The sequence below is a fragment of the Primulina eburnea genome, chromosome 16 (genome assembly GCF_022965805.1).
Source record: "Primulina eburnea isolate SZY01 chromosome 16, ASM2296580v1, whole genome shotgun sequence".
Lineage (NCBI taxonomy): Eukaryota > Viridiplantae > Streptophyta > Magnoliopsida > Lamiales > Gesneriaceae > Primulina > Primulina eburnea.
The window spans coordinates 9013280-9073955 of NC_133116.1; the positions used below are offsets into that span (position 1 = coordinate 9013280).

General features: G+C 34.4%; 6 protein-coding genes across 12 annotated transcripts in view; 3 read left to right on the plus strand and 3 right to left on the minus strand.

Moving 5' to 3' along the window:
* The window catches only part of LOC140816171 (glutamate-1-semialdehyde 2,1-aminomutase, chloroplastic-like), a 3254-nt gene extending 1248 nt beyond the window's left edge, over positions 1–2006 (plus strand). The window contains exons 2-3 of the mRNA XM_073175252.1: positions 1–51; positions 722–2006. The exon at positions 1–51 is cut by the window's left edge and continues 123 nt beyond it. Of these exons, the coding sequence (XP_073031353.1) occupies positions 1–51; positions 722–1789 (1119 nt within the window). The 3' untranslated portion in view covers positions 1790–2006. The remainder of the gene's footprint in view (positions 52–721) is intronic.
* A 16332-nt stretch (positions 2007–18338) lies between these two features.
* Positions 18339–22407, plus strand: LOC140816426 (uncharacterized). Its single transcript, XM_073175681.1, is given in 5 exon segments — positions 18339–18564; positions 19975–20522; positions 20959–21809; positions 21812–21866; positions 21966–22407. Coding segments are annotated over 5 exon segments (1875 nt in total). The 5' UTR covers positions 18339–18399; the 3' UTR covers positions 22222–22407.
* Positions 22408–22808: 401 nt separating this feature from the next.
* Positions 22809–36811, plus strand: LOC140817031 (MAP3K epsilon protein kinase 1-like). The gene is given in 25 exon segments (XM_073176591.1): positions 22809–23009; positions 23093–23227; positions 23449–23469; positions 23840–23913; positions 23999–24089; positions 24175–24258; positions 25659–25760; positions 26577–26708; positions 27003–27074; positions 27346–27449; positions 27736–27820; positions 27992–28396; positions 29552–29875; positions 29957–30001; positions 30345–30425; positions 30427–30525; positions 30597–30680; positions 31514–31605; positions 31706–31789; positions 32019–32890; positions 33078–33466; positions 33555–33689; positions 34155–34561; positions 35617–35731; positions 36430–36811. Coding segments are annotated over 25 exon segments (4269 nt in total). The 5' UTR covers positions 22809–22949; the 3' UTR covers positions 36607–36811.
* Positions 36812–37830: 1019 nt separating this feature from the next.
* Positions 37831–40647, minus strand: LOC140816738 (probable metal-nicotianamine transporter YSL7). The gene is made up of 5 exons (XM_073176163.1): positions 40163–40647; positions 39879–40033; positions 39554–39786; positions 39170–39359; positions 37831–39068 (listed from the first exon to the last, which is right to left on the minus strand). The coding sequence occupies exons 1-5, from the start codon at positions 40527–40529 to the stop codon at positions 37971–37973; spliced, it is 2043 nt and encodes a 680-aa protein (XP_073032264.1). The 5' UTR covers positions 40530–40647; the 3' UTR covers positions 37831–37970.
* A 3283-nt stretch (positions 40648–43930) lies between these two features.
* LOC140816222 (uncharacterized) lies at positions 43931–48797 on the minus strand. 5 transcript variants are annotated; one of them, XM_073175330.1, is made up of 14 exons: positions 48632–48797; positions 48511–48550; positions 48214–48383; positions 47267–48001; positions 46981–47034; positions 46798–46884; positions 46571–46648; positions 46273–46364; positions 46078–46195; positions 45122–45213; positions 44915–45008; positions 44730–44818; positions 44246–44592; positions 43931–44124 (listed from the first exon to the last, which is right to left on the minus strand). In XM_073175330.1, the coding sequence occupies exons 1-14, from the start codon at positions 48662–48664 to the stop codon at positions 44093–44095; spliced, it is 2061 nt and encodes a 686-aa protein (XP_073031431.1). In that variant the 5' UTR covers positions 48665–48797; the 3' UTR covers positions 43931–44092. The 5 variants fall into 5 exon arrangements, with proteins under 5 accessions (XP_073031431.1, XP_073031430.1, XP_073031428.1 ...); XM_073175329.1 differs by having other exon boundaries at positions 48214–48389; XM_073175327.1 differs by having other exon boundaries at positions 47267–48007; positions 48632–48796.
* A 1324-nt stretch (positions 48798–50121) lies between these two features.
* Positions 50122–59094, minus strand: LOC140816763 (photosystem II stability/assembly factor HCF136, chloroplastic). 3 transcript variants are annotated; one of them, XM_073176190.1, is made up of 9 exons: positions 58710–59094; positions 58317–58552; positions 56823–56953; positions 51865–51997; positions 51379–51501; positions 51121–51195; positions 50838–50953; positions 50480–50563; positions 50122–50304 (listed from the first exon to the last, which is right to left on the minus strand). In XM_073176190.1, the coding sequence occupies exons 1-8, from the start codon at positions 59020–59022 to the stop codon at positions 50497–50499; spliced, it is 1194 nt and encodes a 397-aa protein (XP_073032291.1). In that variant the 5' UTR covers positions 59023–59094; the 3' UTR covers positions 50122–50304; positions 50480–50496. The 3 variants fall into 3 exon arrangements, with proteins under 3 accessions (XP_073032291.1, XP_073032292.1, XP_073032293.1); XM_073176191.1 differs by having other exon boundaries at positions 50122–50323; XM_073176192.1 differs by lacking the exon at positions 50122–50304 and having other exon boundaries at positions 50509–50728.
* Positions 59095–60676: the final 1582 nt, after the last annotated feature.

Genomic DNA, 60676 nt, shown 5'->3' on the forward strand with positions numbered 1-60676 from the left:
GACTATGTTGGATCGTGGGGGCCAGCCATCATTGGGCATGCCGATGATGAGGTTTATTATTTTTCTATTTACTTCATATCTATGTTGAGAAAGATGGCTAAGAATTGATTGCCTGTTATGAGAACCTCTTAAGAACATGTGCGGTATTCAGTTATTTTTTAAATAGATATGGAAAGTAGGCACTAAAATTTGAAATAACCTTCTAACTTTGTTTCTGGAATTGGTGGATGTAAAGGTTTCTAATTTTCTGCAATGCTTAGAATGTCTTTTGTGAGACCATGAAAAATAAGTACAATAACCGAGGAAAAGTCTTCTTTGGCGAGCCACTATAAAATAGGATAAATTTATCTAAATATAGATGGGAATAGGAGATAGAGCACACTGGCGAAGGAGAATTCATACAGCCGACTACATAAAGTGGGAGAAAGACTTTCTTATTGTTGTTGTTGTTGTTGCTGCTGCTTAGAATGTTATTCTCCTGACGTTACATTATGAGTTTTGGAACATGCTGATTAGAAATTTATTGCGGACGAGGGTAAATATCGTCTGAAAATCTGATTTCGTTTTCACCATGTTAGACCATCTGAGATATGATCTTGATTCAAAGCACACTCGAAAGACTTCCCACGTACACTGTTGAAGCTGCTTAATTATTTGACAATAAAAAACATTAAAATGCTATGCATTCATGATGTAACACTGGCATATTGACAATCTGCAGGTACTGGCTGCCTTGGCTGAAACAATGAAAAAAGGAACCAGCTTTGGTGCTCCATGTCTCCTAGAAAATGTCCTGGCGGAAATGGTAATCTCTGCTGTTCCAAGCATAGAAATGGTTCGGTTTGTCAACTCCGGCACAGAAGCATGTATGGGTGTACTGCGATTGGCACGTGCATTTACAGGCCGAGAAAAGATAATCAAGTTTGAGGGTTGCTACCATGGCCATGCTGACCCATTCCTCGTTAAGGCAGGAAGTGGGGTTGCTACCTTAGGACTCCCTGATTCCCCCGGTGTTCCCAAGGCAGCTACTCTTGGGACATTAACATCTCCTTACAATAGCATCTCCACGGTTGAAAATCTTTTTGAATCAAACAAAGGGGAAATAGCAGCTGTTATCCTTGAACCGGTTGTAGGAAATGCCGGCTTTATCCCACCAACACTTGATTTTCTCAACACTTTGCGCAAGATCACCAAAGATAATGGGGCTCTTCTCATTTTCGATGAAGTTATGACCGGTTTCCGTATATCCTATGGTGGCGCTCAGGAATATTTTGGCATAACTCCCGATTTGACCACACTGGGAAAGATTATAGGTGGTGGCCTGCCAGTTGGTGCCTATGGAGGGAGGCGAGAGATCATGGAGATGGTTGCCCCAGCAGGGCCAATGTATCAGGCTGGAACACTAAGTGGGAACCCATTAGCAATGACTGCTGGAATCCACACACTTAAACGCCTCAAAGAACCAGGCACGTATGAGTATTTGAACAAGATCACGGGTGAACTGATTCAAGGTATCCTGAATGCCGGAAAGAAGGCCGGTCATGCAATCTGTGGTGGGTATATAAATGGGATGTTTGGTTTCTTTTTCACAGAAGGCCTGGTTTTTAACTTCGATGATGCAAAGAAGAGTGATACTGCAAAATTCGCAAAGTTTTACAGAGGAATGCTGGAGCAAGGTGTCTACTTGGCTCCTTCTCAGTTTGAGGCCGGTTTTACCAGCTTGGCTCATACTCCTGAGGATATTCAGCAAACTATAGACGCGGCGGAGGTGGTTTTCCGAACTTTGTAATCTTTTATTTTTTTGCTGTGGTTTTCGCATAATTTGCCTGCCTGTTACATGGTGAGCATGTCTTTTTTGTAACCTATTTATATGTGCGTTGAGACAAGTAGTCAGTTTCTGAAACCTCGGATCGGTAGATCACTTGTAATATGTCATTCTGTTTATTTTCTTTTCAGAGAACTTTTAAAAGACCTCAATTTTAGTAGAGTTTTCCAGAGGATGTCCATAGATTTTTGACAAAATGTTGATTTTAGTCATATGTATGTGATTTTTTTTTTTAGTTTGTATATTTTGTTGAATCATTTATAGTTACATAAATGTCTTTTCGATTAATTTTAGTTTGTCTCATCAAAATAATGTAACTAAATGGTTGATATAATTGTTAAAATTATAATTACGTTGTAAAATACTCGTGCATATCTCGAGAAAAAATTTTGACTACGTATTTACAAACATTTGACAAGAATATCAATAATTTAATTACATGATTTTGGAAATAAGTGACTAAAATTGATGGAAATAACATCATTGTAAGACTATAATTGATTCAAATAAACATAGAATACTTAAAATGTCACACACAAATCTACATACAAGACTAAATTGACATTTTTTTTTCTAGATTTTTCATAGCAAATAACTCAAATTGATCAGATTCTAATATTTTTTTCTAAATTTTTTTATTGAATTATTGGATTGTAGTTTAATTTTAATAAAATAAATTGTTTATAAATGTTTTATTTTATATTGAGTATATATCTCTGTATTCATGGTTATAACTGTTTGGAAAGATTCAAAGTGCATGTGTTCAAAAATATTTACTTGCTTTATATAATATAAACTAAACAATTTTACCATATAAGATATTTAGTCACTAAAACCTTCGAAGTTTATGACATTTATGAAGAAAATGAAGTTGCTTTTCTAAAGTTAGATTAATCAGTTTTGGACTACGATGTTATATAAAAATTTCATTAGAATTACGATACTTTTTTTTCAAATAAACCTCGATTGATTTTGTATTTTTGAAGGGCTATTTTTATAATTTAAAATTAAATAACTGACACTAAAATTAGTTACTTACATTATTTGATCTTAATAATGTAATGTAAATAAATAACTAATAAAAAATTATATTTAGTTTAATTTTTAATCGGAAAAAATCATTCTGATCTTCTAATTTTATCGATTTTTTTAGACAAAAATTTGTGTGAGACGATCTCATGAGTCATATTTTGTGAGACAGATATCTTATTTGGGTCATCTATGAAAAATATTACTTTTTATGCTAAGAGTATTACTTTTTATTGTGAATATCGTTAGTGTTGACTCGTCTCACATGTAAAGATTCGTGAGACTGTCTCACATTAACTTAGTCTTTTTTCTAATATTATAACTAGTCAAACTTAGGTATTATTATGCTAACTTTTAAATTTTGGCCAATGTTTTTAGAACCAGATAGATTGGTTCGACCGAGAAGCGGTTACAGGTTCGTTTCGAACTACTTCCAAAAATCATTTGATCGACTAAAACAATCAAAACCGATCGTATCGATATTGAACCGGTAAACCAGTTAAAAACTAGATGGACAGGTTCACATTTTTTATTTTTAAAATTTTATTTTTGATTATATATATATATGATTATTTGGATTTTAAACTTTGTTACAAATATTATTTTAGTAGTATTAGAGCTTATTTAATTAAACCGTGGTAAATAAAAATATTTATCATTTATATACATATTTAACATCTTTATAATTTAAATATATTGTTTATTATTTTATATAATATAGCAGTATTTTGGTTCGATTTATCGAACAGTTATTTAAAGGTAGATTGGTTTGATTATCGATCCGATTATGAAAACACTATTTTTGGCTATTTTGATCCGATTTTTATCGCAATGTCAAAATTTAGCTAGAAATATCTGACTAGGTTGTAACATCTGATGACATGAAAACAAGTTTAATTAATTTTCAATTTGGACGAAAATTATCTTAGTTAAAATTCCACCTAAAATTCCACAACATCAAACTAAAATTAACGGGTCAATACCCAAGTATGACTAATTATATAGCTAAATATAAATATGTAATTTAGAGGACAAAAATGAGTGTTTCAATTTGACACATTATTTCAAAACCTATTTTTTAAAAAATTTCAGGTGAAATTTTTATTTCTAAGATCCCAAAATTTTCTACACAAATTTCTCCCAAAAATTCCTTTAGTTTATATATAAAAGATTGACTTATTAACTGATTATTATACTAAAAAGTACTTGGCCTAAATGTAAAAATTAGTTATTATTTAATTACAATAAATATTTGTTCATACACTCAAATCTCAATGTTAAAAAATTTGGAAACTACACACGATAATACACACAATAGTTTAATACATATAAAAATAAAAATGCTTATTATTTATTATGTATAATATTAAAAACTTAAAGTATGTTTTAACAAAAATTATAGCTGATTAGCTGGTGATAGTGATGGAACTTTAATATTTTAAATTTTAGGTTGTTTAGTTATTGTTTCTCAATAATCAAGACTACCTTGTAACTCCTGGTAAATTGAATATTTTGATTTTGATACTAGTTATATGATTGAATGTTTGAAAGTTTATTAAATGTTATAGTTGATAATAATCGTTCAACTTAAGCATCATATTTTGATAGTTTTTTTAACATGGATAATTATTACTTTTCATACAAATTATATGCTAAAAATTGATTAAACATGATATAATAAATAAATTCAACAATTTTTGGCCGATAATTTTTTTACATTTTTCACTACATATCATACGAAGCAATTATTCAAAGTTTATGTTTTGATTAAGAATTACGTGAATAAATATAAATAAAATTATTATTATTATTTGTTTGAAATAACTAACTCAGAAGATACTATTCAACTAGCAACTCATGTATGCAATAATTCGGGTACAAATTTTTGTGACCGTAATTAATCGTTTTTAAAATCTTGGAGTATTGACTATGATTAACAATTTATTTATTTATTTTTAGAATTTACAAAAATTGGTTTTTATGACAACTTTTATTAAATGAAATATGAGTATTTTTGTATATCCATTAAAATGATAAATGTAATTATCTAAAGGGTTTATGTATTATTACATAGTATATAATATATAGTATAAATATAATTATTTTTTAAAAAAGTTGCACTCTATTTTGTGGGCAAACCATAAATTTACGATCGTCGAGATTTTTAGTATGAAAATTAATTTGTGTAGACTTGAGTGTTTGTCATTTTACTAAAATAATAGCTGGTGCAGTGTTGCAACTCAAATCTTTTAAACTGTACAACATAAAAATCGTCACATTTCAGTTGGTCTACCCACCCGAGGCAATTATTATACCTAACAATATTCCTTCCAATAATTGTACTTCTTCTAGTCAATGAGAATCAAATTCGTGCCATTGACTCTAATATCAATTATAGGACCGAGCGCTTGTCACTTTACCAAAATCAACAGCTAATAGTAACGGTGTAACTCAAATAGTTTAAATCATACAACAGTTCAAGCAACACGTTTCAATTTTTCTACTTATTTGGAATAATTATTGCACACAACAATTTGGATACACTTTTTTTTTTTTTTAAAAAAAACTTTACTTATGGAATGATTAGATATATGTCACTCTGCGGATACATTACGTCACGCCCCGAGCTCAAGCTTGGGTCCGCACCTATGTGACTGCACAATAGGCACCTTATAACAACTACTTCTTATTGATCACCGCTTTACGAAAATGATTAACCCAAGTTGTTGTAGAAGTCCATTATAGCTCATTATAAATTCAGTTTAAATCTTTAATTTTTAACATGTGAACAAGAGACATCACACATTGCCTTAAAATCCCTAAATCCAAACTCATTCATAATGAATAACTCAATGTTCAATGCAGCATATATTAATAAATTCATATGATAAATTATGCATTACTTATTCATAAACACAGATATCTCAGTATCCTACTCCAATTTTAGAAAATTTATGTTGACAAATCTAACACAAGTCCAGATTTTGTGAACCTTGCTGATTCTTAGTAGGCCCAAATTCCCAAATAAAGATGAATGTACCCATCCATGCGTAAATACGAACCGACCCTAACCCATATTAAAGTTGATACGAGTTGACTCGTTGGATCCATCCAATATATTTAATTTTTACTAAAACATTTATAAAAATAAGTCATGTTAATTGTACTTTTTTTTGAAGTATTAAATATCAACTTAAAGATTGATGACATTTTTAATTTTTAAGGTTAACAAAGAATAAAAAAATAAAAGAGATGTAATTGGATTCAAGAGTATTTTTGTAATTTATTATATAAAATATAAGCTTGAATGTAACTTAAAATGTATATACAAAATTTTCCAAAATGAAAATATATGCTACAAAGACGATGGAAGATCGAGAAACGTTAAAACCAACGTGATTTTAGCTCTTGTTGGACAAATATTTTAACAACGTTTTAGCATTTATAAGTGGAAAAACTTAAAAAATGTGTTTGGACTATATATTTATGAAGTTTTATAAAAACATTTTAAAAAAATTGTCATTCAAGTATACTTTTAAAGAATCGTTTAGAGGTACTTTTTTGTGTTTATTGGAAGATATATGGGTAAAAAACAGATCGAGTAATAAATAGGGTGATGTTCTAAATAAGTTATTTTTCTGAAATTGTCTTTCACATCTTCGTCCACAAACTATCGAACCTCATTTTTGTCGCTACTTTTGATCCCCAAACCACCACCCCAGCCGTCGCTAGGGATGCTTTGGGGGTTTGATCGAGGATTTGGGGCTTAATAAGTTGAAAGAACAAAGGCTAGGGTTCAGCCCTATTGTAAAATTATCAAAGGACATACAGGAGAGGACACAATAAGATATTGGAAGAGAATGAATTTTTCTTGTCTTCTCATTTATTCATTGAGTGAATTACTTAAATAGACAAATATTACAACGTCCATCACCAAAAATTAGCAACAGATTTTCATTAACTAAAAATTTGTGAATGTGCAAACTTACTTCTATAAACTAGGGCTAAGCTATTATCATTAAAATGAAATAGAAAAGATAAATGCACGAAAGTGTTTGTAAAACAAGTTCAAGAAAGACCCACTATTATTGTTGACCAAGTCATCCAATAATTCCTCCATTAAACCAAAAGTTTTCAAACATTCAGCTCAACACTATCAATAGCCAATTTTTTTCAAACTTTAATCTGCATCATTTAAGGTGCAAACTCCTAGCAATTTTATCAACTTTTGGAACGTGCATAATTTCAGTGGTTTGGTAAATATTCAGCCAATTGATCTTCGCTTTTGCAGTAGACAAGATCAGTGACACATTAATTTGTCAAGTTTATTAAAAAAAATGAAACTTTACATCTATATGCTTGCTTCTTCCATGTAGAACATGATTTTTGGACAGTTTAATTGCAAAACTATTGTAACAAAAAATTGTCACTAGCCCTTTTTTCTTGAAATTTAACTCCTCGAGGATTTTCTTCAACCAAACAGCCTGACATGCACATGAAGTTGCAGCTATTTACTTAGCTTCAATTGTTGATAAAGTAACAATCGGTTGCTTCTTTGAACACCATGAAGAAGCTGCTGAACCCATCATAAATACATATCCGGAATTACTTTTTCTATCATCAAGATCACCTGCATAATTATTGTCAGTAAAACCAAAGAAATTTGACTTTTCACCTTTTTTATACAATAGCCCATATTCAATGGTTCCTTGCAAGTATCTAAAAATTCTTTAGCATCTGTGTAATGCCCAAGATTTTATATCATGTTAAATTACGATTATAGATTTTTAATCGAGACAAGTATGGAGTACTAAGTTAATGTGATTATTAAAGGGCTATTACAAGACCAATCGGGCCATACATATAAATTACATAACTTGAAGACAGAAAGTCTGACGCCCGAGCGTTAGTTTATGACCGCCCGAGTGCCAGTGTTCATAAAAATTATGTCCGGGCAGAAGAGTTGGCGCTCGGGCGGTAGTTTTTGACCGCCCGAGCGCCAAGGGCACAATTTGAAAGTGCTGAACAGTGAGGGCCGCGCTCGAGCGGTAAATTACCATCGCTCGAGCGCGAGACATGCAGAAGGAGAATTGGACGGGTGGCTTTGCATGAAACGTTTGTATATATATATATATATATATATATATATATATATATACATACTAATCTTTAGGGAATCAAAGAAGAAATCGAAAAGTAAGGGAAACTCGTGAACTTTGATTCTAGATTTTAATTTGCGAGCAATTCGGCCGTCTGATTTAGAATCCGACTTCGGTAACGTGTTCCTATCAACATAGGCTACAACTGGACGTAAGTTTTATTACGTTTTAACATGTTTTGAAATTATGATTTTGTTAGAATTGAATACACGTCATATATGTTGTTTTTGACATGTTAGACAGCGTAGAATCGAAGTCAGATTAAGAAACGGACTGAATATGGAATTGTTATGAATTTCAGAAGGAAATTAACTAGAATCGATACCAGATTGGTACAGTGGTTGATTGTAAATGTTTGGAATTGATATAGACTGATATAGTATTATCAGTATCGCAAGATTGTACTGTTGTACTGTCAGAATTTGATAAAACAGAGATGTTGTGATTTGATTAGAATATTGATACAGAATATTGATATTGTCATTGCCAGATTGAACAGTGACAGATTTCGATTGTGTCAGAGCGACAACAAGAAAGGTATAAATAAATGTTGATTCGGGATTGCACAACTCGAGTTAGGTTTGACTTGAGTTTCCCTAAATCACATACTTTATTTTATTACATTGATATTTGCAGATTATCAGATTGATATGTTAATGTATTGACTTAGAACATAGTCAGAGTCCGAGTCTAGGGCAGACAGCCTAGTGAAAGGGGATCGGTTACGGTGACCGGAAGCGCAACGGAAGTTAAAAAAATCTAATTTTCAAGAATAAATTTTCGGCCACCATCATTTTGTTGTAGCAAATACATTTAAACACCATTGTCATACATAGGGTGTAAGAAAATCGTTACCTATCAACCTCTTGAGGTTGATGATGGCACCAACCAAGTTGTTTACTCTTGAATGGAAGATAAATCTACAAGCTCTCCTCCTTTCTTCTTGAATCTTTCCTTCAAATTAAGCCCACCACCAACTAGGTAGACCCCCTCATATTTTGCACTAGAAAAATATGAGGATTTTTCAAAGAGAAGTGTGGTGTTCCTCAACAAATTGAAGAACAAAAATGAGAGAAAAATGAGGAGAGAACAAGCTTCAAGTTTCGGCCATTGCAAGATTGTGGAGGGAAGGAGAGACTTGTCTTGGTTTGTGAAAAGTAGATGCCAACTTTTTGCATGCCATGCCTTGAAAACTCAAAAAGTAGTCTCCCAACCTTTCACCTCTCATACATGCATATTATATGGTTTTTTATCAAAATAAAAACCATAGACTAAATTTAATTATCTCAAACATATTTGAGACTAATTAAACATTACTTGAATTTACCCAAGTCCCACTAGTTAAATAATTATTTCTAATTCGGCTCTACAAGGCCCAATGTTATTTAATTAATTCAACACTTGAATTAATTTAATTATTTGGACTCTACTAGGTCCACTAGTGTTTAATTAATTCAACACTTGAATTAATTTAATTTAGTCCATAATAATGTTTATGAAAATCACAATTTTCAAATACATTATTCACTCGGCCAAATTTTAATTTAGGAACACTTCCATAAATCAAAATTTATATTTCTCTCATAGAAGTCATACTTCTATTTTTCTTTACGCTTATAAACTCATTTATAAGCCGTTCAACACATTGAACTAATTTTCTCCTTTATAGAAGTCATACTTCTAATTTTCCTTACGCTTATAAACTCCTTTATAAGCCGTTCAACACATTGAACTATTTTACTTCTCAACGGGATCTAAAAAGCTAGTACTTGTGTGGCCCTCAATGGTTAATTGATACAACTAGCCGTGGGTTCACATCTCCATGTGATTCGGACTAAACATGTCCTTATATGAGCATACCCCAATTGCTCCATTCTTACTTATCAACTCCTTGATAAAAAGAATGTCAGAACTCAAGTCTGATAGTACCCAACCAACCATGTTAAACGCCTAGCAGCATCGCTTACATGATTCCCTAGGTATCAAATGATAGTGCCTGCAAGAACCATTCAATTATGGTTAGCGTACAGTACGGTCCCTTCAACTCATATATCCCGACCGATTTGACAACCATTGGTATATCGAGAGTTGTCAATGAATCGATACTATGTGTCATGTCGTAGTTGCATCGATGGTGTAATCTATGAAACCCCTTTCATAATTACAACCATACTCTGGCCAGAGATTTCAACCTACATACACATGATAACACATAAGATATCCATACCCGAAGGTAAGCGGTGAATCCCCGACTACAATGCATCGACTCCTATGTGTTTCGACAGAATACCCAACCTTGCCACCTGATGACCCCATAAGAGTCGGTAAACAAGTCAAAGTGAAATGCTAGCACATAGAGTCTCAATGTTGTCCCGGGTCATAAGGACTAATGGTGTACAACCATAAACTAGGACACTTCCACTCGATAAGTGAGAACCACTTGGAAAGTCCTTTAATAGAGGGTTGTTCAGTGCACTCTACCAGGAGCACCTATCTGCATGCTCGGACATCACAATGTCCCCTACCAATGAAACATGGTACTCACATCGCAGATACTAGTCTCTAACTCGAGCGGCATATATCCTTCTTAGTGGCGGCTGAATCGACTAGGAACTGTTTAGAATATACAGTATTACAAATATGAGTTTCATGATACTCATCATATGAGCATCTCATATTCTTTCTACTATTTGTATATTCAAGGGCTTTATCTATGCAACTAGCATGGGTATACAGATAAAGATGTGCCAAAATAATAATATCAAATATTACTAAAATAAAGATTGCTTATACATAGAGTTTCATTGTGAACACTCGGCCAACACTTGGCTCGACGGACACCTACTCTAACAATCTCCCACTTGCACTAGAGCCAACTACCCATATGCTTTAAACCCATTGATTCGCGATGCTTGTCGAATAATGGTCCAGGTAAAGGCTTAGCTAGTGGATCAACAACATTATCTGCGGAGCCGACTATGTCAAAAGACACTTCTTCCTCTTTCCACAATCTCTCTGAGGATGTGGTACTTACTCAATACATGTTTGAACTTCTGATGAGACCTTGACTCCTTTGCTTGAGCTAAAGCTCCCGTGTTGTCACACAACACTGGGATAGGAGCAACTCAATTAGGAATGACGTCCAACTCTTGGACAAAATTCTTTATCCAAACAGCCTCCCTTGCTGCATCTGATGCAGCAATGTATTCGGCCTCTGTGCTGGAATCCGCAGTATTGTCTTGCTTGGAACTCTTCCAAGAGACAGCAGCACCATTGAGCATGAATACAAATCCAGAGGTTGACTTCGAGTCATCGAAATCGCTTTGGAAGCTAGAGTCGGTATAGCCTTCCAATTTCAGTTCTCCACCCCATAGACCAAGAACAATTTATTGGTCTTTCTCAACTACTTGAGGATGTCTTTCACAGCTTTTCAATTTGGAAGACCGGGGTTCGATTGATATCTACTCACTACACTTAGTGCGAAAGCCACGTCAGGACGTGTAGATATCATCTCATACATGATGCTACCAATCGTAGATGCATAAGAAATGCCTGTCATCGCCGCTATCTCTGCATCAGTCTTGGGAGACAGACTTGGATCCCTAGATTTGAGATAAGATAAGATTAGATTACGAGTCATTGATTCATGTAGTCAGACTGGATACATGTTTTGATGTTTGTTTATGCTTTTATATATGTTTTATATGATTGCATTTAATACATTGTTTATACTGAGATATTTATATCTCACCGGAGTTATCCGGCTGTTGTCTTGTTTGTATGTGTACATGACAACAGGTGGGACAGGTACATGGTCACAGAGATGAAGACAGATCGAGATTAGAGTGGTGATACCGGACTTGGATTAGAGCTAGGGTTTGAACACTTGATAGTAGATGTTGAACCTGAGTATGTATGATTGTATATTTTATCAGATTTATACTTTTATACTGATATGTATAGGAGTTTGATTCCATTACCTTCCGCATTTTAAAAAAAAATTTAGACCCTGATTATTATAATTGATTTAGTCCCAATGACGATTAAGAACATGATTAGCGTCCGGGTCCCCACAATCTGAAAGATGCATCTCACATGGAGGTTACATGTACCTACTGATGAGACTCACAACATGTATTATATATGGTCTTGTTGTTGTCAAATACATTAAACTTCCCATTATTTGCTTATAAAGAATGTTTTCCACATTTCTTTCTTCATAGTTTCTAACAAGCTTCACAATCTTGTTTCCATAAGAGTGCTCAATGAATTGCAATTCTTCATTTTAAATCTTTCTAAAACTTCATGCACATATTTCTTTTGAGAAATAAAAATCCCAGCAGTAGATTGTTCTACTTGAATACCCAAAAATAATGCATGATACCCAAATCAGACATATCAAACTCAACCATCACAGGCTTCCTAAATTTCTCAAACATGGCCCTATCATTTCCTGTAAAGATTAAGTCCTCCACATAAAAACAAACAACGAGCCTATTTCTTCTATCAAGTTTAATAAAAAGTGTATACTCATAAGGACAATTTTTAAAACCTTTCTTTAAAAAATATGCATCAATCCTACTATACCAAGCGCGATGAGCTTGTTTTAATCCATATAAAGCTTTCTTTAATTTATAAACTTTATGTTCATTTGTAACCTTAATGTATACATGAGGTTGATCAATATATTCCTGTTCTTCAAAGTCGCCATGTAAAAAGCTGATTTTACATCTAACTGGAGAATAGACCATGAATTTTGTGCTGCTAGAGAAATCATCAATCTGATTGTGTCATGTCTTACCACATGAGCAAACACTTTTCTATAATAAACACCGAACTCTTGCTTGTAGCTTTTAGATACTAAATGAGCCTTGTATTTATCGACTTCGTCATTTTCTTTCAACTTTAGTGTTGTATACCCATTTCACACCAATGGTTTTCTGTCCTACTAGAAGTTCTACTAATTCCCAAGTGTTGTTATTTTCAATAGCTGCAATTTCTTCATCCATTACCTTTTGCCACTTGGATTCTTGTTCCGCATCTTCGAATGTCATAAGATCACAATATGAGAATAGAACAAAATGTGTGAGTGAATCATCAAAACTAGATACCTCATCATCGGTCATCTATACAAGTCCTTTTCTGACACGTTGAGGTCGTTGATCTCCTCCAGTAGGCGGACTTTGTGAGTTTGTAGTATCAATTTCTATGACTGTTGAAAGTGGTGGTACTGGAACTGCTTGGTTTTTCTCAAATTCTTGATTTTCTTCTCAAAAGTCCACTGGAATTTGTTGTTTTCTAGAGATCTCCCACGGACAAAAATTCTCTTCATAAAAAAGAACATCGCGACTGATTACAATTTTTTGGTGAGAGGATTGCACAACTTGTAAGCTTTCGACTGTTCACTAACCTCAAGAAATATTCATTTTTCTCATTTGTCATCAAGCTTTTTTCTTTTCTCATCCGGTATATGAGCAAAATCAATACATCCAAAAATTCTGAAATGATCTACAGTTGGTTCTATGCATGTTCCATGCTTCTTCATGTGTCATATTTTGAACAACATGTGTGGGACTTCTATTTAATATATGAATGCTCTAGTTAACGGCTTCAGGCCAGAAAATTTTTTGTAGTCCACCCTTTGTCAAATGGCTTCTCATCATATTCATACTAGTAAGATTTTTTCTTTCACATACCCCATTTTGTTGAGGTGAATATGCTGCGGTAAATTGTATTTTGATTCCATGATTATCACAAAAATTTGCAAAATCATGTTAGATGTATTCTCATCCCCGGTCTGTACGAAGAACTTTGAATGAAAGATTCATGTCTATTTCAACCAACACTTTATAATTTTTGAAAGTTGCACAAGCTTCAGATTTCTCCTGTAAGAAGTATACCTAGGTTTTCCGACTAAAATAATCAGTGAAGGTAATAATGTATCTTTTACCTCCATTTGAAATTGGATTTATCAAACCACAATGTCGGAATGAACCAACTTCAAAGCCTTTTTATCTCTCCATGACTTCCCTTGGGGAAATTGATTTCAGTATTGTTTGCTAACAACTTATTTTTTGAATATTTGTTTAAGGGATTCAATTTTAGGAAGGCCGATCACCATATTTTTATGCTTCAGTGTCTTGAGTCTACCAAAGTTTAAGTGCTCATATCGGAAATGCCAAAACCAAGCAACATTCTTCATTTTTGCAGAGAAGCATAAATGGGTAAAATTTTGGAGATTTAAAGGTAACATACGATTTGAAGTCATACTAAATTGTGCAATTAATCATTTCTCTGGATCTTGAATACTGCAAGTTCCATCTTTGATGTTGATCTCATATCCATTTCTTGAAGTTGTCCAATGCTAAGCAAATTTGTTTTTAAATCAGGAACAAAGAAAACATTAGATATAACCTTAGCAAAATTTTCTTTTTTCCGGATCGTTATGTGTCATTTTCCTATAACAGAAACTGAAGAATTATCTCCAAATTTTATTGTATTTCAAAATGATTCGTCTAGCTCTGAGAATGCAAAATTGTCTGCACACATGCCACAGATTTTGATAAATTTTCTCCTTATCATGACATGCCATTAAAAGTGAGAAACATATTTCTTGCTTGCCTACAAAGTTTGATTTTTCACCAAGTTATTTGTTTTAATTTGTTTGACATTCATTTTTGTAATGACCATAACCATGAAACCGATAACATTCAACGTTAGACTTGTCTACTGACCTTGGCCTATAAGTAGAGGAATGGTAGCTGCCTCTACCCCTTCCTCTTCCATGTGAATCATTATCATGGTTATCTTCTGATCTTTGTTGTTGTATGCGGTCATTTAATCCTCTGTCTCTTCCTCGACATCGGCCTCGTCCTCTTTCCTCTATTTGGCTTATTCAATTTAACAGACTACAAAATTGAATTTCGGTGTCATGGACCGAAGAATCTTCTCAACTATGGTTGACATCCTCCGTCTTATCACCATGGATCTGCATCTTGTTTACGATTGTCGTCATCCGTAAAAAATAGTCTGTTAACGATTCTCCTATTTTCATTCGTAGCGTTTCGAACTCCAAACATCAAAATCAAGATTGCAATCATGAAATATTCCAACAGAAAATGTTTGTGGATTATTACTTATACTATTCCACTCAATGATTTATGTGATGATTGAAGTTTGGGGAAAAACATTAAATATTTTCATGATTTATGTTTGGAATATATAATCAAAGAATTTGTTTTGCCTGAAAACTCTATATGCCTCAACCTTAACAAGGCATAATATGAATGTCATAACAATGTTGAAAACACTTCCTCTTTTGATCGTCTCTACATAATTTTTTTTTTTGTTGCATGTGTTAAAGCTTGAAGTTTGAATGATGAAAGGATTTGAAATGTGTCCATTCGTGTAGAAGTCTTATTTATGTATGTATTTACATCAGTTTCACTATGCTTCCTTTCATTTGGAAGTGTGTAATTTCATTAATTTGTGGGTAGCACGGCTAGTCATCATCAGGCTAAGATTTGAAAATAATAGTTTAATATATTAGAAACTAAAAATTTAAGGAAAAGTTATTATTTTGTTTCCCTACAAATTATAATGTTGTACGCAACCTTTAAATGGGAAAAAAAATGTTACGATGGAAAATGGGTATTTTTTCTCTAAAACATTGCCACATAATGCGACGGTGTTGATAGAGTTAGCTATATAAGACCTTATTTCTCAAATTTAAGAACATTCGGAGCACAAATGGCGCAGAACATAGTCCAATGATTATTATGAATATCATATACTCAAATATAGCAAGTCAACAAAGTAAATAAGTGCAGGAAAGAAATAACACAATGATTTTATGGATGTTCGGAGACTCAAGTTCCTACTTCACTTTTTTTTCCATCTAGGAAATATTTCACCAAAATACTTTTGTTTTACATGTTTTTGTCATAATCTGATTCAACCTTAGGACTTATCCACTTTCTAGGTAGAAATTCCTAGTTAACTCAAACGGTTAAGACACACGCTCTAATAATCAAAACAACACAAATGAAGTAAAGAAGTGAATACTCAGTTTTGAACTGTCGAACAACTCTTCAGACGTTCTAGACAGAAACGGTCGAGTAATTTGACCGAAGCCCTTAATGATCCTTGAAGATCTTATCAATGTTCTTTGAAATAAGGGCTCTTGAGCAGTGGTGAATATCAAAGTATTGTCTGTGTGTTATTTCGTTGTAGTATAAATTCTTTTTGGCATTTTTTTTTATTGTGCTTCTTGCATTTTCTCGTTCAACGTTCGACTGTAACTCATTAAATGAGCATTCATGCAAAAGACTGCTATCGTTGTCCTTTATTGATTTATCATATACTTCAATTAATAAGAAATTTGACATTTATCAAATGTGATAGGAAATGACCACTGATGACAAAAAGTAACTAGCTCTGCGCATAGGCTTTTAGGAAAACAATTTGATCTTCTGATACCATGTTTGTCGTGCATGATCAGCCTACCATCTTTTCTGATAAATTAGGTGAGCTACTTGTAAGACAATTGTTTCTGAATATGACTTTACTCAACCATTTATAGATGTACTTCAATATGGTTAATGACTAAGTAATCCTTATGCTACAATATTGAATGCTTGAGAGGTCTAATATATCAAATATGTTGCTAATGATAAAGCGGTTGGATATCTTTGCATCTCGAGACCGTTTGAATAAATTCTTATGAATCTTCAGTGGACGGTCGAGTAACTGAAATATTACAAAGATAACTTGATCTAATACAACAAGTTAATGTTTGTTATCACCAAAACTAAGGAATCTAACAAGATATTTAGTTGCTATCTTACAAATTTAGAAGTGTAAAATCAATAATAAAAGCATAATCATTTGACTTGGGTTGGAGAAATATTGTCTAACCAGTAATGAACATTACACAGAGGCTACACATGACTCTTGGATTTTGCAGCATAGTTCTTAATTTGGCACCATAAAAAGCTGACCCCGATTTTGGCTCGTAGCAAGCGAAAGAACTTCTTGATCACTTGGAGAGCGTGCTTGCTAACAATTATGTGGTCGTAAAACATGGTCAACGAATCGTTGAGGTAAAACCAATGGTATGGATATTGGATAATGTATCTAGTTCCGCTCTTCAGAAAATTTTGCCTAGCAAAATGACATCTTGCTAGGCATGAACAAAAGCCCATGGATTGGTCAAGAATGCAACAGAAATGATGCATATCAAATTTTTGTCACATGTATAGGCGATGATAGATCCGATGAGGACATGTTCTAGGGTACAACAAGCTCGGTTTCCAACTGAGTATTGCATGCAGCAGCTGAAGTATTCAGCCATTGGCCAGAAACCGACCATAGCTAAATATCATCTATCGATACATTTGAAGTCATCAAAATACTTCAGGGCCTTTCAGTTGCTGCATTAGTGAAAAAATCTGGTCTAGTTTGAAACCGAAATGCAGTGGATAAAAATCGAGCTCTCGAAGCTAGAATCACCTCGAAATGAGAATTTGTACGTTTTTTTAGCATGTGTATGTTTTTAATTTTATATATTTAATTGTACAAAAATAAAATATTATTATAAATTATGTCTTTTTTCTTTCAACTATATAAGTTTTATACATTTAATTTTACATTAAATGAGAAAAAAATAAAATAAAATCAATCACAAATAAAAAAAATATTTGATTTTTTTTAAAAAAAATCTCTCAATAGCAAATAAGAAAAAAAACGAGAAAATGATTTTTATAGAATAATTGGGTAAACATATTTTTAATTATAAAAATATTTTTATAAAATAATTATACAAACACATATTTTTTCCTAAAACGACATTATAAAACCTTTTATAAAAATATTTTTCTAATTTTTTTTATATAAATACTTGTTCAAATAATCATTTTTTGTCAAATATATATATAAATTTTTTGTCCATCTACAATATAACTATTTGACTATTTAATTTATCAAAATATAAAGTTTTGTATATTTTTGAAATTTTTTATATTATCAAATTTCATTTTCAGTATCATATATATTTCTTTTAACATTAATATGTTATTCGACGTCCATCTTAAACAAAAAATATTTGAATATTTATTTTATTGAAATATAATATTTTTTTAAAAAATATTTGATTTTATATATTTAAATATTTAAAAATTTATATATTATCAAATTTTAATTTAAAAAAATTTGATTTTATATATTATCAAATTTCAATTTTAATATTATATTTTTTAAATTTTAATATGTATTTTAAACCTGACGTTGATTTAACGCCAACGTCAGTCTGTATATTCAATATTCATACACAACAATTTCTCAAAAATAAAATATCGAAAAACGCTTGAGAAGCGATTCGAAGAGAAGATGTCGGCCCGATTGCTGAAAAAGGTTCTTAACGAGCAAGCACCACCGCACCACCACCTCAACTCCGACGAAGCCAATGATTCCGACGATTCCGACGCCGCCCTTATACGCCGCCCTAATCCTTTCAATCTCCTTCAGGACGAGGACTCCACCGCCTCAGACCAGGTCAAAATTTATTTGCATTTCTATCATTATTCTGACAAATTCTTTTCCTCTTCTTCTTTCTTACTGCTATTGTTACTTAAACATGAATCTTGGACTAATCACTTTATAAGAACGAAGACGAGGATTGAATTCGGGCTTTCTCTCTGCGAAGTGATCGATTTTAAGATTGGAATTGGGGAAAATATTGAAGAGTTGTTCCGTTCAGACCTTGCTGGACCCGAAATCATAAAATATTACTTTATCTACCATCGTTTATTAATGCTCGTTAAAGATTCTAGCTATATTCCGTACCGCGTAGGTAACACCAAAGAACATTCGCGTGGATTTATGACTTGAAACCTTGGAGGAGAGACCATAAGACTAATCTGCTAGTTGAAACTTAAGTACTAACCCACTATTTCTAGCGTAACTGATGTCAGACCATAACATGTGGCTGATTAGTGGATCTTGGGCCTTTAACATAGTAGGTGCTGCTTGAAGCAGCTTTAAAATAAAATTCGCTGGTTGAATTGGAAATTGCTTCGTGGCATTCAAGCAGAAAATCACTTATTGAGTTTGAAATTGATTTCTAGCACATCCCTTACGATTGTATATCAAGTGGCTTTTTTGCTCTCCAATTTCTAGCAGAATTGTTTGACTGTAAGCTGTCGTTTATGTAATATTCGATGATTTACTTGATACATATAGGCTATTGCTTACCAGTTATGGTGGTCTATATTTTTGCTTGCCGTCTGGTGGATGGCACAGTGATTGAGACTCTCCTAAGAGGCTTCCTGAGGCTAACTACGCCCTCTTAAAACCTGATGTTTATTCATTTTGCTCTCAGTTCTCGTATTGGTTATACTGTAGACTACTATTTTTTTCCGGGTCTGTAGTATTTTATGGTGTTAAATAGAAACTAGCGGGAAAAATAAGACCATTCACCTATCACAGCTCAGAGAAAGCAAGGGAATTAAATTTATAGGTGACTGTCAAAAATTTTGCCAACAAGGTTCATCACTCGACTCTTCTATTACTTACCTAAATGTGTCGGTCTTGCTGTTTATTACTTTATGTCATACTTTTGTTACTTCGGGCAGCAACACACTTAAATCCTGCGATTGATGCCACTACTACACCACTGTAAAAGCACGTTTATGTTCAAAAGCTCCAACTATTTATTAAATGAACTTGGTGTTTGCCCTCTTCAAAAGTGTGTGAAGCTATACTTCAGTACTGGCTTTGTAATGACTAGAAGTTGTGATGGAAGCATTTTTAAAGTGCACATGTATTGCAATCATATGCAAACGCAGTCTATTTATTGTTGCTCCTGAAAATCATGCCTATAACGGAAAAATGCTTTTCTTTATGTTTTCTCAATTAGATTGCTATTAGAAATTTTTGTTGCCATAAATGACAGTTTATCTGCAGGAAAAGGGTAACATTGGTGACGAGACCTCAAATTGTGACATTGGCGAGCATACCTCAACACTAAAAGCTGCAGATTCAAAGCCGAGTACCAAATCGAAGAAACAGAAGAAGAAAAAGAAGAAAAACAAAGAAATAGGCATTGAAAATGATGAATTATCTTCTAATCAGTTGTTAGAAAACCTTACTCTGGAGACTAGCTCTTTTAGCAGTAGCCGTCAACAGATTTCTTCTCGTATGAAAAAACCGAAGCTGCTAAAAGCAAATACTGGTGGCACGGTGAAGAAGCAGTTCAACTCCTCTATCTTACTGGTTGATCCGAAATTTCTAAAGGCTGAAAATGAGTTGCGTAGGATATTTGGTTCCAAGGTAGTAAATTCATATGAAAGAAGTCACTCATCTGTAAATTCTAGGCAGATTCATGGTGGGAGACGAGGGACTCATAGCCTCAGAAGAACTATTCTTGTTTCTCCATCTGAACACTGGCCACGATGGGATGGATCTTTGTCCATGGAACTGCTTGAGACTAGAGATGGTGTTCACTATTTCAGGTAGTTGCCGATGAATGCTTTTATCTTGAAGCTGCGGAAAATAAGTCTAATTTTATTGTTGGAGATACTGCAGAAATATGGGAATTACATATGGCGCTTTAAAGTGTACGCTTAATGCAAAACGTAGATATCGTCAAGGAATGGTGCTTGGGAAAGATTAATCAAATAAAGTTTCAACTCCTAGTCAAAGAGAATTATGTCCTAGTCAATGTTCTTGCTTCACATTTAAAATTCTTGTGAGACATAATTGCAAGTGCAAGAAAGTCTTTGTGCGAATTTGAATCCATAGAATACCCCACCTTATAGGGTGAACTCTGATTAGGAAGATTATTGCAAGTTTTTATGTCTTTTGTCGTCTCCTGTTTTTCTAGTTGCTAATTTGTGCTGTGAAATGTTGAATGCAACTTCGTAACAGTTTTTGGTCTATGCCATTTAGGTATGTGCATTCATCATCATATTCCCAATCTCAAAAAGCTTTTGAAGCTGCAAAGGCTATGCACGATCTTAACGGTATTGCAAGTATTTTGATGTACCATCCTTATCACATTGATTCGTTAATGACATTGGCGGACTATTTCAAATTCACGGGAGAACACCAGATGTCGGCTGATGCTATTGCAAAGTGTCTCTATGCAATGGAATGCGCATGGCATCCACTATTTACTTCCTTGCAGAATGGCCAGCTAAAGTATGTCCATGAGACGAACAAACCATTCTTCTCACTACTTTTCAACCACATGAAAAACATGGACAGACGCGGCTGCCACAGATCTGCCCTCGAAATTTGTAAGCTGTTGCTTTCTTTAGATTCAGATGATCCTGTAGGCAGCATGTTCTGTATGGACTACTATTCTTTAAGAGCTGAGGAGTACGCCTGGTTGGAACATTTCTCCAAAGAATATACAGGTGATAATTCCTTGTGGCTATTTCCTAATTTTTCTTTCTCACTTGCTGTGGCAAGATTTTACCTCGAACAAACTGAAAGTTCAAATGACGGGCAAGTGGATGCTCGAAGAGCTGGTTCACTCGATCTTATGAAGCAGGCCTTGATGCTTCACCCATCAGTATTAAAAAAATTGGTTGCCAAGGTACCCCTTAAGGATCGGATGTGGACAAGTGTGGTCGAGCATAGTTTCTTTCGATCAGAGGAACTGGGAAATCCGTCCCTGGATCACTTGATTACAATATACATTGAGAAAAGTTATCTGATATGGAGGCTACCTGATCTGCAGAAGCTTTTACTCGACTCTGCACGCTTGGTAATTGAGACGCTCAGGACCAAGGAAGCATTGCTAGGGACTGGGCTTGCGTGAGGGAAGAAGCCTTTTCATCTGAGAATAACGAGTGAGCGTCCTGTTGTTACTATGATCATCATTGAATCGATCTGCCAGAATTTGTGCTTGCTAAACATTGTATCTCTCTTCCTCTTTGCTTCTTTTTCAGGTACTCTCACTTGCTGATATCGGATTTCTCGGATACCACTCCAACAATGCCACCTGATAACTTGCAGGACTTCATAGTCGACCAGAGGGCGGTCGTGAATGACCAGCAGCTACGGAATATTCATGTAGACCATGTGTTACGTGATGTTGCAGATCGAAATGCACTAGCTGTTTTATTCGAGTCCTTTCTACCGTGGGTGAATTATGGAACCGAAGATGGCGAGGTTCTCCACCGTGACCAGCCTGATCAAGATTAGATGTCTTTTTGAAACTTTATCTGAGCTTAGCAGAAATCAACATTTTCCGTGAATGGAGAATTCCCAATCTTCATGTTTATGATTTGTTAATTTAATATAGTTTCGACGATGAAAATTTATTAATTTCCCCTTCTCATAATTTTGTACCAATATTAAAAAAATGTTTAAAAAGTTTTCGTGTTAGAAAAAGCAGGTGATTTCATTGTCTCTCCATCATTTTTAAATCTAATCTTTAATAATATCAGACAATTTATTTGAAGTAAAGTTATAATATTAATTTAAAATCGATTATAATTGTGTTTTATAACTAATTTAAACACAAGTTTAGCAAGTTTTCATTTATTTAAAATTCTTAGTTATTCATGGATAATATTATTTAGTTTCATAATTTAATTATATTTTATATAAAATAAAATTTCAAGTTCTAAATTCAATTATATCAAATAAAAAATGTAAATAGTTTTGTTTTGATAAAAATAATATAATTAATTTTAATAAATTAATTAAAAATATGAAAAAGGTTGTTGACAGGCTGGCGCCCCCACAGAATCACTGGTAAATATTTTAACAATTAATAATAACACGACGAGCTTAAAGAATAATAATAATCAATATAAAATTCTCTTCTCCGTTTCCTCCGACAATCTCCGCCGGAGTATCACACCGCCGAACAGCTGCCGTTATATTGATGAATGGAAGTAAACTAGTGTTCAGAGGAAGAAACAGCCATGTCTCGGCAAATGACGTCATCCGCTTTTCACAAATCAAAAACCCTAGATAACAAATATGTACGTAAACGTTTTCACCGTAAGTATTTCCCTTTATGTGCAGAAATAAGTGGAGACGGTTGAAATGAGATGATTGTGTGCAGATGCTTGGAGATGAGATTGGAAAAGGGGCGTATGGGAGAGTGTACAAGGGTTTGGATCTGGAGAATGGTGATTTCGTGGCAATCAAGCAAGTCTCTCTCGAGAACATTGCTCAAGAGGATCTTAACACCATTATGGTCTGATGAATTTCGTGTTTTAAAAGCAGTTTAATCGCTGTTTATTGTCATCATTATTATTGAGTTTTTATTATATATTTCTGCTTGAATTTTAGTTAATTCAACTAAATGCTCTCGACCCCAGTTTATCTTGCGATAACATTTCTCCTAAAATTCAGCACACTAGCTCATTCTTTGGTTTCTGTTTTTTATGGGGCCGGCATTGGAAATGTGATTAACAGCAAGAGATTGATCTTCTCAAGGTAAAATTTTGTTCTTAAGTGCGAATATTTTAAGTTTCTTTCTGCACAGCTTAGACTGCATCACTGTTTAGCGATTAGGTACTGCCCTGTAACTCTGGCTGCTTATTACATTTACTAAAGAAAGTTGATTAAACTCGGTTCTCTAATGCTTTTCCTCCACAATTGTTCGTGTCTATGGGTTTCCTCGTTGTTTTGTTGTCCCTGCCTGCAATAGCTAACAATCTAATTGACAAATGAACTTTAGCACCTGATTGACCACCTATCTGTGTTTCAGGCTGCAGTTTTGAATCTTTTGATGCTGTTGGACTGAAGATATATATGATTTGGTATATAATTGTGATCTAATTGCTGTGTGGTCTATCTCATGCAGAATCTGAATCATAAAAATATTGTGAAATATCTTGGGTCGTCGAAGACAAAAACCCACCTTCACATAATATTAGAGTATGTTAAGCATTTAATCTTATCAGTGCTCTCCAGCTTGCAACCATTCGACAGGATTGGAAAATAATTTCTGTCTTTTTTGAAGGTACGTGGAGAATGGTTCGCTTGCAAACATCATTAAGCCGAATAAATTTGGGCCTTTCCCTGAGTCTTTGGTGGCTGTATACATAGCCCAGGTTTTAGAGCTGATTTATTTTCTATAAAAAAAAATTTCTTTTTGTTGATTCAGGTTTCAAATATATTGTGGTGTGACGTGGTCAGGTATTGGAAGGTCTGGTATATCTACATGAACAAGGAGTAATTCATCGGGATATCAAGGGAGCTAACATATTAACGACAAAAGAGGTGCCCTTTTATTTTTATTTTGCTATCTTGTTAATTCTTGCTCTTTTCCATTTTTTTTTTCTAAAATTGTTATGATCTGTTCTAGTTTTGGGATCTAAACAATCGAAATATAGTTTAGAGGGGTGAATAAACTCTTGAAAATATTTTTGTCAAAATGAGCTGTTCTAATAATTTTATTTTTGTAAAAATGAGTTGTTCTAACAATTTTTAGGCTGTTAAAATAAGTATCCTTGAACGGCTGGCTTTGCTGGACCACTTAAAAATGAACAAGTGCGGAAACGGTCTGGCTATGCTAGTGATATCAGTATAGACAATAGTTAATAATGAACGACTGGAAAATGAAAGGAATGAGAAAAGTAAATGCGTAAAGTAAATATCACAGGGATATTATAGATGTTCGGAGAAAAAAAACACCTATGTCACCCATTGTTCCACTTAGGAAAGATTCCACTAAAAGTTTTTGGTTTTACAACTTCTTGTAAATACCCACTATAGTCAGGACTTATAAAAGCTTAAGTTGTTACTCTTAGAGATCACTTTATAAATTTGGATTGTTTAACAATCTTTGGTTCAACAGACAACCTTAGTGAAGTAGCACAAAGATGATTGTTGTTGATCGGATATGAACTGTAAGGCTTGTGCTTGATTAACAACTTTAAGTTAGAAAGGTTTGATTGCTCAAAGATCTTGGAATGCAGATCTGCATATTCTTGGAATGCAGATCTGCATATTTATAATTGAAAAGCCTTAACAGTCGGAAATGACTTTTCAACGATCATCTGTACTTGTATCCGACAGAGTGTCATTCTCTCTCATTCAGCGTACATTCGTCATTAAATGTCATTTAATGTCTCTTTGCTTTTTCTAACTTTTGTCCCTATAGTTTTTGAAAAGTTGCTTGACTTAGGACATTTTAGTAAACATTCATGTCACATCAACGGTAGGTAGGATATTGTGCCATGCACTTTATCCGATTTGCTTGAGCTTGAAAGTATCCTTTGTTTTGCTCTTATCTGATCGGTTTAGAACGGTTGGATAATAACTTTTGATCACATGTCCTGAATTAATTTCTTTGGACCGGTCATCAGACTTTGATACAACTGTCTGAGAAACCTGAAATACAAAGAGCAAGCGGCTGGATCTTGTAACAGACCGATTCTGTTAATTTGTCAATCACCAAAATTAGGGTAATAGAAAAATTCTTAACATCCAGTATAATTTGCCAGATTATTTTCTGCATTTTGTGTGAAGCAAAGGGAATTGAATTTGACAAATGATAGAATAGCTTCACCTTTAGGTGCTTTTGTTTTCTGTGTGCATCTACACTTTTCCCTTAATTTATTTTGGCAAAATGTTCAAGCTTTTTGGATGGTATTTCTTTTGCTAACTTAAAATTTCAGGGTCTTGTGAAACTTGCAGATTTTGGAGTGGCTACCAAACTAAATGAAGCTGATCTTAATACTCATTCAGTTGTTGGAACACCGTATTGGATGGCTCCTGAGGTATCTCTCTGATCCTCTTCCTCCATTCTAGTCTAAGTTTTTTCTATCAAGTTGAAGTTTCTTATATGTGCCTTTATTGTGTAAAACATTGTTTTGCTCCTTCTATGGTTGTGTTAATTACCTCTGTTTGTGACACTGCGATTTTGTTTGCTAGTAAGCTCACGAGATAATTTATAATCTTATTGCCTTATTGCAAATAATCAAATAAAAATATGGATAGTGAGTTCAAAGGCTCCACATGAGGTGCAGTAGTTTAATAAAATGCAATGATTTTTTTACTGTTTGGAAAACAAATAGGTATGAAGGTTCGTGCTTGAACTTTGCTATGCTTTTGAGGTTATAATTAATTGAATATTGTTATGTGGTGAAGTACTGAAATTATTTACTAGTTGCAGCATGTCATACTCTTTTTGGGATATCAAAATGTATTTCAGCCATCAACCATTAGTATTTGATGCTCAAACTTATTCTTATACCCCACCAGTAGTAAATTGTAAAGTATGTAAAGTTTTATAGTCATATAGACTTACTCACACAAGTTAATTCAAGATTCTTTCATGATCTTGGGTGGATAAAATTGTGATTTTTGCCTGTATGATATTACTCCGTTTCATGTTGATGCCAATGCTTATTTCCACACTTTCTAATGAGAGCATACTATTAATTTAGTTTGACATGATGTATGATATACTTTATTTCATACGTTGGATCAGTAAGTTATCCAGTGTTACATTTATCAGTAATTACTTCTGAGAGGCATGATTGGTGTACTACTTTTAGGTACTTCTGCTGTCATATTGATGTTCACTATCGCAGGTCATTGAAATGTCAGGAGTTTGTGCTGCTTCTGACATTTGGAGTGTCGGCTGCACTGTCATCGAGCTTCTCACATGTGTACCACCATATTATGATCTTCAGCCGATGCCCGCCCTATTTAGGATTGTGCAGGTAGAAATCAGGTCTGAGTTATCATCATTCTAATATGCATTCCACCATCATTATTGCTGCACATCATGTGGGAATTTCATTGTTTTTGACAACCCCCCCTACATTTTATAATATGGCATTTCACCCTATGCTAATTATAAAAAATTAAGATACTTTGTACTTTTAACCAACAAACACACTGTGCATGCGATATCCTTTCTTCGTGCAATAAAACAAACTGGGTGCGTTTATTGTGTTCTTTAGCCGAGATATAATTGCTACTCTGCACAAGATACTTTATTTGTTCTTTTCCAGGACGAGCATCCTCCAATTCCAGACGGTATATCTGCAGATATTACCGATTTCCTACGCCAGTGCTTTAAGAAGGTCAGCTGGAAGATATGCTTGATTTCTGTTTTCTTGTTTTTTTGGTATGTAATTGTTTTACGTGTAATGATGGTGTTTGGTTGATGCGTTCAACTCAACTTGGTTCCAAAATTTTGAGTGTGTATTTGAAAATAACTTTGTGATAGTGTCTGGTTAACTTATTTGGGTAACTTTCTATCCATGAATAGACTTGCCTTGTCTTACCACGATAGTGATTTTTTATCATATGTATATATTTACGCTGACTTTAATATTTAATGTTATATTTCAGGATGCTAGACAGAGGCCTGACGCAAAGACGTTACTCTCACACCCTTGGATACCAAATTCAAGGCGTGCTCTGCAGACCTCTCTACGTCATAGTGAAACATTAAGGTATATTAATAGTGATTCTCTCTTGCTTTTCCAGTTTTCCCTCACCCATAAAATGAAGATATCTTTTTGTGTTGTTTACCAGTTTTTGGTACTTTAAATAGTTTTGAATTTTGATATGGATATTACTGCAAGGGTGGAAGTACATGTTAATTGTTTTTTAACTTCAAAATATTCTTTTATTAGACATTGGATCCAAGCTGAAGATACAAATTTAAGAAACTTACTTGGATCCAGTATTAGCGGGATAGTTCAATATATATCCATTTCAAATTCTAAAAATTTGCAGAACCATTGAGGACGTTGGATCTGGGGGTACTGAATTAAGCAGAGGTGAACAAGGGCATAATTCTGAAATCTCTCCTGCTGAGAATGTAAAGTAAATTTTGTTTGAAATTTGCCTCTTTTCTGGCATTCTTTGTTGTTGCGCATAGAGTTATATATATATATATATATATATATATATATATTCTATCGCATGCTTGTACTCCATGAGGGATGCTGTTTTTACCATTTGCTTTCATGAACCTTGTTTCGCATTTCAGAAAATCAAAACAGGGATGCTATCATCTGAGCATGTGGGAATCAGCATGTCTTCTGGCAACAATATATCTAATGTTAATCACTCTGAGGAAAGAGCAAATAACCTGGAGGAAGATATGATTTCAGATTATGTTCCCACATTTTCCGTTTATGAGAAATCACCATTACAAGCCAGTTTAAATAACCTAGTAGACAGTTACGAGGCTCCGCTTTCTGATTTTTCGGGACGTAAGAAATCCAACCTGTATCATCAGTCTGAAATGTTGATTAATGGTGAATTTGAACGGCCGGAGTCTACAAAGAAAAAAGAAGTTGCCAAAACTGTTCAAGGAAAAGGCAGTTCGGTCCATACAGAGCAGGACACACTAAATTTTGGCCAAACGAGCCAAGATTATAGTCCTCGGAAGGTAATTTAACCTTTTTGTGGATTATCTTTGCAGTTTGTCTATCTTGACATGAATTGTCAAGGACATTTTTATGATGTTGAGTCGATCTTTTGCGGTATGTCTATCTTGACATGGAATGCTGAGGACATTTTTTTAGGACATTGAGTCAATTTTATTGAGGGTGCAATAATCGGTTTTTGACATATGCATAATCTTTTATTTGAGGAGAATATGATAATTACTGATCAAACCTCTCAGGCTCTCACTTTATTTTATTTCTCAACGGAGCCTTCATGACATGAATCTTTAGTTGTATTATGCATGGGTGTCTGCTCATTTGAAATCTTGGTTATTCTTGTTCCTGCTTTAGGTTGATTGTATATTTTTTCCATGGTTGTTCGAAGGCCAATGATGATTCTATTTACACAGTCGAATAGAAGTGTGTTAGTGAGAGGGTTTCAGGCTCCTAGCTGGATGGGAAAGCATAAGGAGTTTAAGATTTTTTCTGGTTCAGAGTTATCAAGGAATTGGAGTTTTTCTGCTGTTAATATGTTTCGGGTTTTGCGTTAGGTTGCGGGGACCACTTGTCCGCCTTTTGTAATTATAACTGTTAATTAATATAATATAATATTGTTTCTTATATAAAAAAAGACTATCAACGATCAATTATGAGGCTTGATATCCAAAAAATAGAAGTGTGTTAGTGGGCCACTTTAGCTTGCTTGTTTACAAATTACAATGAAGTAGCATTATTCAACAGATTAATAGAAGCTGTGTTGAACACTCATACAAGTTAAAGGTTTATATGCTACTGTGGTACTTTAATTAAATTGCCAAGTTTTCCCACCAGCTGACGCAATCCAGAAAAATGATGCAGAATTGGCCAAAAATTGAAATTATCTTCATTCTGATCCTTTAAGTGATTCTAAAGAACAAGAGTAACTAGTTTCTCGTTGATTATTGCATTATTGCTTCATCCACCATTCCACTTTGTCAGGCTTCTCATTTATTTAAATGCTAAATATTCTCGTTCAGTTTATTTGTGTTCTACAATACTTAGACTGCATCTTCCATTGGATCGGTACACTGTATCTTTTTATTGCACAGGCATTTTATGGTAATTTGTATTATAATTGATATCCTAACATTGATGGCTGTTGGTTACTCACCATGAAGGCTGAGAAGTCATCAGTAATCTCAGGAGGAAATGAGCTCAGCAGATTCAGTGACACTCCTGGTGATGCTTCTTTGGATGACTTATTTCATCCATTAGAGAACCTTGAGGATCGGGGAGCTGAAGCTTCTACTTCTGCATCCTCCTCACATGTTAAACGAGGCTATGCGGTCTCTGACAGTGGAAAGAATGATCTAGCCACAAAGTTAAGGGATACAATTGCTAAAAAACAAATGGAAAATGAATCAGCACAGGCAAATGGTGGCGACCTATTGCGTCTAATGATGGGTGTTTTGAAGGAAGATGTAATTGACATTGATGCTCTGGTACAATTTACATACTATTCTGGATTTCTTATGTTTTGAATATAAATGCCTACGTGTTGTTTGCCCATACTTGCTTTGTAGGGATTTGAAGATAAATTACCTGCAGAAAATCCTTTTCACCTTCAGGTATTTTTTATTCCTTATTGCTGGATGCTTCCATTTTATTTTCTCATTTTTGTTTACTCTATGGGTTTTTTTTAAGTCTTCTGGATTTTGGTCAGATAGCTTAAGTTAGATTTGGCTGACTAATTTTCCGATTATTTGTTTTGGTATCATGTATATATTTCTTTCGTTTTTATCCATGTAATTGTGTTTCAGACTTGTGATCAGATTTCTTAAATTAGATTTAATTTATGAATTAGTGATTCAGCGTTGTGGCATCATCCGTCAATTTCTATGTTTTATTCTTCCAAAATAAGTACGTAACTGATTAGCGTGTTGTGCATGCCATTGCGTTTCTTTGTTGCAGGCTGTCGAATTTAGCAAACTAGTGTCGTCCTTGAGACCAGATGAACCAGAAGATGTGATAGTCTCTGTTTGTCAGAAGTTGAACACCTTTTTTCCGTCAACGACCTGAACAGAAAATAGTATTCATCACACAGCATGGTTTTCTTCCTTTAATGGAACTCCTAGAGGTTCCCAGAACTCGTGTATGTAATCTGCAAGAAAATGAGTTCATTTGCCTTGTTGACGCAGTGATTAATCCCTTTTTAAATTTCAGGTCATATGTTCTGTGCTTCAAGTTCTGAACCAAATAATCAAAGACAACACTGATTTTCAGGAGAATGCGTGCCTAGTTGGGCTTGTAAGTATTTTGAATGCCTTGTCAGTCTCTCCCTCCCTTAGGTTTTGAATCATGTACACAAATGGTGTGATGAAGAGAAAGATGGATGTGGTTGTAAGTTGATGGAAGTTGGTTATGGAATACCACACATGGGTTCTCTACACACTGAACCGCCCAAAAGGGGAAGTTCTTTTGTAGGTGAAATATCCAACTGAGCATAAAAATTTTCTAATTCAAATTTCCAAGCTAATTTATTTGTACATACGAAGCTGTGATAAACGCATGTCGTTTGTTGGACACTGGTTATTGTGCTCATAGTCTCCCAACTTCATCTGTTGAGTTAATATGGGAAAAACAAAGCAAGCATCAGTTCCTCTTGAATTTGTTAAGTGAGCGAGTAGGGTCTTTGACCAAATTTTATGCCATAGAATCCTCGTATTCATAAGGTGTATGTAGTCGGTCTCTATTATGAACTAATTTAAATGCTGGAGTTGCCAATATAATTAACAATAGCTTTTAGTAATCAATCTTATTAGGTTCTCAAAGTTTTCTCCAGTATCGATTTGCATCATTTTGAAAGTCATTTTTTGCTGCCACCTTGGCAGAAGCAGAGGACATCTAGGCAGAATATTTGAGACAATGAATCTGAACCTCCGGCCCCGCTGCTTAAATGGGCTTAACATGATAGGTTTTCATTACTTAAAGGCATAGTTACGTTTTTAAGCTGTGGACCATAAATAACGTATATCTCTGCAACAAAGTAATATTATACTGTGAAAATCTTCATCAGCTAAATCAATTATGTGAATTTGAATATTTTTGTGAACCATAATTATCTATTGGTTATTTTTTAGATTCCTGTTGTGATGGGTTTTGCTGTGCCTGATCGTCCTCGAGAAGTTCGCATGGAAGCAGCATACTTTCTGCAACAGCTATGTCAATCGAGGTTGGTTTGTTTATTTACTGTGTTGATTTTTCACCAAAATCCATTTTTTCCCACTTAAATCCTTCTTCTGAGCAAATGATAAAAAATTTGTTTTCTTCAGCTCTTTGACACTGCAGATGTTTATTGCTTGTCGTGGTATTCCCATCCTGGTGGGCTTTTTGGAGGCCGATTATGCAAAATATAGGTTTGTGATGGAAGTACTTGTGTGCGTTGTAGAATTTTGAAAACTTGGAACCAAAATGTATGCACACCCTAGTGCTATATCATTTTAATCCAAAATCACTGAGTCTTTTGCTTCCTAATAAGAGAGTAAACTTTACAAGGCTCAGATTCTGAAAATTTCCATATATACTCATCATGAATTGCATTTTATTAGTATACCCATTAACTCATTCTTATTTCTTCACATGCAGAGAAATGGTTCACATGGCTATTGATGGTATGTGGCAGGTTTTCAAGCTTCAGAAGTCCACCTCTAGAAATGATTTCTGTCGTATAGCCGGAAAGAATGGGATATTACTCAGGCTTATTAACACTCTGTATAGTTTGAATGAGGCAACACGTCTAGCTGCTATATCTAGTGGAGGTGGATTTCCTCCAGACGGTTTAGCCCCAAGACCGAGATCTGGTCCTCTGGATTCTAGCAATCCTTCCTTTGTGCAGATGGATCCATCTTATCATGGGATCGACCTGCCGGATCACTTTAAAGTTAAGCAGGGAGATCATGTATCACAAATTGGAGCACAAGAACCTTCACGAGTTTCAATATCGTATTCGCCGGAGTCAAAAATTTTACCTCCAGATACTGACAAACCAAGATCAAATATTGCCACTGTGGAGGCCTCAGGTGCTTTTAAGGTGCCAGATTCTGCATCACTGGAAAAAGGATCTTCACCTCTAATGAGAGATCACTTTCCAGCCATTTCAAGAGATCGGGAAGGTGTAGATCGGTGGAAGAATGACTCTTCCGTAGCTGAAGTTGATGTAAAACCGCAAAGAGGTGCAAATGTACCCAGTAGAATATCCACGGATAGTGCCCCAAAATCTTTTGAAGCAGCGTCTAATGGATTGCATTTGTCTGCTGCTGCTGCTAGCCAGCAAGAAAATGTTCGACCCCTTTTGAGTTTATTGGATAAGGAACCTCCATCTCGCCACTTCTCAGGTCAGCTAGAGTATGTGCGGCATCTCAGTGGTGTGGAGAAACACGAAAGCATACTGCCACTATTACATGCATCTAACGACAAGAAGACAAATGGACTTGATTTTTTGATGGCTGAATTTGCAGGTGATTATTAAGGCTAAATTGCATCTGAAACTATTAATGTTTGAAACTATTAATGTTGTTAGTTATTACCATGCATAAATTTCTCTTCATGAATTTTTTCTTCATTGCACTGGGATGAACTTTCTGTGCCGGGAACGTTCGTTCATTTTTTAAGTTAAACGCTAAATTATTATGATTTTTTTGCCAGAGGTTTCTGGACGCGGACGGGAAAATTCTAATGCTGATCCACTCCCAAGAAATTCACCAAAAGCTGCAAATAAGAAGTTAGGATCTTTATCATCTAATGTAGGAAATGCTGCCACTCTGGGCCTTGCATACCATGCAGCATCTGGTGTGCTGTCTGGTTCTGGAGTATTGAATGCTAGACCAGGGAGTGCGACATCATCTGGGTTACTTTCTCATATGGTATCTCCATGGAATGTTGATGTTGCCCGGGAATATCTTGAAAAGGTGGCAGACCTTCTACTTGAGTTTGCCGCAGCAGACACCGCTGTCAAATCTTACATGTGTAGCCAAAGTTTGCTTAGCCGTCTTTTTCAGATGTTCAATAAGATAGAACCCCCAATTTTGCTAAAGGTACTTCGAAAGGTTCTGAATGTAACATTGCACTTTATCTTCGATCCGGTCTAGCCGTCTAATTTTCTCATCATTTTGTGACTATTAGTTGTTGAAGTGTATTAATCATCTGTCAACCGATCCACACTGCCTAGAGCATCTTCAGCGAGCAGATGCAATCAAATATTTAATCCCAAATCTTGATCTCAAAGAAGGTGCTCTTGTATCCCAAATACATCATGAGGTTAGATTTTTTTTTTGTCATCTATCATAATTTGGAAAATTCAGTATCAGAATAGGAGTACTTCAATGAAGGGGAATAGGGCTGGTGTTTGAAAGATGCGCTTTGTATGTCTTTTCTGTTACGTATGATATGAAGTAATCATGCATCATGATGTCATACCACATGGTGGTTCCTCAATATACAAATTTTTTTTTTGTAGTAGTTGAATTAGAAACTGAGTCAAGGAACAACTGCTGATTTATCTTTAGGGATATGTTTATTTGTGAAGAAAGTGAAATTTTTACATAAGATACAATTTCTAGGCAGGGAATACTTATTATTAAAATTTAAGATTCGTAAATATGTTCTGTCAACAATGTGAAATTTGCTTGAAATACAAGTTCTGAACTGTTCTCTTGCATAAACTTGAACATACCAAGTTTATCCATAACTGGATAAGTACCTAACAAGTTTCATTTGCTGAAGGTACTTAATGCGCTATTTAACCTCTGTAAAATTAACAAGAGGAGGCAGGAGCAGGCTGCAGAAAATGGAATCATTCCACATTTAATGCAATTTATTATGATTGATTCCCCTTTGAAACAGTATGCATTACCTCTTTTATGTGATATGGCACATGCTTCACGGAATTCAAGGGAGCAATTACGAGCTCATGGAGGATTGGATGTGTACTTGAGCCTTCTTGAAGACCAGCTCTGGTCTGTGACTGCCTTAGATTCAATTGCCATATGCTTGGCCCATGACAATGAAAACAGGAAAGTGGAACAGGCTTTACTCAAAAAGGATGCTGTGCAGAAACTTGTCATATTCTTCCAGTGCTGTCCAGAGCAGCACTTCTTGCACATATTGGAACCATTCTTGAAAATGATCACGTACTGGTTTCTATTTCATTGTCTATTTACCTTCTATATATCTGTATGCACTTCTCATGATGCATCTCAATTATGTTAATATGCTTTTATTGTCAAGCTCGGTTTATTAAATTATTGATCACTTCTCCCTCTGTAACTGATTTATAAGAATTAGCTTTGGCCTACTTTAATTATGCAGCAGGCTATAAAATATAAAGTAATGAATGTATTTGACATATGAATAGTTCGGCATGCCACGGGCAACCCCATTTACACTTGTGTGGGGGCTGCACCACCAGAAATCACGCTTGCAGCTCTCATCTTACCAACGAGTCAACAGCGGATTACTGTTGTTCACAACTGAGCATGTCTTTACTGGTTTAAGAGTCCAGAATAAATTAATAACTTTAAAATGAATTGAGTGGATGGGTCTCTTTTTCGTATTAAGTAAGTGCCTTACATTTTTCTGGGATCTCTTAAATGCTTGCAAGTTATGCATTAAGATATACTTTTAGTAGTGGTATAGTTGTGTGAGTTCCTTTGCTTTGTATCAGGTGAACCACTTTTGTTCAGCAAAACCTGTGTCTGGTCTGGGGGTTTGGCAGATACCCGTAATAGTTTATCTTGGGTACTACTAGCAAAGAGTTCAACTTAAGAATTAGTCCATACCCGCCCGAAATGTTTATCAATTTTGTTCACTGACTACCTTAGGTCCAAAGTTTATAGATTCCTATAAAACGTCTTGTTTTACTGAATTGGTATCATTGACTAACTATGCCAACCTTACCATCCATGATCTTGTACACTAAAGAAAATATCATCAAGTGTTCGCATGACTGTCATAACCGTGATTCTGAATTAAGGACTTATGTTAACATTTCCGTTAATCAGAGATAGCTTGCGAGTGTCCGACGAATAAATGTTAGAAAATAATATAGGGAATATAAAATGAAAGAGAAGCAGCCACCAGTTTTTTGTTGCTTTGTCAGTTTATCTGCTGTATCAAGTAACTGCAGGTCATTATTAATTTGATTCTGGCTTTCACCGAGAATCTTATATATACTTTTATGATGCAGGAAATCGTCTCGAATAAATACTACTCTTGCAGTAAATGGCTTAACTCCTCTGTTAATTTCTAGACTCGACCATCCGGATGCAATAGCTCGTCTGAATTTACTTAAATTGATTAAGGTGGGCAGCTGAGTTCTCACATTTGTTCATATCTTCTGCATGTCATATAGTTTAAACTCGGTCTCTAATGAAATTCTCGGTAGTAGACCCATCCCACTTTTTTTTCTCCTGGTTTGTATTACTAAAAGAAATACTTGTTCTTTTGAAGATGTGCTCAAGCCTTAGGTGTACATAATTGATCTCGGCTAGTCGTAGTTTTGATTTTCCATTTCTGACTCTAGTTTCTGCGATAGTCATGTTAAGAAGTTCCTTGTTTGGTGGGTGGTTAAGATGTATTCGTAACTCTGTAAATATCAAAATTTGATTGAAAGTTTAGCATGAAAATTGATGCCCTTAACTGGATGCGCTTCATTTGTCTGTGGGCTTTTCTGTCGAGGTTCTTGCCAGAAATAGCTTCCATGGCGGTGATGTTCATTATAAGTGGGTGACGCTTGGTGGATGTGTATTTTTGGTGGATGTGTATTATTGCCAAGTGTTCTTATCCTTACAAGTAAATTTGTGTACGAAGTTTTTCATCTTCCTCCGTAGTTGGTACTGGATGAATGCTTAAAATGAAATCTAAATCCATTTTTGAGGCATATGAAAGCTACCCATGTTTTTACGAGGTTGTTTGATCCTCCCTCTGCTGTTTAAAAATGGCAAGTGATTTTTTTGTTACTTTTCACCATCCGATCATTGTTATTTATTATTGTTGTCAGGCTGTATACGAGCATCATCCTCGTCCAAAGCAACTGATAGTCGAGAACGATCTGCCTCAGAAGCTTCAGAATTTGATCGAGGAGCGAAGAGACGGGCAAAGTTCGGGAGGGCAAGTGTTGGTAAAACAAATGGCTACTTCACTTCTTAAAGCACTTCATATCAACACGGTTTTGTAAATTCATGTTTGGTTGGCTTTTTCTTGAGGTTGTTGTAAAGTCATTCATTGCATTTACATTCTAATTATTTATCTTCCTTTTTGTTTTCTACGTCATTTGTTCTTCAATGAGCTTTGGAAATCTCAATTTGTGTAATTTTGTGAAAAGTATTTCAGTGGGTAAGAATCTAATAGAGCTATTTTCCTCGATACGTCTACGTTACTCATTTCACCTTTCAAAGGATCCTTAATTCTTTGATTTTTATTTTTATATATGGAACATAATTTTTAAATATAAAGCCAGGCTACATATTCTTAAGCATGTTTGCACTCTTATTTGCAGCAGTGTTTTATAACCGGATCGTTAATCGCGAATCGGTCAAGTCTTAAAAAATGGTTCAACCGGTTCCACCGAACGGTCGAACCGGATCAATAAAATTAATATTTTATTTATTTTATATAATAAATAATATAGTAAAATATTGATTATTTATGTTTTTATAGTTTTTACTTAATTTTTAAGATGAAAATTACAACAAATATTTAAATAAACATCACTTTTCCGATTTTTTCGGGTTTTAACCGGTTTTTGGTTTTTCCGGTTTTTTTCGGTTTAATCGGGTTTTAACCGGTTTTTTTCCGGTTTTTTCCTTATATCCGGACCGGTCTGGAGGTCGGTTCGCGATTGAATCGGTCCGACCGGCCGGTCCGGTCCGGTTTGAAAAACAGTGATTTGCAGTACTGATATCTATATTTATTATATTTGAGTGCTTATATTTATTATACTGTTAATTACGTTGATTTACCTCTTATATTTAATTATTAATGACATTCAATATTTGATTATAATCTCAATAATAGGTAGTTGAATATGAGAACTGATGAATACACACGCACATGGGATATTAAATATCTCGAACCTGATTTCTTTTTCTTTTCAAAGAGTATATTTTGAGCTACACTCACTAATTACTTCATCGGTTGATTTAATATATTTATAAAAATTATGAATAATTGATGTAATAATCTTATGCACAAAACCCATAAATTTAATATGCTAAGATAGTTATACCATCTATTCTTTTTCAGAATCGTGTTCATTTTAAAGTTTAAGAAATGGGGTGTGTGCTTATTGTGAATTTAAAATAAAGAAACTCTTTTGGTGTATCGTTGATGAAACTTTACAATGTCATCAAACGAAACTTTGATATTTGTAGTAATAATAATATACTAGCTGAATTATGAATCTATATGTTGTTAATAAGCAAAAAAGTAAAAGACAAAAGTTGAAATTGTTCCAAAAACCAAAAAGAATTTTAAACTTGAATAAACAAATAATGAAACTAGAACACTAAACTAGACGAGATATTCATAAATTTTGAATATTCACCCTTGAAGGAAACCATCCACCTTAGTGTTAACCGAGGAAGACAAAAACTTCATGCAAATCGGTGAATTAACTCCAGATAGAGCCAATATGGCAGCAGGTATTCCCCACAAAGAGTCTCCACATATCAATCCTGAGGCTACCGCAGGTCCATATTCCTTTGCACCTTTCTTACTCTGCCTCTGCCATAAGAACAGAATCAAGCTTCCAACACACATGTCTATGGCGAAATACGCTCCGAGATAGAATGGTATAGCCATGCACATCGGGCTCGGTATGAACTTGCACATCTTGATGTCGTATTTCTTCAAGATTTCGATAAGCATATTGATCACCACAGCAGAGACAAAAAACACAATCATGAGCGATAAGCAGTTCTTGGGTAGTGAGGAGAAACCTTCGACTCCTAAAGTGGCGATGGCACGGTACATCGTGGCGAATGGAGCAGGATATGAGCCACTTTGATCCCCGACATTGTAAGCTTTGAAGAAGAACCAGAACACGAGAGGCGACATGACGCAGCCAAGGAATGTGCCGTAGACTTGGCCAAAAAACATAGAGCGAGGGGATGATAGAGTTAAGTATCCAGTCTTGAAATCTTGCATCAGATCGGAAGCTGTTGACACGATGCTCATCATCACACCGCAAGAGGCGAGCCCAGCAATGATCCCACCATGTTCTACGCCGGCCCATGAGCTGAAAATCAGGATTGCTAGTTTTCCGTAGTTTGACGCCAAAGACCAGTCTGTTAGGCCACAACCATAGGCGTTGCAGAAGGCTAGAATGGGTGCGACGGAGTATGCCACAAGTACATGGTACCATTTTAGCTGATGAAATATCATAGGTATTAATCCCACTGATAAGGCTGCCAATAGGACGTATCCAGTTATGGCAGCTACATTTGGGATTTGATCTTTCAAGAAATACTCTTTTCGCTTTTTTTCGTCATAGTCTCCCATCTGCTGGTCTTCCTCAATGCAATCACTTACATGTTTCTGTTCTGATTGTTGAGCCATGAAATTTTTTAGGGTGACTATCACCATGTAGACTACATGATATAGGCCGTCTCCGAGCATCATTGAAATAGCAATAAAGACCTGTTCAATAAAATCCAATAGTTGATCAAAGCTTTCTTATTAGGAACGAGAAAATAACAGAGGACAATGTTTATTTGAGGATATAGTTACAGATTACTTACCCTGTATCCTTGAATTCCATGAATATCACTCGCTTTAAGACCAGCCTTATACCAGCTGCCTTCCTTGGTCTGGATTAATGGCCACAGTACTCCCCAAGAAAGAATTGCGCCAACGAGTAATGATACGTTAACCATGTAAGGGCAGATCATACCAACCCCAACATAAGTAGTTGAGAAATCAAAGTTGAACCTGGAACAGAACAAAGTAAAAAAATCCCACAAGTTAATACCAGCTAGTTCAACATCAAATGACGTGTATATATAAAGTCGGCGTTTGAATGAATCCTGTTTCCTTAGAACTTCGTTTCTTCGTGTTAAAATACCTCTGTAGGCATATACGAGTTCTCAATGCATGAGTCGCAAGCAAAATTTGTAGAACCTAACCTTTGTTTCAAAGCGTGGAGACCAAATGTAGGAAAGCTGTCGAATCCGCAGCCGTCACTAGCAGCGAAGAACCACTTGAAACATGCGAACATAAAGCTACCAACGAAGGATTTGAAGAGACACCACACTTGTTTCTTGGCTAGCTTGGCTCCTTTAGGAGTGTGGAAACTGTTGATAAGGTATGCAGTGGCAGTTCCACTGGGATATGACAATTTGTACTTTAAAATCATCACCTAAAATTTCGAAACTCCAAGTAAATATTACAGAAAGTTGAACCATGATAAATGGATTTATGTCTTCTAAAAGAAACTAATCGAGATCAAACCTTTCTGAGTGGTACTATTGAGAACAAACCCACAAAACTAACAACAAAAAGGTATCCAATCATCCATCCAACAGAGAGTTCCTTCACATTAATCGCCGCGCTTCCAGCTCCAGCAATCTTAGGAGTCATTGCAAGCAGATAACTTGCTGTCCCACCTGCAGATATCATCATTCGACGTTAATGGATATATTCATCGGGCATCATTAGTAAATTTCTTGGCTTATTTATAAGGATATTGGTATGTGGATACAAGACATTGTTGTAGTACTGAGTGAAAAACATACTGCTAAAAGCTATGCCAGAAGATGCAACGATACAAGTTTGTATGACAGTATTCTCCTGTCTAGTAAAAGGTTGCTTCAAAAGACCGCATTTCTCGACCAAAACAGTCCAAGTCTTCACCATCGCAAATCCAAGAAGCCCCGCCGCCACGTTCAGCGAAGGTATAACCCCTGTCGTCAGATTCAACTTGCACACGATCACATTGAACACAAGGCTCAACACCAGACTCGTCACCATAGATCGAAACGTTATCTGTTTCCGCCAAGACGGAATAGCCGTGTCCACAAAGGCCTTCTCCATCGCCGCCTCCTCTTCACTGTGAACCTCGCCGCAGTGGCCGCCTTCGATATCTTTCGTTCCATCCACCATTATATATATTACCAGAAAAACCCAGTTTCTTTTTCTCGATCAAAAAGACTAAACGTCGGCAAAAGTACCAGAAGATCACTCAGAAGGCGTATTTATAGAGGATCGAAAGAGAGATTGGAGAGATAGTAGAAATCATAATCCAAGTATAATAACTGTATAACCGATAACTACGGACTCCCAGTGGACTGAGGAGACTGCATGAAAATTTAAATTCATAATTAATGATACTATGGTGGGCCAGCTCGAGGCCGGATTAAGTTGACCCGACATGACTGGAAGAATTTTTTTAAAAAAAATATATTATGGATTTATGGTTATATATATATATTTTTTTTTAATTGAAAATCGTTAATTTTATTTTGTATACAATGTAGCGGTGTGAAATAATAATTGGAAATTTTATTGATATTTTTTATAAATATTTATTTATGAAATGAAATTTTTCATTAATTATAATGATTTTTCATTTTTCTTTATTTATTTTTATTTTTTGTGGGGGCAGCTCACCTAATCCGCAACCCTTATTGTGGCTTTTTCACTGTTCACGGTGAATGAAATAATAAATTAAATAAGTAACGCACGTGGGAAGAGTTTAATAATCTATCGTATCACGCCAATGAAGATGGTGTGACAAACTTTTTTTTTGGAAAAAAATTCAAGTCACATCGTCTAGGAGGGTGCACTCTGCGCTGCTACAAGTATAAAAAAATAAAATTATGCATTAGATAATAACTATAGATTTTGGCCTAGTTATATGTGTTTGATCCTAACAATTAATATGCATTTTCCTAAAGAAAAACAACAAATTTATTGTTATGAATAAATGTTGTTTTGCGTATCAGAAACAAATAAAATATCAAGACAACTGGTTCAGCTAATATCAAAATAAAATTGAGTAGTACACAAAGATAGTTTCCCAAAATTGGTATTGTATCAATGTCAATATGATAAAATAAATTTCACAATAAACCAGGAGTTTATTGATATTGAATTTTGCTAACATTGCAAACCTGAAGTTTATCGATATCGTAAACAAAAGTTTAAGGATGTTAAAGAGTTGACTATTTTGATAGATAAACTAGAAATTTTAATACCAATAAAAAGTTCATTGATACAAATACTTCTATAGTTTGACATAACTGATTGATTTGATCATCTCATTTGTATCTACTATAACAAATTATTGATAATACATGAAGATATTGATCAAGGAACTAGAAGTTCTTGAACAAAAAATTAAGAAGATTCTTGAATTAAATAACCAGATGATTATAAGATTTTAAGAATTCTTATATATTGAATTCTAAAATTTTGTATCATTGTCATTTGTTCAAATTGGGACTGAATCCGTGTATTGTATGGAATGAAAGGCAATTATAAATGTTGGTCCACGACTCGCAACCTGAAGTTTGCGAAATATTTACTAAGAATAATAGTTTCTAGAATATACAACCAGTAAAATGGTTTGATTGATTGATTGATTATCAAATGCCTCTAATCAACTATTAAACCATTGATTTTGAAAATAATGCATCATATTTTGGTGATGTGATATGTTGTCTGCGGCAAATATTGTAGATATTATGTCAACTAATTACTATTGATATTGGCTTGAGCCAAAGTTTAATATTAAAAATTATTGATTGTGAATCTCTATGCGAGATTGAAAATATATTGAAATTTATGTTGAAGTATCTTAAATCAATAACAATAAGATTTTTATGACACAATATCAATTGTTATTTTAGTAAAGTAATGTTTTCCAACATCGAGGGGAGGAATGTGGAAAGCTACATATATATATCAATAATAATGTATTCTCTTTTTTGATCATTTTATATGAAATTTAAAATGAACCCGAAGTTCAAATTATACATTCTTTAATATAATTTGTTAATAGATAAGATATATTATTTAGCTTTTACAAGTGTTTCAGTAGATAATTTATATTTTCTCATCTGAAGCACTATAAATCTAATTGGTTTTTAAATATAAACCAATAAACACTTCAAATGAACTCTTATTTCAAAATTAAGGAAGCTTATTGTCTTTAAGAGATAATGACATAAATAGTAGTAAAAACCCTAGAAGATGTTTAGGTATCTGAAACATCTTAAATAAATTAATGTCATACAAGACCATATTGTATTTTACTTGCAAGTAAATCTAAAATACGCTAGAAGTGTGATCGACCAATAAATTCAAAGATTTTGTACCCTGAAAATATAAAAATTTCAAACAAAAAGTAATTTTATATGGCACAGTAAAAATGATTGATAAATCAAAATAATGTTACATATGTAAGAAATGAGATTTCAATAAATTATTTGTTTTCTGAAAACTATGATATTATAGTAATATGCTTATTAATAATTATTTTGATCTCAATGTATCTTTTATCAATATGAAAAATAACGAGTTCATAAAACTACAATTTATAGATATTAGATATTGATATATGACAATTTAGGCTAACATTGACCCAAAACTTATCAGAAAGACCCGAAGTCGATTATGAAAAAATGCTTTTACCTGTCCTGAATGAGTTAAATAAACAATTATATATAAAAAATCCATGAATGAGTTGAAATATCAAATAGACTTTGATTTTTTACCTCTAAGATTATCTTTTCAATAAAATGACAAATGTCATTACGAGGATCAAGATCATCTGGACACATGTATAATTTTATATTATTTTTTATAATATATATTTTTAGGAATAATTTTTTACAATTTAATTTAGAGTGTAAAGAATAAAAATATGAATTAAAATATACAAAATTATAAATTATTTACTATTTTCCACATCTTTGCTAAAATACTAGTATATTAAAGAAGATGTGGCCTCACTTCATATTTAAAAATTATGTTCCACAATAAATAAATATAGAATTAAGGATCATTTGTGAGGCAAAATGAATGAAGCAGACATATAGTGGAAAATGGCACTACTTGATTCTTACCCACTGAAATACTGAAAAATTAGACAAATTGTGATTTCCAATTGAACAAATGAAGTGGAAGACCCAAGGAAGACAAATAATTATAATCACCTCAAGAAATACCCCACCAAACATGATGCATAAAAAAGGAATATGAAGTGCTTGATTTAGTCAACTAGTCATTTGTTTTACCAAACACTGCCGTTCCTTCGCTCTTATAGATCGAATTATGAAGTCTATGATGTTATTTTGTCAATTCACGTTGTGATTGGTCTTGAATCAATCAAGATGTTGGTAAAAAGAAAAAAATACCTCACTTCATCGAATCCCTAAATCCAATCACAATCGTGTATTCCATGCTCAGATTTTAACGGCATAAAACATTACGGTGTTATTTGATTTTGGGCTGGGAAGTCCAACAAACAAAAAGGTAGCAGGCATATCAGTGGAATCATGAACACAAATATGTTTATATGTCATAATTGTCAATCAAAATCCAAACTAGTCTCCAATTCAAGTGCAATTTAAAACAGTATGAGGCAAGATTTAATATAAATAAACATCAAACATTTAATAAAAACAAAAAACAAACTCCCCATGCAAAAATCAAAACAGCATCTACTCGTCATCATTGAAGGTCGTTTTCTTCCCTGCAAACAAAATAACAACATTTAAGTCGAAACATTATATTATATTATATATTATATAAATACCAACAATTGATAACATTCTCAAGAAAAATACGCCGTGTTAAGTTTAATATTTGCACACCAGTTCCAGATGCAGCCATGCTCGGCTTGTTGAAATTTGAGCGTCCTCTGTTACTTCTACCACGACTACCATCGCCAAAGCGATCTGCTCGGCCGCTGCTTCCAAATCGGCCCCCACCACCATTTCGACCACCACTGCCGAACCGGCCACCGCCGCCATTTCGACCACCGCTACCGAACCGGCCACCGCCGAATCTATCACCGCGCCCACCACTTCTCCCACCACCAGAGGCGTCACCTCTAGGCTTCGCCTCCTCCACCGTCAAACTATACTCTCCAATTTCAGAACCGTTCAATTCTAAAGCTTTGTTGAAGCCATCACTCTCAGTAAAATCGATATAAGCCATCCTATGAGCATGCAGTAATTTGAATAAGCCATTTCAAAAGCATACAAAACATTAACTGAAATAATAAAAATTTAACTGTTCGTGAAATTAACTAGGCCCCCTGAAAACCAAGGGAATAAAAGTAAAAGAGAAACCGACCCTTTAAAACCACCGTCCTGATCTTTAGGAATAGACACTCGAGAAATTTCCCCACAAGAGCCAAAATGATCTTCCAAAGAGCTCCTAATCTGAAATTTAATTATGTTATTGAGATGTGTTATGTGATGTGATGCAGCAGAGATAATATATAATGGGTAACTAAAGTGGGCGGTGAAAACACGTGCCTGGTCTTCTTCTTCGTCTTTATTGAATCCGCGAACAAAAATCGTTTGGCCTTGAGCTCTACCACCCTTCTGGAAGGAATTCGCATCCTTTTCACTAAAACAATTTAAAACAAAATTAATATGCAAGTACCAGCGCTATCAAGCAAAACTTAGAATGAAGGCCATAAATAATTATCCAAGAAAGCTATAAATAATGATCCAACCTACCCACTATGCGGAGTGAACGCCCCCCTTTCCTTTGCAAGGTCAAGTTTCACAGAACGACCCAGCAACTCCTTACCATTCATTTCGCGGAGGGCCTGATAAATTTTTACACAAAATATTCGATTAACAATACAAGCAACTCCTTACCATTCATTTCGCGGAGGGCCTGATAAATTTTTACACAAAATATTCTATTAACAATACAAACTTCCAGTAAAAGCTACAACTAAAGCACCCACATTAGAATAGTATATTCTCAAAGTAGGACCAAAACTCTAGCCGACCAAGCATCGGGACCTTTGCAACTTAGCCATGTTTTATTTATCAACAAAACTAATAACTAAACAGTATTGTAATTACTCTTTGAACTTTTGTCATAAGTATAAAACACAAAATAGCTTATATCAACTGCAACAATAAAATATAATACAAGAATAAAAAAGTATCTCCTTTTAATTGCAACATGTAAGCAAGCAACCATTTTGATGGAACAGCATAGGAGCGCCTAAAATCAACCTAACTCGCTAGTTTTTTAGCAGGTTGGCATATCATTTAATTGGAAACTGAAACAATCAAACTCGAGCCAAGCTCAACTGTATAATCATGCCAAATTTTAGACTTCATGTTTTAGTTGAATAACTCATAAGCCGCTAATGAGCTTTAATAGATTGATTCATTTTCTATAATATAAACCTAACTAAAGGAGTTTATGAATTTAAGTAAAAGTCCATGCATTTGCTTGCTCAAGTTCGACAAAGGAACTAACAAATCGGGCTCAAATTTGAACTCTAAATTGAGCTGAATGAGGCCAAACTAGTCTATTATTCAAAGTTTGAGCCACGTTTCGAGCTTGAATATGAAAAAAAACTATTACTCGACTCGATTCAGTTCATTCACAGCCCTATAGGAAGTCGTATTTAAGTGTTAGAGTCGAAATAAATGAATCCATCAATAATAACCTTTTCTGCTTCTGCTGCTGTAGCAAACTCAACATGACCAAAGCCCCTGAAAGAATTATCCGGGAACATGGAAAAGCGGACCTCAACAATTTCCCCAGCATCTTTGAAAAAATTCTCACTGAATCATTACAATGACAAGTCAGTGTTAAAAAAAGATCGGTCCCCAAGAAAACAATTTACAGCATCTATACTCACACATCAGCTTGCTCAACAGAGTAAGAAAGATTCCCAACAAACAGGGTTTTAGATCCTCTTGTTTGCTCTTTCGGAGTGATAGGTGTCTTGGGCTGCAAAAAAGTGCATATGGAACGTTATTAAAACACATGCATGATGCCAAATCACTTTCTAGTAAGAAGAAAATTTCATTGTTTGTGGTCCCCCCCAAAAAAAAAAGTCAATTCAAAAAATTGGGATTGCATTTCCTTGAACTATTCCCGCGTATCTGACTGATCATGCAAAGACTTGAAAAGCAGTCAAGAACGATAGAGCTTACAGTTTTTTCAATTTTCGAACCTCCTTTCCCTGCATTTGCCTTTGCAGATACAGCACCAGCCATTTCTACATCAGTATCCTGCAATGGCAAAAAAAGTATTTGTAAAAGAGAAGGAAACATTTAAGAAAAAACTCATGCATTAGAGGGCTGAATAATATAAAGGAACAAGGAAATCAATTACAGTGCAACAGAACAAATTTTATATCACACAATCACTTTTAACATACTGGAACTTTGATCTTTTTCTTTTGAGGCTCTCCATCATCACTTTCCTCATCCGAACTGTCATCTTCAGAGCTAGCGTTTTTCTTGGCCTGTAAAAGAGTGTTAACGTGAGTATCATCACTAGTTTCCTAAAAGAAGCTCTAAAGAAGTCGCACACTATAGAGACATAAGGAAATTAAATTTACCTTGCTTGCTTCCGTAGTGGTTCTTTTCAAAGAAACAGCTTTTTTAGGAGCCTGCTGAGGAGGGTAATATAATGTATAAAATAATAATTCATATTAATAATCTAAAATTATCACTACCTAAAAAAATTGGAGATTTTTGAAAGTCTGTTTTCGTTTTCCACCTCAAAAAAAAGACAAAAGAAAAGGATTTAAAAAAATTCAGTTACCAGATAGTAAAAATATTCAGTAAACAAATAACAATTTTCTTCTAACTGAAAAAGCGTAGAAGTGAAAACTACACACTTACCTCATCATCAGAGCTGCTGCTTTCATCATCTGAGTCTGAATCTTCACTGGACTCGACCTTCTTCTTCGCAACAGGCGTCACAGTTTTAGTTGCAATAACATCTTCATCAGAACTTTCACTGTCACTGCTTGATTCATCTTTTCCCTTGACAGCAGCTACATGGCTTTTCTTAGCGAGAGCAGCAGGAGTTTTCTTAGCAGCTGGAGCTTCGTCATCAGAACTTGTTTCGTCTTCAGAATCAGACTCGTCCTTCTTTGCAGCAGCCGCAGGGGCAGTTTTGGCGGGAGCATTCTTCGCAGCAGCAACATCCTCGTCAGAACGAGTTTCATCTTCGGAAACAGAATCGTCACTAGATTCATCTTCCTTCTTGGTAGCTGCAACAGTGACATTTTTAGCCTGAGGTACGGGAGCTTTCTTGGCTGCAGCAACATCATCATCAGAACTGGTTTCATCTTCAGAATCAGATAATTCACTACTTGATTCGTCTTTCTTCTTGTCAGCTGATACAGGGACATTTTTTACTAGAGCTGCAGGGGCTTTCTTAGCAACATCCTCGTCTGAACTAGTTTCGTCATCAGAATCAGATTCTTCACTTGAATCGTCTTCTTTCTTCGCAGCAGCCAAATTACCATTTTTTGCTAAAGGTGTCTTCTTAGGTACACCGACATCTTCCTCCAAACCACTACTATCTTCAGATCCTGCGTCTGCTTTTAAGGCAACAGTCTTCGCAGACACCTTAACCTAGTAACAGTTCCAAACACAAGCGGAAAGATTTACTTATCCTTGTTCTGGCAAAAACATAAACATAACTAGCAACTGAAACAGAACATGCGCGCATCTTTAGAGTGAAACAAGTGGATTGGCATCTTTGTACACACAAAGAATACAAACAAAAAGAAAAGCACAGAACCGTATAAATCGTAACCCCAAAAATCTAGCAATTAAACCTTCAGTTTTTTCTCAGACTCGGAAGAAGTTTCTTCATCAGATGATGTCTCGTCCTTCTTTTTGACAATCTTCTTCTTAGTCTTGATTTCAATCTTCTTTTCCTCCACCAGATCCTTCTTCTGCTTCTTAGCGTCCTTTTTATCTACAACCTCCTCAGCTTCTCTCTTTCCTGTTGTTACACAAACAAAATAACGAAACAAAAATTAGCAATCAAATTTAACTCCCACAAGACACATCTCAACTCACCGATAAAAAAAAAAGAAAAGAAATCAAGAACCAACAACGATTAAACGAACCTTTTTTCAAGGGATTGGCGGGAACAACGGCAGCATCGACCTACAAAACAACCGATTAATCCAATCTTTCAATGGACCAAAAAATACAGCAAAAACAACAGTCAGACAGAGGATATTTCACCTTAGTGGCTGACTTCTTGTTAGATTTGGCCATCGGAAGACGAGTTTCTGATGGTGGCCGGAGAGGTGGAGAAACCCTAGCAGCAAGGGTTTAACGAAAAAAAGGAAGGAGTAGGAGATATTCGAGTTTGTGGCCAATATTGTTGCCTTTATATAGCGATTAATAATTAGAGAAGCGGCGCAAGCCCTCAGCTAGGGTTTTGCTTTTATTTTTATTTTTTTAATAAAAAATTATATAAATTATTTATTATTATATTTATTCTTTTTTTATATGGAACCTTTATTAATTTTTTTCTATATATATTTATAGAAAAGATTTGCGTATCTTGAAGCTTGTTATCATTCTCATTTGGAAGAGTATTGCAAAATAATTCTTTTAACATAAAATTTGTCAACCTTTTATGTATACTTTTTTGAAGGTGCTCGACAAAACTTATAAACTCTAAAAAAAATTGTTTATTAGTTGTTTCAGAGTTTATAAACAATCATAATTCGTTGGTGAAAAATTGCAAACGGCTTATAAGCCGTCGAAAAAATAAGTTGTTTGTTTTGAAAAAAAATGAAATATTCGACATTTTTTTCGCAAAGATCTTATTCTTTGTATTTTACTTCTCCAAAATATCTTTATATGTTTTATTAAATCTTCATTTTATTTTCAATTCTTAAATCATCACTTTATCACTTTATTTTTTAAATCAAATTTAAAATACGATTTTGTTCTATCTTTTTATTAAAATATAAAAACAAAAAATTAAATTTTATTGAATAAATAATTAACTATAATTTTTAAATTTATATTTTATTTACACACATTAAAAATAATATTAAATATTTTCTCCAAAAAATCATTTTTCTAGATATAAATATAAATTAGATTTATATTTTTAAATATTAAAATTATAAAACTGTTTTCTTATTTTTGTATTTTACTTCTCCAAAATATTTTTATATATTTTCTTAAATCTTCATTTTATCTTCACGACTTAAATAATCACTCTATCACTTTTGTTTTTTTATAAAATTTAAAATACGATTTTGTTCTATCTTTTTATTAAAACTTATATAAAAAATTTATTACTATTTTATTGAATAAATTATTAACTAAATTTTTTAATCTATATTTTATTTGCACACGTTCCAAAAATTCAATATTTCTAGATATAAATATAAAATAGATTTATATTTTTAAATATTAAATTGTAGTTTAATATATATATATATATATATAAACTTCTTACATTAGCTCATAATATTAATTTTTTTTTAATTTTGACAATAAAAAAGATCATATAATACTTAACTTATTAACATTTTAAGTTGTTTAAAAAAATTAATCCAAACACTTTAATATTTTACTTTTAAAAGATCTCACGACTTATAAACTTCCACTTATAAAATGTAAGAATTTATAAGCTATTTTAAATAAGTCTAGCCGAACACTTTCTTAATTATTTCGAAAAATCAAGCTTTGCTTTGTCAATTTAAAAAGAGTTTATTGTCTCCAATTTAATTTGATTTCAGAGACTGTAATGCATGAAATGTTACAGGACATGTAAAACAAAGTGTTTGAGGCCTCTGTTCTTGAGTGAAAGCATTCCTGAATGGCACACAATAAACGAGCATATTTCGCACATTCGGCGTTACATTACAAAACTGGAATCAGCCTTTCAAAATCTGCACACAATTAGCACAACTGGTGAAGGTGTCAGAGAAAAGGTAGACAAAAAAATATTAAACCAACTCATGCAAAATTTTGCATGTCGTTTTATAGCTTCTGCAGGGAATAGGGATGCTTAAACTTGTTGCCTAAAACAGTGGAATTGAAATGAGGAATGTACATTTGCTTTACCTTGTTGAGGTCATTACTCATCCTAGATATTTTAGCAAAACTCCATCATTCCCGAGCACAAAGCCTTGTTTGTCACTGATAAACCTGCATTATCGTTCAAAAGATTAATGCCTGGTAGGTTGATTCTATTTAAGATAACGATAAGTGCTTTGGAATTGCAGCATAGTCTCTCTCCCTCCAGCAAAATCCAGCGATCAAAACCAGAACTTCTTGAAAAATATATTTTCCTCAATCCCAGTAGCTCCTGCCCTGGGTAACAGGTACTTAAAATAATATAATAGTATAAGGAAATGAAAGTACTCCAAATTCTATTAGCAGTTCATAAGCATGCTTATATAGTGAGGATGAATGAGCTCACTTTACAGAATATAGATTGGCAGCAATGTTGTCGGCTGCTTTGTCACGGATCCATGTCTTCCCACTGTTCGTAGTTTTTAAAAGAATTCCACTTCCACCAGCAGCCCACGCTTCATCCTATGAATTACATCAGCCAAACGATGATCAGTATCAGGTACGTGTAGTTATTCTCATCATTTCTTGTTTAACAAATACGTATATAGATTACTGTATTAATAATAATCTAAATTACTGATCAGTGGTTTTTTTCTATCCGAACAGTTAAAAAACAGACCATGTTGTACCTTTGAGCGGTATCCAACATCGAGAATCCCAAATCCACGGCTTTGTACTTGAACTTCCTCAAAATCCTCCGTTATCTGAAAATGTGGAAGATGCCAAGTTTAAAAATAGAGATGAAATTAAATTGAAACTGAATGCTAACTCACGGCAACAGTAAGCCAAAAACTCAAAGTAAACGAGGGATGAATTTATAGCCGACATAGTGTAAATAGTAAATACATGGATTATGTATGATGCTTCCAGAAGAGGAATTCACCCACCCCTGTGCCCTTACTGAGGTATAGTCCACCACCACGTACAAGAAGCCAAAGGCCACCATCAGCTCTCCAGCCCATGTTCTGGATTCTTCTAGCCACAGCCCTGTTGTGCGGTTGCCAGAACGCCTATGATCATGCATTGACCTTAAGATTTTTCCAATCTTCTCAAGTATATTTCACATTGAAACTTACTAGTAAATTGGTTTCATAAATTTACTTAACTCAGGGACCAAGAAAATAGAAACACAAAAACTCTTGTTAGACGGTGTCACGGGTCAGTTTTGTGAGACCGAAACATTACCTTTTATTGTAAACATAAGCAAAGTTGACCCGTCTCACGAATAAAGATCTATGACACCGTCTTCCAAGAGACATGCTCAGATACAAATATTTTACGGACTTTAAAATGTAAACCTGAACTGGTTCTACAAATCGCAGATCCATCCAATATGAATCTACTGACCGAATGTACAAAGACAGAAATTTCACCTGACCAGGTTCCCATGTCAAATAGAAGTTACCACGACTTGAAACAGCAACATATTTTCCTTCAGGTGAGCGATTCACGGAGCTGAAAGTGCCTGTATAGTAGCTTGCACCACTGATACCACTGGATACTGTTCTGAAATAGCATTAAGAATGTAGAAGTAATTGATAAGTTCAGAACTTAAAGAACAGGCAGAGAAACTTGAATTATTGATACGAGTAAGAACTGTTATGAATCAGCATTTGGTTACAAAGAAATAAATTTTACGTTTTGCAGTGGTAAAGCAAACATTGATCATAAAAACTTCTCACTTCATTATCCAATAAAAGGACTTCTCCTGCTTTTTTTTTACTCTGAGAATAGACACGAAAAGATTGCCAATAAAACAGAAAAAGTATTTAAAAAATGACTTCTAGTAGAAGGACATGTGAATGGTTTAAAAAGGGTGAATAGAAAGCGAAATGTCAATGTCTATTGATGATGTAAGAATGAGAGAGCATAGCCTCAATAAAAGTAGATTATGTCTGCTGGAACTTTTCAGGTTCGTAATCTTAATTTTGATGTTAACAAAACTTGTTATTTTGTATTACTAATGTTTTACCTTAGTGTGCAGAAGCTTAGATCAGTTACGAGTTGTTTAGATCACAAACTGAAGACCTAACTGATCGCACAAACTGAATCAGGCGAACTGATACGTCAAATGAGTAGTTCAGCAGACTGTCCAGTTGATAGGTAGCTCAGCAGGAGAACCTCAGAAGCCCGGCCAGTCGAAGGAGTGTTCAACTAATGAAGAAAGCCAACTGATCAGTTCAACTGAATGAGAGTGAAATCAGTTCAACTGACGAGTCAACTGATTTCACCAGCCCAACTGAAGATCAGTTCAGCTGACTAGTTCGGAACATCAGTTAATAATCTTTCAGTTGTAGATGAAGACAAACTCATTCAGTGGATTCCAGCTATACACAAAGGTACAAAGCAATTGTCCAGTCAAAAGACAATAATGAACGTTGCATCAGAGCATTAAAGACAAACGCTTCAGAAGAGCAGTCGAAAAGTCGAGACACGGAGTCCAAGACACGAATTCAAGATGCAACAGATACAATGATTGAGTCTCACTGTACGATCAGTTTCTCGCCTATAAATAGAAGATCAGTGAAGACCAAAATACAGAGAGCGAGTGAAGATACAAAGGAAAAGGGCTTGCATATTGCATATATAGCTTACAAGAAGCAATCAGCCCAGAGGGTCACCTCAACGTGTTATCAGCTTAGATAAGAAACAAATTTCCCTCAGTGTGTGGGAACACCTTTCCGGTGTTTTCTTTGTTCAGTTCCCACACACACACACACACACCGCCTCCACCCAAATACAGTCTTGCATAAAGACGTTAAACTTGTGTATGTAGTCTTTGACATACAGACGCTAAAAAAGTGTTGGCTGGAAGGTGCTGCCTTTAGTCTAGGCTAGGAGTTCAGTTGAGACAGTAGTGTAAATCCTAAGCTGAGTGGGTTTGTACAAGTAGTGTATAAATCAAAGTCTTCTAGTAGATCCTACCCAATGTGGTAGAAGAGCATGGCGTAGGAGCAGTTGAAGTCTTCGAACATCCATAAACATATCTTGTATATTTAACTGATCAACTGCTGATTTCAAACTGACTTGATCAGTTAGAGCATCTGTCTGTTCAGTTCTTGCCGTAACTGAACTGATATATGCGACAACGAATCCGCTGTTTTTCAGTTATTCAGTTTACATAAGTTAAAATGTTTTCTAATTTAACAGTCTTCTTCACGAAGGATTACTTCGAGTTTCTTCCACTTGGTTTTTAACCAAACTCGATTTAATTTATCGGTGTTAACATTCTTAGAACACGAGCTATTGCAGCTCATTGAAGAATATTGTGTTTGAAATGCCTTCAAAGGCACCAGCACGTGATCCTTCAATTGATATCAGAGCTAGTTGTTCTAAGAAGAACATTTGAAAAAAACTGTGTTTTAAAATATATTACTTTAAAATAGTGTTAAAAGATATTTAAAAGTATTTCATACTATTTTCAAAACTATTTGAAAATGATTATCTATCACTCATTGCGAAGGGTTGAGAGGATTGGTTCTGCAACCAACATTGTCGTCACTTCTTTCGACTCATAGCTTTGGGGTTTTAATCAGCTTGCAGGGTCCTGAGCGTCATCTGTCAAGATACACGGCTAAATTGTTCGATGAACAAGATTTCAGTTGCAAACCTTCCAGGTCAGCTGTTCTTCAGACGAAACTCATCCATGTTGGGATGTTGGTTGAGTAAATCACCAGCTCTATCCCGCTTGAGCCTAGTTTGAGTCTGCTCGACCAGTTAGCTAGCAAAGAGATCAAGTTCAAGGCAGATTAGCTCGTTTCTCTAGCAAATTGAACTCACGACCGGTGCACCATTTCAAGCAGTCAAGACAACCAGTTGTTAGTATATCTAGTTCTGTCACACATAAACCAACTGATATCTGTTGTTATTTAAAATATGCTATTGTAGTAGCAATTTTTCTTTCAACTAATGTATGCACTCAAATGTAAAAATAAAAGGAAATTTATTTGATTAAATAAGCATCGTGTTTATCCAGCTGTGTTTCGTTGTGACTGAATGAATATTTCCAGATTTTTTGTCTACGTTGCTTGGATGACTATAACTTCTGAATGAATGCTTAGATAATTACTTCTCAAATACGAGCTTTTATTCATTTTTTGAGGGGGAGTTTTTCTTGTACTCTCAAACTGAAAAATTGTTTTTTAATCAGTTTTTAAAAATTCAGTTGTTAAGGAGGATCCTTCTTTTCTTCAACTGAAGATGTTCTCTTAAATTTTTTATTTTTTTGAGTTTTTTTAATTCAGTTTTTGAGGAGTAGTTTTTCTTTTACCCCCGGTCCTTAAATCGTTTTTCAAAACCATCTTTAATTCAGTTCTTAAGGGAGAGCTTTTAACGATGCTTAAGTGGACTAGCCCTTGAACTGAATATATTGTTCTTAACTGATCAAGTTTTGTGATCATCAAAAAGGGAGAGATTGTTGGAAATTTTCGAGTTCCCAATCTTAATTTTGATGTTAACAAAACTTGTTATTTTGTATTACTAATGTTTTACCTTAGTGTGCAGAAACTATGATCAGTTACGAGTTGTTTACATCACAAACTGAAGACCTAACTGATCGCACAAACTGAATCAGACGAACTGATACGTCAAATGAGTAGTTCAGCAGACTGTTCAGTTGATAGATAGCTCAGCAGGAGAACCTCAGAAGCCCGGCCAGCCGAAGGAGTGTTCAACTGACGAAGAAAGCCAACTCTGATCAGTTCAACTGAATGAAAGTGAAATCAGTTCAACTGACGACTCAACTGATTTCACCAGCCCAACTGAAGATCAGTTCAGCTGACTAGTTCGGAACGCCAGTTAAGAATCTTTCAGTTGTAGATGAAGACAAACTCATTCAGTGGATTCCAGCTATACACAAAGGTACAAAGCAATTGTCCAGTCAAAAGACAATAATGAACGTTGCATCAGAGCAATAAAGACAAACGCTTCAGAAGGGCATTCGAAAAGTCGAGACACGGAGTCCAAGACACGAATTCAAGATGCAACAGATACAATGATTTGAGTCTTACTGTACGATCGGTTTCCCGCCTACAAATAGAAGATCAGTGAAGACCAAAATACAGAGAGCGAGTGAAGATACAAAGGAAAAGGGCTCGCATATTGCATATGTAGCTTATAAGAAGCAATCAGCCCAGAGGGTCACCTCAACGTTTTATCAGCTTAGATAAAAAGCAAATTTCCCTCAGTGTGTGGGAATACCTTTCCGGTATTTTCTTTGTTCAGTTCCCACACACATACACACTCTCACCGCCTCCACCCAAATACAGTCTTGCACAAAGACGTTAAACTTGTGTGTGTAGTCTTTGACAAACAGACGTTAAAGAAGTGTTGGCTGGAAGGTGCTGTCTTTAGTCTATGCTAGGAGTTCAGTTGAGGCAGCAGTGTAAGTACTAAGCTGAGTGGGTTTGTACAAGTAGTTGTATAAATCAAAGTCTTCTAGTGGATCCTACCCTGAGGTGGTAGAAGGGGTGACTGTAGAAGCAGTTGAAGTCTCCGAACATCCATAAACATATCTTGTGTATTTAACTGATTAACTGTTGTTTTCAAACTGACTTGATCAGTTAAAGCATCTGTCTGTTCAATTCTTGCCGTAACTGAACTGATATATGCGACAACGGATCCCCTGCTTTTCAATTATTCAATTTACATAAGTTAAAATGTTTTCTAATTTTTTATCATGTATCACAAGCACTAAGGGCTATGGCTCGGTTGGTAGAGCAACTCGTTTACACGTGCGCCAATGTTTTCCAGGGGAGTCCATCATACAATAAAAGAAATTGATCTTATTGAGAAATCGATGTCTTACTCCAGAACTTTAAGGGAACAATAGCCTGACAAACGGTTCAGTCCGATTTTGGTGCCCCATTTAGGTACCAAAGAGACCCCATCATTGATTTGAGATATTGATAAGGTGAATGAATACCAGTACATTCAATGCTAGGCATAATGAGTATAAGGTCCTCAAAAAATATCTTTTCGTCCTATGAACTTTAAGGTGTATGAAGTTACTTCGAGTTTCTTCCGCTTGGTTTTAACCAAACTCGATTTAATTTATCGGTGTTAACATTATTAGGAACGAGCTATTGCAGCTCATTGGAGAATATTGTGTTGCCTTCAAAGGCACCAGCACGATCCTTCAATGTCTAATCAGTTTGGTACACTCCATGTCTTTGCAACATATAAGTTTGTATTAGAGGAAGTCTCAATAGCAGTTTTTAACAAATTTTACTCTGCTTTACCGTTTTCCCATGATGCAAATAAACAAGATTCATTTCTAAAAAAATTTGTATAAGAGATACCAACTGGACATAAGGGCTCGGAAGATATTCACCTATTCAGAGTAGCCGAAACCGACTCCTGGACAGCAGCCTTCCAGTTGTATCCTCTATTTGATGTAACATATATCGCACCTTGATCTGTTACCATTTCTGAACTCTTATCTCCAGTGGCTTCTATATATACCTGCAATTACCAAAACAATTATTACTGGATAACTATCATGGTGTGGAATATAATTCTAAAATGCATTTAATTTTTATAATATCAAATTTTACATAAAACAAAATAAAAAAATTAATCACGGAGCCCAACTATGCCATGTTCATCGAATTCACTAATGAAGGGAAATTTATTAATATAACTCCACTACAGATAATTCAAGTTAAACAAACAGATTTACTTAGACAAAATAATATATTTCTGAAAATTATAAATGAAGGATAAGTAAATCAATTTCTGTTTTTGATTCTTTATACAATTGATAGAATACCAACTAAGGAGTGAATATAAAAGGAAGAGGCCAGATGGGACTCCCCAACATTTTAAAAAACATCAACAAAATGTATAGTATATAAGTGGTGATAGATTAAGCAGGCAAGAGGCCTCTAAGGGATTCTTTTTTCTTAGACTACAAGGAAAATTTAATTGAGAATAAAACCCAACTAAGAACATCTTAAACAACATCAATTTGCACACATATTTTCTTCCCAGAACGGCTACAATTCATTTCACCATCGAAGCCATCTAGAATACGAGGTTCAGTCATATTTGTGCGAGTTGCATGTGATCTCTGGAGTTGTATTTACCCATCTTTGCATCAATACTCCCAACACGACATTTGTTCCCTGGATTGATGACATTCCCATAAACGGCCATCTCAATATTGTCAAGTTCTTCATTACTGAACTTAATGTTACAAGAATAACCTTCAGTAATATTTGATCAAAGCCATTTTTGTTGGATTTCAACCTATTTACCCTGGTTTGAAGAAGGTATAAAGACCTTTACAAACAATATTTCCAACTGCATCCATTAGCCATCTATCGGGATCTTGACCAGGGACCAACTTCGCTTCATCCCAGCACATTTTCTTAGTCTTGGAGTCAAAGAATCTAGGTCTCTCAACCTTGTCTCTTGTTGTACCACCTCCACGATGAAAATGAATTAAGGAAAGGCAAATGTCATCTCTCTCTCATTCTGAGTGTGTGCGTGCGTGCATTTTCTTCTTTCAAATTTCCATTTCTTGCGTCTGTGTCAGAAGTTACAGCACAGGCATTGAAAGAAGAACAAAGATCTGTTCGGTATAAAAATGACGAAAACATATGTTTGGCATATTTAACACTGTAGAGCTGTACAAAATGAGGGCCATTAAAAACTTGAAATAGGAAAAAAAAAAAAAAGTCGATGTTATGAAGCACGTTCCATAACGATGTTCTCAGAATAAAAAGCTCAGAACCAATACTGTAATAAGGAGTGGCCAAGTACAGTTAAAGAAATCACTTGAGAATAAGTAACAAAGGAAAACTAAGAAGATTTGTGGAGTTACCATATCGCCAGGAAGTTGAGAACTTAAGGGTATGCGTTTCCATGTCTCTCCAGCATCATCAGTATACAGCAGAATAGCTGGCTTGCCAACGATCCAACCTTCCTTGCCTTTGAAACTGATGGAGTTAAATCTATAGTTGAAATCTTCATCTTCAGCAGAGGGAACGGAACGTGAAACCCAAGTACTTCCTCCATCTTTTGTCTCTAATATAGTTTGCCTAGTCCCCAATAGAAAACCTGTCAAATCAACCAATCCGATCAAAACAAAAATCAAAATGTAAACTTCAAACTCAACCAAATCGTTAACACATCACGTAGTAGAGAGAGAGAGAGAGCGTTAACACATCACGTAGTAGAGAGAGAGAGAGAGAGAAAAAAAAAAAAAAAGAGGAACCGTGAGAAGGGTCGTCGGGGACAAAAGCAATGTCGAGGAGGACAACACCAGGATCAATGGGGAGGTAAACCCTTTCCCAGGCGGAGAGCACGTCTTCCGCCGACAACGCCTTGTTACCAAGTGGGTAAAGCGTGACTGCGGCGGCGGCAGCTGTGTTGAGTGCTATCAACTGGCGGCGGGTGATGGAGCTACTACTCTGCTGAGGAGGTGGGGAGTCATTGTACGTGGCCGAGACAGCAGGAAGACAGCGACGGCGAGCCCGACGGGAATGACATAATATGCTGATGGAGGGATAATTCGAGAGCGTCGCCATTGTTGTTAATTCTTCTTCTTCGGCTTTGTGTGTGCGGTGGTGAATGGAGATTGTCTACTATACTGTGTTCCGTTATCCGCGTCCTTTAAAATAATTAAAAAAATTAAAATTGGAATACTTAATATAAATTTCTTCATTTCGAAGTTTTGGGTGACTCATGGATTGGAACATCCAATTATAATAAACAATTTCAAGAAAAAGCATTATTAAGTTATTAATTATTTATTAAAAAATATTATTTTTTATCTCAAAAATACAATTTTTCACGAGATTGAATATTATTTCGTAAGAGAGGTGCTAGATTTTTTTTTTATTATTATTTTTGTAGTCTAAAAAGAAGAGATATATACATTGGATATTATTTTTCAAGAAGTTAAGATAAAATTGTTCTTTCGCTTAAATAAACAAGAAAAGAAGAAGATTGCTTTTAAGGAGTAAATTGAAATATCACTAATTTAATTTACATAAAAATTGTGGTAAGTCGGTCTCATTGATCGATTTTGTGAGATTAGTCAACCTGACTCGATTCATTAAAAAATTATTTTTTATTCTTTTTAAAAAAATAATATTTGAGATCGTTTAACAATATATCGTTTTTAAATTTATTGTACAAACTTAGCTCCTTGATTATTTTTTTATATTATTCAATTGCGTCATAAATTTTGAAATAGGAAATAATTTTCTCTTATCAGAATCCTCTTCCCTCATAGCACAATAATTTTAAATTTTTTATTTTAATAATTTAAAATTCAAAATTTATTTTTGGTTAAAATATGTTATTAATAATATAATTTAAAAATTAAAATTTTATTTTTGGTTACAAATATATGTTGTGATCCATATCATAATAAAAAAAATTTATTTTTTTTTGTTTTTTTATTCTGATAATTTTTTTTAAAAAATATATTCTCTTGTTAATTTTTCTTTTATAATTTTTTCAGCTCTTTTAAAAATGTTATTTAAGTTAAATTTTTTTTGTTATATTTATGTTATTTCGGGCTAACGTTAAAAAAACGATAGTACGGCTAAACTTTTTTTTGGATTTTTTTATATCATAGTTCTTTTATAATAAAAAAAACTATCTTTTCTTTAATTTTTCTTAGTCCTTTTACAAAGATTTATTTGAAAGTTAAATTTTTTTTGTTACAAATATGTGATCATCTACTTAATCACATATTTGTAACAAAATAATAATAATAAAATTTTAACGTTTAAACAGAGGAATTTTTTTTACAACTTTTAAAAAAATGAGAAAAATTAATAATATAAAAAAGGATAAAATAGTTTTTTAAAAAAAAATTATAATATAAAAAATCCAACAAATTAAAATATAAAAAGTTTTAATTGTGCTGTTGTTTTTTTGACTTGTTCAGTTTTTTTCTTTTTTACATTTCCTAGAAATTGGATTATTTCGTATATCCCTTAAAAAAATATTTCTTGTAAAAGTTATATTTTTATTTTTATTAAAAATATATGATTAATTGGATTATGATCACATATTTGTAAAAATAAAATAAAAAATTGATTTTCAATTAAATTTAAAAAAAATATTACGTCTTTTTAGAGCAACTCCAATCCTTGCTCCACAATGGAGTTGCTCCATTGTGGAGCAAGGATTTTCACTCCAATCCAGCACCAAAAATGGTGCTGGACT

Excerpts from the sequence above, each read along its gene's own strand:
- LOC140816738 (XM_073176163.1), bottom strand. The coding sequence starts at position 40,529 with ATGGTGGATGGAACGAAAGATATCGAAGGCGGCCACTGCGGCGAGGTT. Across the intron at positions 40,034-40,162 it reads TTCTGGCATAGCTTTTAGCA|GTGGGACAGCAAGTTATCTG; the intron begins GTATGTTTTTCA and ends TGATATCTGCAG. Across the intron at positions 39,787-39,878 it reads CAATAGTACCACTCAGAAAG|GTGATGATTTTAAAGTACAA; the intron begins GTTTGATCTCGA and ends TCGAAATTTTAG.
- LOC140816222 (XM_073175325.1), bottom strand. The coding sequence starts at position 48,664 with ATGGCCAAATCTAACAAGAAGTCAGCCACTAAG. Across the intron at positions 46,649-46,797 it reads AGAAAAAGATCAAAGTTCCA|GATACTGATGTAGAAATGGC; the intron begins GTATGTTAAAAG and ends TTGCCATTGCAG. Across the intron at positions 45,214-46,077 it reads CAGCAGCAGAAGCAGAAAAG|GCCCTCCGCGAAATGAATGG; the intron begins GTTATTATTGAT and ends AAAATTTATCAG.
- LOC140816763 (XM_073176190.1), bottom strand. The coding sequence starts at position 59,022 with ATGGCGACGCTCTCGAATTATCCCTCCATCAGCATATTATGTCATTCC. Across the intron at positions 51,502-51,864 it reads TGACATGGGAACCTGGTCAG|GCGTTCTGGCAACCGCACAA; the intron begins GTGAAATTTCTG and ends GCATGATCATAG. Across the intron at positions 50,954-51,120 it reads ATGTTGGATACCGCTCAAAG|GATGAAGCGTGGGCTGCTGG; the intron begins GTACAACATGGT and ends TGTAATTCATAG.